Here is a 72,089-nt window from a genome sequence, read left to right on the forward strand (position 1 = left end):
TTTTGCATGAGGCTGCTCGAGGGGCAGTTCATCTGAGAGAGGAAAACATGGAAATTCTTTTCAGCCTGCAAGCTCATTTTGAATTCTAACACTCTACTCCCACCTCCTTGCAGCCTCTCTCCCCTGTATATCCAAAACACATAATTATTTTTTCCTCTATACTCATTGACAACATTATTGAGCCATACTGGATCCACAACAGGCATTTGCAGAATCCCAAGGGCCATTTTGAGATGAACTCTTGGTGATTACTCTTCAAGTACCATTTTCCAACTGGTTTTGCACTCACCTTAGAGCTCCCTCATGTGACTTCTGCAGCAAAGGCAACTTGTAAAGAAGGAGGACATCTTTGGTGCAGCGGTGTGACAGCTCTCACACAACCATTAGGAAATGTTTGGAAAGAGCAACAAACATCTCTATCTACTCAAATTGTTTCTGTTCTCTGCTTCCTGTTTCCTAGAGTAACCTATCTGCCCCCATGAAGTTGTAAGTTACCAGAATCAGGAGCACTTTTTCCCACTAAAAATAAGACATGACTTCTTGTCTCATTTTTAGTTATGAAACATATGCACTCTTCTTGTTGGCTGAGGTTTTAGCATTAAAATAATAACGGATGAACAGCCAATGGGGACAGTAGTGAAACATTTTGTAAGTGGGTCTTCCTTTTCTAACTGACTTGTATGCTTCTCTCCCTCCAGGCTGTAGAACCTGGATGTGCTTCACTGAGTCGGTTGTACTCACACCTGTGGGGTTTCATCCAGCCTGTGAGGTTTTGAGTTCCTAAAAAACAAGATCCTAACTGAACACATCGTTTCTCACAATGTCAAGAAGGTCTAAAAAAAATCAAATTAAAATACTGAAAGCGTTCACTTGAGCAATTACAATGCTTATGTGACAAAAGACACTCCCCTCTCCTTCTGTCTCCTCTCTTTCTTTCTAGTATGGGAATTCTTAAAACAATAAGCACCATAGAAATCCAGGTCTGACTACTTTGCTTTTTCTTAGAAATTAAAATACAAGTGATTTGAGACATGTGAGAGATTGCACATGTAAAAGGACTATTAACTGAGTTGGGAATTCTTTCCTGCCAAAATTGAGTCTACCTCTATATTTGTACTTGCTTAACAAAACACCACAGCAGTTGCCAAGTTCTGGCCTACTTCATGTGTGAGGTATTATGTAAATTCCTTAATAGCTGATTTTGGTTACAGGCTCATGACTATTAAAACACGATGCAGGGGAGGGAGGTCATGGAACTGCTCTAAGCTTGCTGAGTATGTCAGGGTTTCAGTGTGGGAAGTCTTGGTGGCAAATTTGAGACAGTTAAGGCTTGTGAATTCGGGTAGGTGCCTGCTCAGTGAAGGTGCAGCTCCAGAGAGCTCAGAGAAGCCAGCACTTGGAATAAAACTGGGGCCAGGATGGACCTCTGTCCTTGTGCCTGTCCTGCTTCTTCAGCTCCTGGTACAGAAGTAGCTGCTCAACAGGGGCTCCCGGGGCAAGAGGAAGAACAAATGCACCCACCAAGTAAATACATGGAGCCTGAACTGCAACAACAGATCACCACAATGTGTGCCAAATGCATATGTTAAATAAGGTGTATGCACCAAACAGCCTTGCAGGGTCCTAACTACTCTAATTTTAACAGAATTATAAATGCATTTCACTAGGAGAGGCTGGAGAAATGCTCTTTGTTAGGAATCCACACCTACCCCCCCTTCCATTTAAAGCTCAGAAAAACTCCCAGAACTTCAGTGATCCAAAAATGCCTGCAACAAAACCATGAAAGATAGTGCTTCAAAGTCCTGATATTTCTAAGACAAAAGGCAAGCCAAAGCAATTCTTCCTTAAACATAAAGGAAAAAAAAAAGAAGAAAACAGACATAAACCCTTCCCCTCCCTCTTTGCAGGTCTCCTTTAAAGAGACTGCACCCTCCCCCTACAAAAAGAAAGAAAAAAAAGTCGTTTAAACAAACAACAGATGCTGCCTAAACTAACTGCATGGTAAGTGCATACTAAAGACATATGCTGTCTTCTACCTAGCCATATGTCCTTCCCACACACATACTTTAGTTCCAGATTTGGTCCAGTTTTAGACAAACAGAACAAGGGTGCATGGAAAGGTTGTATTCTAGTAAATTTTCAGAAAATCCCCTAAGATTTGTTTAATCGATGACAGACCCCAAAAAGTAAACAGTATAAATAAAGTGCTCCAGGAAACAGAAATTAACCATAACAATTAAAGAGATTTGTAAGTATAGACTGCATCTCTGATGAGGCAGTGCTGCTGCATAATTGTTGCTTGTAAATTTGTCAGATTCTAACACTAGATTATAAAATTATCTTCAAGGAATTTGTTACAAAAGTCTCTCCTTTTAATTTGTAGTAACTTGGTCTTTTTGTCCTACAAAACAAACTCTTAGCTTTCCCATTGAAAGTATTGAATTCTACTTTGTTCCCCCTGGATTCCAAATGTAGTGCTCCTTCCCAGATGATAAAGTCATATGTTGTCAAATATATAGCTTAACTGTACCAGAACTATTAGAGCTGGAAAACAGGGCTTGGAAAATATCAGCAGTTACACTTTGGCATAGAAAGCTGTTGCTTCTAAGCGTATGCTTGGAGGATTAAGAAAAGATCAAGAGGTAACAGATCACAGATCTGGCCAGCTGTTAGCAGCTAACTCCAAAATGTGCTTTGCCCATCCTTTGCTCTGACTTCAGTGGAGTAGCTACAGCAAGCCTGTGAGTCAAAACTGGCTATGGCCCCATGGATCTAAGTACTCCCCTCTTTGCACAGCTGAATTAAACTAGTTAACCTGAAAATTACTTTTAAATATCATCCAAACATCACTGCATTTTCCCTACTAGCTTTGAATAATTGTTTCCTACACCATCCCCTAATTTCCTCTTAGTCAAACCTGCAATTCACACACACTGAAATTGTTTTGAGGTGCTAGGTCCAGAATACCCTTAGAAATTTTGTGACAACATCTTGGTATTGCTATTTCTGTGCAATGGTTCTACCTAGAGGCTGGAGCAGTGCTCTAGGAAGCTCCTCTCCAGTAAACAGTATCTTTTATAGAAAGGATGTAAGATTGTAGTCAGTCAGCAATGTCAATAGTAAGCTGTTACCTCATATCTACATTTCACTGATTAAATTTTGTCAGGTGTTTCCTTCTCTGTTTCCCTCATCAGCCCATCAGCCCAGTACCTACAACCACCAGGAGCTACAAAGCCTTCAAAACACAAAACCAGGTATGGAACTTCTATATGGCTATTTTAGTTAAGTTAAAAAGAAGTAAATAAATTTTACTTTTGTAAGTACACAATTAATTTAAAATATTTGGGTTCCCCTTGCATCTTTGTATACAATGCCTTTAATCTAGGTTTGTTTAATTCCATATAATATATCTGGACTTTTCTGCTAATTGGATTGACTGGCTCAGATTTCCTCCTTGCTTTTCTGAGGAAAGCAACAGAAAGCCCTGTTTGAACAGATCTGTAACGGGGCAGTCAGCCAGCCATCACACAGCTCTGCTTCCAGAGATGAGCACTGCACTTATTCTAACCTATAAAACACTAAATTCTTTACCTAAAAGAAATCACATTATTATGGTACAATGCCTAATTATAAAAGCATGTGAGACAGGTAGGTACTCTGGACAGATGGGATGGGATTTTAGTGTATCTTCATCAATGCCTCCACCAAGGCCTGCAGGGTTAGACTCTTGCACCTAAGGAAGCTGTTAGGGGAGAAATATCTTCTCAAAATCTATTACAAAAAATCCCACTGTACTATATTTTCTCCTCCAAAATATAACTCAAGTCATGCGTGAAGGTAATTTCTTAAAGGTTTTAAGGACAGTGTTTTAAGGGAATTTGCATGAAAATTCATTACAGTTTTACAGTCCCACAACTAACACAGTCATACCAGTCCCAGGCTAATGAAAATTCATTCCCACCACAGTCAGGCTCTCACTCAGTGGGAGTGGGGCAAGATAGTTCTGTTTCACCTTGGGTTTGTAAGCACTTGAATTCTTTGAAATTCAGTTCCTTATCTCTAGTAAAACAATGTCTCCCAAAAGAACAAAGGTTGCATCTTACATTTCCGTGTATGAAACGCTTCTCATAAACCACCTTCTTTGCCTATCCCATCCTTTGAATGCATTCAACTGCAGCCTGTCAGCATCCAGGTTTCTGTAAGTTCCCATGTTTGTCACCATGAATTTAGAAGGTTTCTCTACCTGCACCGCTGCTGGCACCTTTTAGAAGAAAAATTCCCTCTTGTGACACAGCAATAATTGGTGACCAGTATAATCACCTTGTTTACTTCAGAGGAACCAGTGATTCCTTAGCCAAAGGCACGTTTCAAATCAGTTCAAAAGGCATGTGAAACTCCCCCACAGAACTGTAGGCCTAGAGAATCATCATTCTTCAGCAGCTAGATCAGGAATGCCTGTCAATAAATTAGCCATGTACTATCCTTTCAAGTGGGTATACTTTATGGCACCCCTGATGTCAGGAGCACTGCAGTTTTCAAGTGGATGAGTATAAAGTTTACGCTGGGGGTAATTCAGTGTTTACTTCCAGATAGCAAGTTAGCCTAGGGAAACAAAGGTTGCCATAATACATAAGTGGAATGTGAGAGAGGCAAAAAAAGAGCTTGGTTAGGTGAATTTTCGCAAACCCAAATCTTCATTCAAGGTTTATAGCATCCCACTTGATAGTTCCATGCCCCACCTCCCTCTCTGTTCCAGTCATTAACATTCCAGTGGTCCATGCTAATTGGAAGCCATCATTACCTTTGGGTCTAACAACAAGAACAAAAAGTAGATCCTGGGTTAACAAAAAACTTGATGTCTTATATCCTTCCACTCTGTACTTCTGCACTGGCTGTACAGATATACACGAGAGGATTGTTCAGCTGAAATGTGGATGTAATGATTGTCTGTCACTGCATTGTGAAAACCAGCAGTCCCTTCTGTAAAACACTTAAATACAGGAGCCTTGACTTGCAGTCTTCAGAATGAAGCACTCAAATCTGAGCTGACAAGGTAAAGTACTCATAATCATCAAGTGAAAAGTTGTACTTAGTGCTGAGATTTCAGATTTTGACTTACTGAGCAGGATCTGAGGAAACTTTCTTATTCAGTGATTAGTGAGCAAATAAAGAAGAGATCATCCATGTCCCTTAAAATGTTTGCATAAATGCTCACATTGAATAGAAAAAGGAAAGCTGTATGATTGAAAAGAAAAAAAAAATATAGCTGTAAGCTGTTCAGGAGCTTTGATTCTACTGTTGGTAATTTCACACTCTCTATTGACTGTCGAGTAAAAAACAAAAAAAAAACAAAACAAAACAAAAAAACCCACACAGATTCAAGAAACCAGAAACCATATGGTTCTAAAGATGAAAGCAGAACTAACAACTAGGGGTAATTTTTACTATGTCTGTTAGAGATCTTCTGAAGGTGAACAGGAGGAGGAAAGCAAGCTGGTAAAAATGTAGGGCACCATATTAATGTCATCCCAAATAGTGACATTACTGTTGGGAAGCATAATTCTGGACATGCTAATGCTTTGGGGTTTTATTTTTTTTGTCCCTTTTGAAACTCTCACACATGTGCCTCAACCCCTAACAGATGCTAAGATCCTGAGAGCAATTCTGATATTTGTGTCACTTGCTACCATTCTAGAATAATAATCTGTCTTTTCAGGAATTTGGTGAAGAGATGGGAAGTGACTGGAGTCTCAAGAAAGGCCTGGGGCCTCCAGTAGTGTCACAGATAAGGCACTCTATCCTTATTTTCGATGGTGTTCAGCATAGTGACCCCTTTTTTTTTTTTGAAACCTCTTCAAGTGAGGCCTCATGGTCTCACTTTCAGGAATTAAATCCTCAGAGGAGCCATAATGAGGACATAAAATTCAGCTTAATTTTCAAATTTGGGCCAGACCCCATGCAAACGAAAGTAAGATCAGAGCACCTCCTTGTGTGACTTGCATCTGGCCCTTGTAAATTAGAAGATACTCAATAATCTGTGACCTTGCACAAATACCAAAGATTTTTATTTAAGTACCTCCTTTACGAGCACTTTAAAAATAGTTAGTTTTGTACAGCACTTCCATGAGGAAGTTTCCACAAGGAAGGTTTTGACTCATTAGCATGTCTGAGCAATATCAACTCTCCCAATGCCGCTGATGGCTACAGCACATGCTTAGGTGTGGATGGAATCAAGTCATGTTGGAATGGGGCTTCCTTTGAGACATTTCACTCTTCACCAGGAAAACAGATGCTCATGTTTTTATACTTATGTTAAAAAGTTCTTTCAAGTTTTGCCTTCAGTGATAAAGTTAAAAACAAAGGGAAAATGTTTCTTCCTGTTTTAAAAATAACACAAAAAGCTGAAATTTCTTTTGAAGAGAGTAGTCCAGGAATCAGAGAACTAGGGAACAAAGAGTCTAAGTTTCCATCTGAAGAAATGAAAGGAAATTTCTGCTTCCTAGAGTAACACATCAAACATTTTGTAGGGTCTTCCAGCCATCCTGGAAGCCCTTCACCCTCAAAAACATTTCTGAAATGCATAAAATGAATACCAATAAAAATACATAATTCCTTCCTGTTGATGGTAAAAGATGGACTTTATCAGTTAGGCCCACTCAACTCTTCTGCAAAGGAATAATATATTCTTGCATTTGTTCTTATATTTGTTCTATATAACAGAAAATGACACAGCAAAATAACCACTGATGGAGATTACAGCTTCTTTAAGAATAAAATGCATAATATAGGACTCCAGATAAGTCATTTAGAAACAAGCCTCTTTCTCTTTAGAGTATTTTATTTGCTCTTTACTACCAACCAGTTATTACCAATGGAATAAGAATTCTCTTCCTCTCTCCCTGTTGTATATATACAATATATATGAAAAAAAAATCTGCAAATGCATACACAGAGTCTGAATAAATGTATAGGATCTAGGAAGCATTTAACTACCTGACCACCCCTTATATTTTTCAGAAAATATCCACCAGGGAGGACAGGTACAAAGGACAGGCTGTAGGACATCAGCATTTTATTTTAATACTGCACACAATCAAAATCAAATCCCAAAAGAAGAAATAATTTTCAGATTAACTCTTAAAGTGGAAGTCTTTTTCCAGGGAGTCTATTCTGGACAATATTTGGAGAACTAAACAAAATTATGGAGAAATCTGACGAAAAAATTACCTGTATCTTCTCCAGATATTTTTGGTACACTTAAGCATCAAAAGAAAGATCTGGAAACTATGAAAGGCAACAGATCTGATAACTTTTTCTTATTTTAAAAATCAAACCAATTTCAATTTTTTTTACTACTTTTCAAGAAAGGAAAAAAAAAAGCCCCACATTTACATAGATATTTGGCCTCAAGTGCTAGAGGTTTTTGAAAAGGAAAGATTTCTTCGTCTTCAGATGTTAACTTTACTGCAGGAGTGTCACTCACTGTAGATTTTTCTCAGGTTTAATTCCAATTCAGTTACTTTAATTGATAAATTTAATCACAAACAACTTTGCACACATGTGATTGAATCATATATACAGTAGAATGAATATGCAGGATGAATTCCAAATGTGTTGGCTCTGGTCCAAAAGCCAGCGACTGAAGTAAATTTGGATTACCCGCATGCTTTAAATTAAGCACTTGCTTAAGTGTCTGAAGAATTGAAGCCATAACTTTTCACATTTCTCTCCACAAAGATTTTATAATATTGTCCTGGGATATTTAAAAATAGAGAAAATATGAAGAACAGTGATGTTAATACAGTTACACAGGAAAAAGTTAGTGAGAACAAGAAAAAAATGTGAACTCTATCAATTGAGTGTTTGAACTCTTTCTATGGCAAAAATCCACAGACTGTGAAAATCTTGACTGATAAGTTCATATTCAATCATGGACTAAGGAAATTCATTTCTCAGGATCTTGTAATAGAGCCAGGAGATAGAAAGAAGCCTATATTCTAGCTCTTTTACCAATGGTATGTTTCAAACAAAGCTGAATAAAATATACAGTTCTATTTGGTATATTGTCAGATAAACAACACAGCACTATACACGACAGCACTGTTCTAGTTCAATACAAACAAAGAGTAAGCAAACACTACTGTATAAAGGCAGAACCAAACCCAAAGCTTCGATGATATTAGAGCTGGAAAAAACTACTAGATGACTTCCAATTCCCTAGCAATAATACAACAATTATACAACAATTCTCCAGCAACAATACACCAGATAAACCTTTGCTAGTAAAAGTGGGTAATATCTGTGAAGACAAAATGATTACAAAAATTTATTTCTTTACATATACCAAATATATGAAAAGAAAACCAATCCTCATATCTTCCTCTGTTTGCAACTATAGCCAGCTCTAGGTTTTCTGCTGATAGTTCTGTATGGTTTTTTTGGCACATCAAGAAAAGTTACAACTCTAATTGTAGAATTTGAGTTGATCTGATTTACTTTATTTTCGAGGAGTTTAAGAGCTTGATGTGCTGATCTGGCTTCAAATGTAGACAAAAAAGTCTGAAACAGTTTAATGACAGTCACTTTTTAGAGAAACAAATAGTGATTCCCATTCTAAAACAATTATTTATATGGTTCTCCTTCATCTTTGATTTCTCTACATGTGGAATTTATCCTCTTTTGCACACAATGCAGAACAGCAGGACTAACTGATATAATGTATAGGAAATGACTTGTGGAGCTAAAGCAAACAGTTGATGTGCTTACAAGATAAGTGTCAGCTTGCGGAAATAGCAAATAACAATGACACAATTCCCTCCTCTCAGAGTATGTGCACAGTGCAAAGACCTGCTGCTAATTTTCACTCAGCAAGGGGGGATGCCATTGGCCTTTTGTTACACAGAGAAGCTGGTGATGTCATTTGGCTTTGTACTGGATAGTCTGCTGCCTACCGGCCTATGAGAAGATTTTTCCCAGCTAAAAGCAGCACTCTGCTGAGCAGAATTAAATAATTCCACATGAATCATTCCTCGAGGCTATTATTTTTCTCATATGTATTGAAATTTATGGTTGAGCAAAGTATTCTATGGAGTAAAACATCATTGGCATCAATATGGGTTTTGCACTCTTTGGACTAATTCTCCAGTTTACTAGTAAATGCCCTTATTAGGCATGGAAAAAGATGCCTTAGGTTTTATTTTTTAAAGCAGTGCTAGGAATCTTGATAGTCCAATTTGGTTTGATCAAAAGGAATTTAGATCAAAATATGCTTTGCATCAAAAATTAGTGTGTCCCTTCCAACAGAACAACAAAATTAAGCATAGACAAAAAATGTTTTCCTAACTTTTATTTCTCTTTTCATTTGAAAGTAATTTATTTTAACATTTCCTGCCAGGTAGCAAAGTGCGGACTTTGTAGCAAAGTCAAGAACAGAAAAGAAAGGCAAAGCTTTTTCTGTGTTAGGATTTGTTCTTTTTTAAAGGAGATCAGCATAAGCTTTACTCATACCAGCTTTTTCTATTCCCAGAATTTCCAGTTCAGCTTTCATGGAGGTTGTCAGAGGGTCCCCGTCTCCAGGGAACAACAATGAAATACAGTAATTGGATGTGGCACTGCAACTCTGTGAGTTTATCCCAACTTGTCACTGCTGGCTACTGTTTCCCCTCATTAATTCCATCACACTGGCTGGTGGCCACTGATTTGACATGCCCTATCTGAGCAGAAATTACTATTCCTCCCTCATTGGCCAGTCCCTCATTCCTTACACACTTGGGCAGTTCTGCTGCAATCAGCAGGATTGCTCATATGCGTCGGAGCTGGAAGGATCTGCCTGAGGATCCTTTAATAAGCCCACATGGAATAAGGGAGTATGTGGTAACTGAGCTCATGTCATTAGTTTGCATTATCAGCTCTGCATGGAGCAATAGCATGTGTGGAACTCCCTGTAGCCAATAAATAGCATGTAACCAAAAATGATCACAAAAAGAAGGGTTATCATGGAAAGATGACAGGCACGTGGCCAAGAGAAGGAAAAGATTGCCCCAAAAGTACAGCACAACCCATGTTAGTTCCTACTGTGCTGTTGATTACTGAATAGCAAAATGCTTTAAAAATTACCATCAGAAGTTTTATTGGAAGAGATCAACTCAGATGGCGAATCTGAAGAAACGCAGATAGCAGAAAACAGGACAAAACGATTCAGGGTTATCAGACTGTAAAGACTTTTAACATCCGTTTGCCCAAACACTCCTGGAACATAAGTCACATAGTCTCATACAAAAAAACCCAGAAGTAGCGTTGTCTTAACACATCAGCTTAAATATAATCCTTAGAGAAAAATATCTCTCCAGGGCAGCACAATTTAGACCATCCCTAAAGAGCAACAGTTTTCAGGGTGCAGTGTATTTGAATTAAAGTTTCACATCAGCAGTTATAATTCAGAAAATTTATATCAAGCATAAAAATATTAATCATAATTTTTATATCTGCACATATGGATGTGATTGTGTTAAATACTAAGAACAATTAGTAACTTTAGAATACTATTATATGCATATTGTTCGATAAAAGAAAATTATAAATTCTCTTTTAAAAGAATTCTGAATATTTACCTTTGCCTGGACATTCAAATGGTAATGATTATTTTCTACGATTAAGTCTATTAAGCTATCATTATCAACTCAAATAATAAATGTATGGTTAATTCACAGATTCTCCTGGTTCCTTAACTGAACAATACATTCATCTTTACTTTTCAATGTAAATGATCATAATTTTTGTATACAGCTTGAGAGGAAACTGCATTTCAGTGATGGGTGAAAGTGTGATCCCTCTGTGAACCATAAAGCACTTAAAATGCAACAAGCTGCAAAAGGGTTACAGTTACTTGAAAACAAAAACTTAAGGAAAGAGCTTTTCTCATCCCATGATCTTCTTGGGTTTGTTGTTAGCACCTTTCTCTGGTTTTGAACCTGCAGGTAATACTGTATTTATAAAACAGATTATGTTCCTTTTCTTCCCTGTATTTTATCTTTCTTTCAAACCGTCACCTTAAAAGTACATATAATACCCAAATATTAGCAGATTTCTGTCCAGCAGAGATTGTCTGTCACCTCAGAATAAGCCCTTCAATCAGAACCACAAGTCCAAGGTTATTCACAGAAGTCTACTTCTGCTGATATCCTCCTGCCTGCCCTTGGAGGGAATCCACCCCCTTTGTCATCCCAGATTCTAGGAATCTGCTAACCATCGAGGCTGCAAAGGTTCTTCAGGGCTGAAGAAAAATCTGCAAGCCATTTTCCTAACCTGGAGAGCCAGGTCAGTAAGACAATAAAAGAAAAAATGAACGAAACTAACATAAATAGCTTTTGACATCCAGCACCATAAAAGTAAAATACTTTAAAACTTGGCATCATATAGAAGTTAGCTAATTATAGTGGCGCCATTCATGACGATATAATTAACTCTATGTCTGCATTTCTATTATAAACTCCTATTTTCAGAGGTTTATGATAGAGCTTTAAAAATTTGCTCTGGTCAGAGACTTGGCATGCTGAATCTCACCCTGGAAGCAACTTTTTTTCCCTCCAAAACTGAAGAAGAAAGACCTGCTGGTGTTTTGTTTGTGGGGTTTTTTTGGGGGGTTGGGTTGGGGTTTTTTTTGAAAAGCTTATAATAAGGTAATCCCAAATCTTCATTAGCAAAGCCTAGCCACGATGACGATGATGATGATAATAAGGTAATAAAAATAACCACATAGAAATAGTGCCCTTTATGAACTCAAAGACTTTGGGGTTTTAAAAACAAATTTTGTCCTGTGTTGTGTGATGTAGTGATAAAAGTGCCCCACACACCTCATTTCTGGAAATGCTACTGTGCTGCACGTGCTTTAGGTCAGGAATATGTCTGAAAATTTCTAACCAGGACCTGCTGTTAGAACAAATCCTGCACTTAAAATATCCTGACATCTTCTCATTCTTAATTGCACTTCTTTTTTCCTCCCTCCTTTCTTCTGAAAGCTGTATGGCTGCCAAAAAGCTGATCTTCTAGAAGTTAAAATTGGTTTTGTTTACTTACATACACTTCTAAGAGAATTCCTTACACCAACAATTGACCTCATCACAAAAATCCTGATTACCAACAATGTACTGGAAACTTCCATATGATATAGAGAAGCAGTTTCCTTCCCCTGTTTCCATTTTGGAGTATTCTGTTCCTACTACTCTGCTGCTTTCCTTCAATCTGGAGAAGATACTGTTTATTCCTTTGACCCTCTAAGAACTCCTTATGCAGATTTCTTTAGAGCCAATGTCTGTGGAAATCAAAAGGAGAGTTTTAGCTGATTTATCAGTCAGACTGATGGGCTCTTTGTGATCTTTCCAATGGTACACAAAAGTGTAGTTTCTTCTTTTCTCTATGGAGCTGTTATTCTTCCTGTCTTTTAGGACATTGTTATTGATACAAAATAATATGAAGAGACATTTTGTTCCCTTTGCAACACTACTTTTTTCTCATCTTGCTGTCCCCCCTCATACCATAATCCAACTTTGTTTGGATAGTGTTTCTACAACATTTGCCTGCATAATTGTATTACACAGCTACAACTTTCCTTCCCAGAAAATACTCTTTGAATACTTTCCAGATGAAAAATTACACTGGTTCTCTCCAGGAGGCCAAAGAACGTTTTTCAAATGCCACATGCACATTCTGTACTAACTCCAGTGGTGGTGGGCCCTCTACTGTGTCTCTCTGCTCTGTATCTCAGGATATTAGGTCTTAGGAAGAAAAGATAATGCCATCTCTGTAGCACTAAGACACAGAGAACACAAGTCTGGAAGTAATGCCATGCATATTTCATCTTTGACTAGAAAAGCTAGGGAGTAAACAAAATAAAAAAGTAATTCACATGATATCTTTCTGTTTATAGTAACTATAATAGAGCTGAGAGCACGTTCCTAAGAGCAAACCATGCTTAAACATTTGGAAATGTAGTTATCGTGGCTAGAGCCCAGGTATCTGGTGACAACATTTGTGATGGAGTTGTTAGAATTCATAAACACATAAATGCAGCCAAAGCTCTGAGTACACTGGGGACTCTTGCCAAGGCATAGAAGTTTTCCTTCCCTTGCTGGTAAGGTTATGGAGGGAATATAAACTGTGTGTTTGTACATGAATCATTGTCATTCCTAAGGATACCAAAGGGGGGCACATAACAGCTTTTCTCACTCAGGCTACCAAGATTGCATACCCTTCCCAAGCCAGTCTCCACACACAAGTTTATATGCAGGGTACAGGCTGAAAGACCCCCCAACATGCTGGTGCGGCACAGCTTCCTAGACAATACATCATAGTGATCTAAGATGTCCCAGATGTATAAAAGAAGTTAAGGGATATGCTGTTCCATAAGGTCATTTGTCAAGACTACAATTTAGATTTAGTCTGTGGATGCTCTCCTGGCCCAGCTTCCAAGAACTCCAGGTGTGAAAGCCCTGTGGTAGGCAATGGCATTTCCTGTGAGTGATCTGTGCTTGAAGCAGACCTGCTGCAATGCTTCCAGCACTCCAGAGAACCCCCACACCTGGGTAAGTACCAGAGGGGTTTGTCAAACCCAAATGACTAAACAAAGTTCAATGCAACTCTACCTCACAGTGACTACCACTGCATCGACTGTTCCCTTGTCAGTTTATGACAAGAGATACACAAATGAAGATGATCAAAGTTTAGTAATGTATCTGGAGTAGCTCCTCTGGAGCAAACATAGTTATATTCTACTTATTTTGGTGTAAAGGAAATAAAAATCTGACAAATTGCAATGCAGCAAAGTAGAAGACTAAATTCAGTCTTCGGTAAGCATCAAACTTTCTAGAAGGATAATTATTTTAGTCAGTGACTGTCTAACCTGTGAATGACCTGGTCATGTACTATTTTTCAGACATTAATGTAAACTCATAACAGACAACAAAAAGCAGCCAAAGTAAAAATCTGTAGGAAAGATAACTATCTCCTCCTTTGTCTCAATTATTTTTCCTCCACAGTGATTTTATCTTTGCTGTCTGCTATATTTATAAAAAACATTTTATATACTTTCTATTATAAAATGGAACAGATGAAAGAGTGTTTATATTAATTGTATTTTGATTTCTACATGAGTTTGATATGTAATTCCAAGTGCACCCAAACTACTGATAATTACGTTTTAAATACAAATAGTGTTTAAAGAGGGATGCCCAGAAATATTTTTACAGTGCACTTTCAGATGAAAAAGCCAATACATTAAAAATTCAAAAGCCCCCAAAAATAAAATCTGCTCTAACAGGGTGGGAAAACAGAAGAGAGGCATTAAAATGAAAAGAACATATCTTCAAATGAGCAATTCTCTTTTTCATTCAGATTTTTGAAAAGGTAGATTAAACTGAGTTTATAACAATGAAGGTTTTCGAATGAAACTCAAATGTCTCAATAGACTGTCCAAATTTCTAGAAGATTTTACATTTGAATAATATTTAGATTAGCTTTTTATCCTATCTCTAGGAAAAATAGTAAATCTTGAAAATTCTCCTGAGTTAAGACAGTCATAATGTGTCCAGCAACACTCCTAATCAGCTGTTCAGAACATCAATGTCACCTTGCATCACAGCACCAGCAGTGATCCACACCTGAAGGGTTTTCTCCATACTTGAACAGTAGTTGGAACATTTTGGTAGAAATTCTTTTTTAAAGAGAACAATATTTTATTTTTTTTTAAGTGAGAAGATATTTTGATTTTTTAAAAAATTTTTACAAACCTAGACCTCTGTTTTAATTGAAAATATCACTAATAGGTAGCTCTAATCTAGAATTTTCATCCTTTTGCTATGCCTCAAAAACATCAGGAATTGCAGTAGTTAAAAGACTGTAATGGATAGATTAACCTTAAGAAAGAGGTTTAATTTTTTGGATTGAGATTTTCTTTAGTAACATTCAAAGCTAATATAGACACTAAATCAATAAAATTAGATCTTTTTGAATTTGTATGTTTCTTTCTGAATGAGATCTTACTACAAAATATCAGAATTCATATTTGATTGAATATCCAGGTATTCAATATACTTCCCATGGAGATCTCTGAAGGCAGAAGGGTTTTTAGGTTTTGCATTCCAAAAAAAATTCTTTATTGCAAGCCCTCTTGAAAAAGTTACTTATTTCCCACGGGATGTAAAAATGAGTCTAGTTTTCCTTGAGAAAGGATCTGTGATAAGCTGTTCATTTCTGCAACCACTAGCTCTGGCTCACCTGCTAAATTCTTTGTGTGAGGAGCTGTCAGTGTGGCTTCTTGGGAAAATCAATAATTAGGGTGGGGTTTTTTCTGAGCCTTTACTTCCATCTCCCACAGAAAGAAAAAAGGAAATGACAAATTCTATACTTCTTTAAAATCCAGTGGCTTGGCTGCAGAGGGCATTACCTGAAGGCATTACCTTCTCACGCTTTAATTTAACAGCTACTCTATTTGATTTACATAATACTCAGTTAAAATGACAACCAGAGCTTAGCATTACTGCCTGCAGCCTTACAGCTGATGCTGTCCCAAGCCCTACCCTCCAAGACAACTATGCCCAAGTGCCTTTGCAGTCACACCCACAGACAGCAGCAGCAGCTGCTCCAAACATGTCACCTCCCGCCTGCCAAGGGGACACCCACGCAGGGCAGGGGCAGGACAGGCACGGCATGACCACAGTCAGCACGGCTCTGGCCAAAGGGCAGACACTTTCTGAGTGCCTGAGTGAGGCTCAGATACACGGATCTCCAGCTGGGTTTGTTTTTAGCCTTTGTCTCTCTGTAGGAAAATCTCCCCGATTTGCTTTGCTCAGGTGTTACCAGGGGCAGCCTCAGAGAGCCTTTTATGGGGGCATGCACGGCATTGCAGAGGATGTGCTGGACTGTTTCAGCTGCTTGGGGCTGCTTGTGACTGGGGGTCTCTGCACACCGTGGGGGGACCTGTTCTGCAAGGACCCTGCTCTCCCTGCCAGTCAATCCCCCGACACAAGCAGAGCTGATAGAGTGTTGTACAGCTTGGTGCATCCTCACTGGTGTCTCTGCCATGGGAAACCAGCATTTGATACTAAAAAGATGTCATCTTGTCAACACATCATCTCTGCAAGGCTGGTGTAGGCCTACAGCCCAGGCACGGGTCACACTGGCAAACATTAGAAGCATAAATTTGCTACTCAGAGAGTGGTACATACAGAAAGGCAGTGCAGAGCACCTAAACATGAGGCCCAACGTAGCACAACATCTAAAGGAGCAGTTTGCCTCCCTACCCCCTGTTCTTTCTAACCCTTGCAGTGTTTACACTGCGGAAATGGCTACTTTAAAAAACCGATGCTGAATTGAAAATCTGACACTACGTTAGCGGCATTTAGCTGATAATTGCTGTTAGATAGTTGCATACATCTGGGTCAAGGGTACACAAATTAGGTTTGTTAGCATCATTGTAAACACTTTAAATATTGCTAGAATATTTTTTTACCATGGAATTTGATTTTATTTTTAACTACAATTATTATAGCCTTAGTCTACAAAAATCATATGCACTCTGGGAAGCATATGACAGGCTCCCAAATCAACATCTAAGCAGTTTAGAAATTAAAACTTATTTAAGAAGAGACATTTAGAGTATTATTGAGGAACTGTTCTTATTTCATACTGCTTCAGCATCACAGCTTGGCTAAAGGGTGTAGTCAGTTCAGTAGAAATCAGTATAATGATTCCAACATTAAGAAAAATGAACAACAGGGAATATGATTTAGAGATAGTACATGTCAATTTTGAAATACCATCTTTTGGCTTATGTGTATTCCTGCTGCGTGTATGTGAGAAAGAGCTTCTTTCATGTATTTCCAGATCAGTTAGAAGCATCTACCAATACAGCTGCAAGATAATGAGCCCAAGTCTGCTCTGACTGCTGTATCACAGACAGAACAGGACATCTCTCTGCTCACCACAGACTTGCTGGAGAATCCTCAGCTCTCAGGGGACAAACAGAAAAGCAGTCACAGCAAACAGCTTTACCTACAGGCCTAGAGCTAAGGCTGCAGTGTATTAATGGCTGCCACAGAAAATATGAAGCTGATTATCTGCCATGAAATGAGAGGGTTGATTCTCCCCAGCTATACACACTTCTGGCAGTGTAAAGAATCTGCCTCACCTTTGCTCTCTGATCTCACAAGGAAAATTTGCCTTACCTCTCTCTTCATCCTCTTCTTTACATGTCTGAGATAGGGTATATGATCAATGAAAAAAGGTTTGAACAAATTTATCCCCTGGCTAACCTTGGCCATACTATCAGGTCCAGGTATTAATATAACTGCACGAACAAGGGAGCACTGTCCTCGCTTCTTCAATTAGCAAATCACTTCTAGCAACTAAAATGCCACCAGTAGTGCTGGCAGGTAAAATATACCTTATAAATATACTTTATAAAATATACTCCCAATGACACACAACTGACTAAGTCAATAGGGCTTTATAAGAATTATTTAGATAATCTGCTAATTTTTAGTGACTGTAATGGGAAATGTTCTCTTCTTGGAACTATCCTTTAGCATTCTGTAACGGTGATACAGCTTTTTCTTAACATTCCCATCAGCTTTGCCATAGGATTTAGAATATTGAGTGAAAATTGTTTAGAACTGAGTCAAAATTGTTGCCACCCATGTCAAACTTAGCCCTGCACCACACCATTCCTAACTTAGCGTATTTTAATGGCAATGTTACTCAGTATGTGACATTTGGTCCATTGTATACTTGTACACTTTGTCCCAGTGTGCCACTGAGATTCTGACACAGATTGCAAATTACAGATGTCACACAAATGCACGAGCAGCTAGCAATGACAAAATAGACACAGATGCGCGTATGCAGCTTTCAAAATTGTTTTCCATACCTATTTTTAAAAACATTCCTTGACCAGCCCTCTTTCAACCCTCCCCTCCAAATGGAATACTAGCACAGGGATCCAGATCATCTATAGTTTTTAATCAGAAATGCAAAACCCAGGTATGTCCTGCCTTGTTTATGAGGAATGAGTATTCCTTACTTAAAGACAACTTTCATTAGTCATGCACTTAGAGTGTATAGGAGACAAGTAAAGTTAAACAGCCAGACATTAGACTCTCTTTTGTGTGTAAGTGTTCACAAAGGGCAGAGGAAGAGAAACTACAGTTTAATACAATTCTACTATTAGTTATATGGATGCAAAACTGAAGAAGCTCAAGCAAAGTCAGCAGAGATCTCCAGATACACTACCATAGCTGACAAAAGCATTTGGCTCAGTTGCTTACAAAGCTCAGCAGTGGCTATCATCCTTATTCAGTCACACCAGCACAGCAAGCAGTACTTTGGGAAGAAGAGGATAACTCCTCAGTGGCACATCTGTTAGGTATAGATGGCATTCATTTGAGTAGCTTTGCCAGTGGATGACATGCCAAGTCCTTTATACTAAAAGGCTTGTGCTTGATGTTAATCATTCGCTCTGTGCCAGTTAACATGTTTATCCTTCTAGGAAATACTTTGATCTATACTGGCACTTGAAATATAGCAACCAATTTTACTAGACTGGAAATGAACAAACAAGATCTTGTGTGAATTGCCAAATGGCACAGCAAAATGCAGGATGCATGTTACAAAGGGTTGCTTAGCAACTAGAAAAGGCCATGCACTCCATTTTACTATTTTGGTTTGAAATAGAAAATAAATGGCCTTATAGTTGTTTGAAATACATGGAGAGCTAGAACATAATACTGCTCTGGAGAAATCTATTTGTGAGGAGTGTGTGTCATGGGAGACAGAGAGACTCTGAACTCAACATTCAATAGGTAAGTGAAGGAGAAACTGCCTTTCAGATATTTTGCCTTAAAATGTAAATGTAACAGTAGTTTAAGTTCAGTGCATGTATTCTGCTATTCAACCAGGATTTAAAACAATTGTTTATTTTTACCTTTCATCTTCAAATTGTAAGAGGGTTAGTTTTCTGCAAAGACAACTATAAGCTCATCCTGCATTTGCATGCAAGGAAGTAGAAGTTTAGAGCAGTTGGTAATTTACCCATGCAAGTTGCCAAACTCTGAATACATCACAGGCATCCTGAATGTAAGCAATATAAAAAAGAAAACAAACAAACAAACCAAACCAAGGAACTTCAGCATAAAATGCCTCCTTCCTCCCTCTTCCAGAGCTCTGCCTGGCAGCTGGTCTTAAATAGACAGATATGAATAATCACCTAGCAATAGTTAATATTCATACAGGAAGAATAAAGGTCTCAGAAAACTCGAAGTCTCCTATAGCTCAAAGAATTCACTGTCTTTATTTTCCAACATGAGAAACTGAGACAGAGATTAAAACTATTCTTGAAAATCATGTGGGAAGTCTACTGTGTTTTGAGAGGAGAACATCTTAGTGGTAGAGTTATCTTCTCTTCCACCAGTATTCTTATTATACAAGCATCTAAAGCAGGTATGAGCACACGATATTGCTCAGCCAACAAAACTCACTTGCACACTCCATCTCTGTGTTATCTCTCAGCCCAGGCAATCACACGCTGGAGCCAACACACGACACCTCGGTGCAGCCGCAGAAACCTGCCTAACTCAGTGGGAGTTGAGAAGAGCCCCAGCCCAGACAGGGCTCAGACCTCTGCAGCAGCGTGGTACAGCAGGGTGAGCTGAGCACAAAGGAGCAGCTACTGTCAGGAGGTGTCAGGCCCTTAATCTATGTAACATGTAAGCTGCAGCCAACAGCCTTCGACACAATACCGCATGTGTCCGCTGAAAATGGCATCGCCCATAATTGCATTGTTTGCTCAGAAGGGACCTGAGATCCGGATCAAGTTCAACAAGATCTGTGTCATTCTAGTTAGTGCTGTTTTTCAAGCACACCCCTTAAGTGAACAGAAAGCCGTCTGAATCCATGACCAGACTTTCAGGGCCAAATAACTGACTGTTTCGGTTTCTTTCAAGTTGTATCGCAGTAGACACACACAGTATCCTGGATACTGGATAGATTCAAAAGTGGGAAGAAAAGGTTCCAGCACACTGGCTTTAAAAGAGAGAACAAAGTAAGTGAGGATCAGAGGGAGGAAGGCGATCGCTATGACACTAAGACAATTAATCACTGCCAGATGTTAAGGGTCACACAGCACTGCATGCTGGGAAGATCAGCAGGGGTTCTTGGACAGGGAATAGAGGGAAAAAATAACCTGTCATGTCAGTGAACTAGTCAGGGGTTTAGGGTTCCTGTCGTTTAACTATTAGTGTGTTCTTAATAATAAAATGACAATGCATTGAAGAAGAAGGGGAGGAAGATAGGGGAGTTGGCAGAAAAGAGGGAGTGACAGCTTAATAATCCCTGTCTGTCAAAAGCACTAAAAATACCATCCCAAATTCAATGCTCTTACTTTTGTAATGAACACACCAGGGTTCCTGTTTGATTAATAGAACACTTGTTGACTGACAAGGACAAATGTTCACATGGTCTGAACACAGCACTGTGCATAAATAATTTAAATTGTACTACAGCCAGAGCTCAGCTTGCATTGGGGGTTCTGTGATAAACCCCTATGTTTCAGCAGTTCATAACATGGCCCTAAAAGAAAAGCTCAGAAGTCTCAACCCTAAAGTTGGACTGAGAAGGCAGGTTGGTTTCTTTGAAGTATGAAAAAGAAATCCATACCCTTTGGAAATCACAGACCTTTGTTAGGGTAGTGATGGTGGTGTCTCTGTTGGCTCTAGCTGTACATCTCTCACATTACAGCAAAAAGCAGATGGCTTTACGCTGAACAATGCAAACAAATTTGTATTCATGGTTATTCCCACTCATCCCCACTAACAGATACTACTCATCCCAAAAATAGGGAACTTCTTTCTTTAAACTTTATTTTCAAAGGAAAGAGTTCAGAACATTTTGTAAATGGACACTTAGTTGCAAATATTTCCTGTATTTCTTTGGAGGATTAATTTAGTTTGGTTAAACTGTTATCTGATGACACCCTTTTCCACAGAAAAACCTTTTACCTCAGAAAGGAGCATTTTCCACCAAAACTGACACATCTCTTTGTTCTTATAACAATGCATAAGTGCTCAAATATTTATCATATAACTATTTCATGCCCCTAGGGCCCACACATAAGGGCAGTGGAAGGAACAAACAATTAGGACACTTGTAGATATACGAAGTATCTCAAGGAAGACTTAACTTCAAAATTTCCATTAATCCTGTACAGGTATGACTGAATTCACACATATCATATCAATTATAATTCATTATTCTGAATATTTTACTCACCTGGTGAGAACATGCAGACACTAGAAACAATGCCTAAATTGTTGGCTATTTCACCATTTTTTTTCCTGACAAGTCAGAATACTTCTTTAAATTATTATTCAGGGAATAAAATAACTCTGCTAATTTAAACAATTCATCACACTATGGTCAGAAGGGAAAAATAACGAAACTGAATATAACATCAGATTGAAAGCTATAACAGAATTTCTCCAAACAGTCCACACTTTGTCTAAGATCTGCTCTTTCCTTCCAATTCATTGGATCTTGTAATCTATCAGATGATTTTGGTGACTTAAATTCCAATCAAGAGAAGCATTGCTGAGTACTTTCAGCTTTCCTAGCAGCCACAAAGGTGAGATTCCTTGCTACCCTTGAGGAAGGTTTGGTTTTGCAGAATCAGGCTCTCAAGGCTTAAGCAAATAAGCATTAGTTTGTTAAATTTTTCTAAGTATTTCTTTTCCAGATTTTTTCTTGCTATTTATAACGTGAATTACAAAACTAGCAAACTGATATACATTACATCCAATAAATATATAGAAGAACTGCTTCTTTGCCCTCTTCTACATTAGATAGCATTAAGAACTTAATAGGTAGTCCTCAAATGTGAGTAACCATTTTTGACTGTATTGTCTTCTTCAATCATTGTAAGAAGCTCTTTTTTATTTATTTCCTTGACTCACTAATTGAAGTTTCAAATTGTTCTTGCAAATCTATATAGGTTAGACAACATAGCAACCTCTATGTTGTAGTCAAATCTTATAAGGAAAAGGGTTGTACAGCATTTCAATTTGTTGAAATGAACACAGTCAAGACTCATCATTCCTCTTCCTAGCATTGCCACTAAACTACTTCAGGCAAAATTTGGCTTGTGCTTCAGCTGCCTCCTTTATAAAACTGTAGTGAGCCTTCCCCAGTCTCATTAATCACAATTTTCCAGTATTTATGGACATCACAGTATTGCACTGTTATGGAACATTTCAGGAGAAAGGAGGGACAACAGAGAACTTCTATGTAACCAGCACCTCACATGACATGACACCAGCAAACACATCACTCCTTAAAAAAGCTGCTAAGGCAGCACTCTGCAGAAGGCAAACATCGTTTCACGTGCCCATCTCTACAGCAATAGTGTCTCATTAACCAACCTCCACTGGAGTTGATGTAATAGTCTGACTGATGTGACATATTAAGAATTAATTTACTAACATTACTTCACAGCATTAATGTCACCTTTATATTTATTTAATACATTATAGCAGACATAGGGTACCTCTGCCACACTTTCCAACTATTTCCACAGCACAGAAACAAATCCAGGAATTTGCTGCTTAAGCTCTCTGTCCCATAGTTTAGTTTCCTCTTACCTTTTCTTGTTGCAGTTCACTAATGTCAGAAACACAGCAGATGGTTGCTGTTGCTTTGTAATGCTTCCTTTTTCCTGGTGGCCCCTGATGCTGTGTGTCACCACACTGGAAGGGTGCTTTAAGGTGCAATGAGGTTTGAGGTACTCTGAGAGACAAAGAAGCCGCCTGAGGTACTGATGCACTGTCTGAACAAAAATAAACAAACAGAACTGGTTACACAAGTGCAAGGCACATTCTTGCAGCATCTTCAACAAGTAGTTTTACCTTGAAAGACTGTTTGATGAAATCATTTTCAAAAGATGAAAAAGGTAAAAAAAAAAAAATAAATGCTGCATGTAGACCAAACACCTTTTGGGTATTTAATTTATCTCAAGAATTTCCAGCTCATAAGGAAAGTGGGAATAACTGAAGGCCACTAGACACTCAATATATCACATTGCAAACTAGTCCTGATATTCCATCTACTTAGACTATATCAGCCACTTCATCATCCTAAGACACCTGGCAAATGACTAATATACTTTTTGTCTCTTCGTTTTCATGGATATAACAGACTGGACAAGATTAAAAGCAAAATTTGCATGTCACAGAGACGCATGCAATAGTCTACATAATTGCACACAGGTTATGTTAGTAGGGTATTTTCATACATAAAACTTCCTCTGCTCCACGGCACTTTCACACACACTTAAGTTTGTCTCGTACTTCAGATTATTCCCCTAAATGACATACCATGATATACAGCTAAACTTTCTGCTGGATCAGTCCTACAATTACACATGTTTGTTCCACATGTGCCTACCAAAAATATCAGAGCTTCCATGCAGCTTTCCTCTTTAAAGTAAATAGCAAGGAATAGACTGTTTTATTGCTCTCCAAAACTTTAGTCCCAGTAGGCAAAAAAGAGTCTTAGTGTGTGTAAAAAAGAAGGGCAACAAAAAAGCACAAAAGCTTTTTTTGCTTTTGTCACTTAAGCTATCCAACAAATAAAACCAGACTGGCTAGCAGCCAACTTGAATTGCAGTTAAATAAATTTCTATTACACGTATTCATTTTGGACAACACAACATAATTGATCAAAAACAAAAAGCCTCCAGAAATTATTTTTAAGTTAAAGCCTATGTCTAGAAACATGATAGCAATCTACAAGCTACTGTAGGCAGAACATGTCATCATTTTAATTTGTGACAATGAATAAGGTGAACTTGTATTCATTCTAAAAACTTCCTTCTTGTTCCTGAAGGAAAACTGACTTGTAATACAGCATAACACATGTTATGGGAAAAGTTTAAAAATTGTTGTTAACAAAACACACCTCACCTCTTTCAAATGCAATAAAGAGCATTTTAATTTTTCTTTAAAAGTTTACAATTAGGCAGATATAATTTTACCTACAGAAATATTAGTATAAATTGTCAACTTTGTCCCTCATTTGCAGGCTATATCCTCAAAGCAATATCCTTATGTTGATTACTCAGCTAGCAAATGCACAGGTGAGCTGTTTATTTTAAGAACATTTCATTAACCCAGTGGGGTCTTGAACTGAAAGAAATGGCTTAGTTTTCCTTTGTGCATTGTAGTAGAATATGCACCTAAATTATCAATGGCATTTACCTCCAGTTTAAACTAGAGTAACATGGTTGACAGGAGGAGAGCTAACTTTTAAATCCAGCTAGATAGACTGTTTTCTGGCAGAGTTTCAACTGAACAATACACATGTAGACAATTAGCCAGGTTTTAGAAGCTGGCCAAACCCAGAGAAGAGCTGGAAACACGTTCCTTAGTGTTTCTCATTAGAGACTGACTGACTGACTGAGAGGATTCCATGGGAGAATGGCTTGTTCAGGGCTGGCCTTTCATCTCAGAGGCCTGTGTATAATGTGCCCCAGATTCCGTGTGAGGGAGGTGTTGTAAGCGTGGTCTGACCTGGGAGTTGTTTTTCGCGGCACATGAGCAGTGCAGAATTCATGGGTAGCGCAGATGGCAGCCAGTGTGCCAAGCAGGGGCAGGGGTGACAGTGGGAGTGCAGGTCCTGGTGCTGCTGTTCCAGGCAGGGCTTGCCCTGTGCTCCCCTTGCAGCCCCTGTAGAGCCACCTCACCCCTTCTGCACACCTTGAACACAGAGGAGGTGACAGCACTTGGGAATCTGAACCAGGCTTGGGGTGAGTTCTAGACTGACTGACAATAAATGCAGTTTTGCTTTCCTTACAAATTAAACAAAAAAAAAATTATCTAAGCCCCAGTCCAATCTGCTAACACTGCTTTAATTCACTACAAGGCTGTTGGTTCTCATATCGGTCTCCAAGTATGGCTACACCTGCATGCTAGTGAGGGCAAATGCCATCCTCAGCATTGGGAGGGATTTGCATTTGAAGTACAGTTTACTTCAGTAGTTTGCATGGAATAATTGATACCTTGCTATTTTTTCCAAATGCTTTTACAAGAGTTCAATATGTGTTAGTCTGTGCATGTTCTTGAGCATCAGGCTGGTAATCAGATAAAACCCAGCTGTATTGATAAAATACTCCAAAAGGAAGCATTAAATGCATAAATACACTGTGTCTACCATGACCTGATATGTTGATTTCTCCATACTTTTCACACACTGTTTTAAATTTTGCTATTAAGCCAGGATTTATCACAGTCAAGGAAGCAAACCCAACTCCAATATCCAATTTCCCTTCAGTTTTTCTAAACCACAAGCTGGTACAATTTATAGAGGAGGATATATACTATGACACATTTTCTCAAAGGGAACATTTACTGCAGAATCCATCACTCTAATGACATCTTTTTTAGCCTCTACATTTTAAGCATTTCACTACAAGTATGTCTATTCTCAGGAATTAGTAGAACCTGTATTAGTCAATGCTAGACCACCAATATGGAGTTTTGCACAGATATAACACCTCAGATTTAGTGTAAGGAGTATGCAAAGATTGAATCTATTTTATGTATGTGCAAATTATTCTAGAAACAATTTTCTCCTTTTTACAGTAGACTTCGGTCTCTCAAAGATGCATTCTGTGAGCACCCCTGCATCTCTTAAAGCACCTCTCTATGTGGTGCTGAAGCAGAAAAACAAGTGAGATGTCTACTTTCTTTTTGCTCTCTTTTAATCTTATGACCCTTCTGTATTTAGTGGTCCCAGAGAAACCTCAAACTATCTTTTATTATCCTCCATGGCCACATTTTCCTTCTCAACTATTTACTGCTCAGCTACACCTAATTGCCTTGAATGTTGCCTCTTGGAGAAGAAATTACTATCAGCCTTTTCAGATTTCTCTTCCCGATGCTGATACATGAATGATATAGTTACAACTCTCCCACTACTTGTGTTTGTACAGTTACAACATCTGGAGCCAGTTAATAACATGAGAATCACAAAAGAAGGAAAGTTTCCAGCCTTTGCGGTTTCTGAGAAAAGTCACTCAAACATACCCTACAAGCCCACAAACCAGAAAATAAAGTTCTAATTTTATTTATTTAAAATATCATTAATTTTCAGTACTTAAGGATGACAATACTGTGTGGCTGATCCTCTCATCTCAGTGTGAGCCTGATGTCTATAATGGACAGACAGCTGCGTGTTTAGTCATGGGAGGAGTATTTTCCTGTGTTAAGGAGGATGCTCAGAGCAAGGACACTGCTGAGGAGCTTGTGGCCTGGAACAGCACAGCTTTGCTGCTGCTCTCCTGGTCTGCACTGCTCTCTGCTAACCTGCTGTGTCCAAACAGTGTCATGCTGGAGCAGCAAAGAGTAGTGCCACTCTGCATATGAAAAGTCTTCATTTATTTCCCACTGTAGGATACCTATTGTTCCTATTATTGAAGGGACTCACCCAAAAGATTACATATATAATAATCAACAAATAAAATAGTAGAACACAAGCAACATTTATGCTGCTGTCCAGGATTCACATGGTTTTGGAATTTGCTCCAAGATCAAATAATTACTTTTTATAACACATGAAAATTTCCAACCAGAAAATTGCCAATAGTACACAGCCACTTGCTCATAGATCAATTTTATATTGTAAAGATACTTACAGATTTCCACTTTGGAGTTAGAGATTTCTAGAAAGATGTGTTAAAGAAAACTTTCAAGAGTCTATAAGGCATTTTGGTTCATGTACAAGAATGTAATTGGTAGAAGAGGAGCTCTTGGAACGCTTAAGAAACCTTTAATGTGCAGCCCTTGTCTTTCCCATTTTTGAAATCTTACTCACTTGAGTAAAATAACTGCCAGCTGTTTCTATCAGTCTGACAGGCTGTAACTTTCTGAGCCTGCCTTGGTCACAGAGGGCTAAGAAAAAGTGCCTTACATTGTCCTTCCCCTCTTGTTCCTCTGTTTCTGGCCTTTTTCATCTTTCTTGTGAATTTAGAGAGCTTCCCACTTCTAAACTCTCAAGCTTTCAAAGTGTGACACATGAGTTTAACACATCTTGTTAACTTAATATTTCACAGAAAAGACTTTCCTTTGGAAATATTCTAGGTCAGCTTTACCACTGCTATGAGAAGTAATTTTTCTAAGGTCTTGATTCTTTTAAGTACCAAGTATCCTCAAATCGTGATCTTAGAATTAGACCCTTTATGGTTTCCCACTGGAAGTTCACAAAAAAAAAAATAAAAAAAATCAGAGGAACAATTTTGGTCCACGGCCATCAATTGTAAAGAGTCACAAAGGAGAAGATATTCCTAAAACAGTGATGGAAATAGAGAAGGAAAAGCATGAAAGGGCTTCCAATCATGCAATGGATGCTGCTCCCTTGTGAACACACTCTGAAGTTTTCTTCTTAACAATGAACAAAAGCTATTTTCTCTTAGGAGGAGAACAGGAAAAGGCTCAAGCTAAAGCTGGGTCAGGACTGGTGAGCACAGAGCTTCTGTGTCATTAGTTAGAGAAGTTAAAGTCCACTTAAAAGTCTCTCTTGCCTGTCCCCAGCCTGTGCTCTCCCTTTGAAGTCCATCTTCTCCCTCCAAAATGCTGCTCCCTGGGCCTCAGCCTTCTATGAAGTTCCCTGTCCCAGTCAACTTCCTACCCAGCTCAGCTTCTATCCACTTCTATCCAACTTCTCTATAGCTGTGCTGCCTTTCCTTTCCAAAAGTCCAAATCTGGTTGCAAAACTGTCCCCTAAAACCACAACATTTAGGAAGAAACAGATGAGAATTTGATTCATAAATATTTTTCCAGCAGTTAATAATAAAGTATTACTTGAATGGATTTTTGTTAGCTACAGAGTCCTAACACCTCTGTATCATGCAACTTTTCATATGTTTTCAGACTTTTGGAGGGGTTTTAGTTTGTTTTTTTTTTAACTGCCTTTTTTTTTTTTTTAAATTAACTTCTTCCTTTAAGACCTAGAGATTTAAAAGGATTCAGGAAACACATTGCTTTTTCCAGATGAAATAAGATACAGAGATTTCAAAGATCTGAACTACGCTCACTGCTTCCTAGTGCTTTCAGACAAGAGAAGGAATACAGCCTGGGGTGGGAGTAGCACAATGTACCCCCTCCCAGGCAGCACGTGTGATAGTACATTCACACACACAGAGGACAAACAGGATAATGGAACATTAAAGCTGCAAGTAAAGGTAATGCAGTCACAATTTGTAAATGCAGAAGTTAAGCATGGATTTGTACTAGGATGCAGACTTTGCTAGCTTGATCACTGAACAACAGTATTTCAGGGACAGTGTACCATAGGGCTCTCTTTTTTTTTTATTGTTTATACACTAAACATATATGAGGACAGAATAACTCACTAATATCAACTGGAGACAAAGCAAGAACTTTCAAAACTAGAGCAATCTAAAGATGTTCAGGATAAGATTTTAAAATAAACAAGAGAAAAAGCAGTTTTTCCAAAAGAATGCTTCCTCCCCTTGTCCCCTACTCCTCTGTCTCCAACAGAGCCAGCACCAGATGTTTCAGAAACCACACACTGGGCAGATACACAAGATCATCTGTCCCTTCTTCCATAAAGGTCTCATCCAAAGGGAAAAAATCTAGACAACCTAGTTCAAAGAATATGCCAGTAGCAGCAAATAGCAAGCCTTCTATTTTAAATAGCTCTCATATTTGAAAAGAAAAATTTTAATGGAATAGTTTAAAAATTTCAAATCCTCAAAATCGGATCACACCAACAGTAGAGTCTACAGGATATTTCTGTGATAAACACACTAATCTCAAACAGTTCACGAGTATGTAATCTATGAACATGATTAATGAGGAAAGAATATTTTCACAGAATTAATATTACTACTTTACTACCACAAAATAAAGCCCTGATGGGGAAGTAGCACTTTATAGATTTAAGAAGCAAGTGAAACATTTTCCCTCCAGAATAGAAGTCTTTCACCTTAATCCAGGAAATATATGTTTTTCCAATATGCAAATGTTTTCAAAAATGCACAGTTAATATCCTTGAATATCTTTAATGAAAAACATTTAGTGGTAAGTAGAATTCCTAAAAATGAAATATTTATTCAAGATTAATAGAATAGAACACAATAGAATGGATTTAGATATTGAAATTGTGACAAATAATTAAAAATGGATTTGATTCAAAATGAAATGAATGTATTGGTTAAAGAGGGTTTTTCTTCTATGTGTAAATGTAACAGGTAATATTTTTCTCTCGGACTTTGACTACTATTTTACTTCTAAAAGCAGCACCTGTAAAGATGCAGTCATGACTCCTGGTGACAAGTGATAGTGTCATAAGTCAGGGTGGGGAGCAGAATGGAGCAATGCCCAGGGTAGCACTGAAGGGGGGCTGGGGCAGCTGTGGGGTTTCACAGCCCCTACCTCACCATTATAACTGCACAGTGTAAAACACCTCTTAGGTTGCTTTCAAGTGCACAGACAGCCAGTCCTGCCCCTGGCTGGCCCAGGATCAAAGGACTGCAAAGGTGGCTCCGTGCCACCACTCCCTCTGGCTCTGCTCAGCTTCAGGAAGGCCAAACTCAGCACAGCTGAGAATCCATCCCAGCACGTTAATCATAAGGCTTGGGTGGAACTGCTGTCATGCCAGAGTTTTCATTTCCTCCACCTTTCAGAGCCTGACTTTTTCAAAAGAACACAAGAGATGCTTCATTAATTATCAGACAACTTAGTTTTGAAATTAAGCACCTCAGATTGGAAATGTCCTGTAGCTTGCAATTTGAGAAAGCCACTGAAGTTTGCAGAAGTCAAATATGTATTACCTAGAAAAGATTCACAAGAGGAAGAAGAAATTGTGAACTTATTTCAGATGTCACTTGGCAGTGACATAAACACAGCACCACGAAAGACAAAGTCCAAATCAAGCTGATAAAGCATTTTCAGATCAAGAAAATTACAGCAGTTAATACTAATCTGATTTGCTAAAAGTGCAAGAAACTGAATTAGGTGCTCACTCTGCCTGGTGCCAGTGGTGCTGCTGGCAGTACAGCCTGGCACTACAGCCTTTGTCCTTTTTTTCTCCCTTCACAGGGAGAGAGACAAAGGAAAAAGAAATTACAGTCACTCCGGTGTGACGAAAAGAAGTCACAAGAAGAATCGTACATTCACAACAAACAAGTGTAGACATGATATTGGCAAAATTTCTTATACAGAACCAAACATATTTCACTACAGTAGAGATATAATTTAAATCTTTACTGTACTCCAGCTACAGTGTCAAGTTCAAGAGAATTAAAAATTCTTTTTTATTAATTATTTTTAAAGGGAACATAGAACAGATATTTACCACAGCTCCATATATTCCAGAAAACTCAGGACTCAGTATTTAACTGGAAACAGATGCATATTTCTAACATTTGTAATTTATATCAACATAACATTATTTAATTTCAGGAGCTGTTCACATGAGCTATCAGAGTCTCCCACAGATGAGATGGATAAAGATTAGTGTGAACACTGGGATGTGAGGGACCAAAGATGCAAATGAGGTCACAAAGACCAAGGAGACAAATGAAAACTCCCTGTGCAATTATAAAATATTTCAAACCAGAAAAAGTTTGCTGGATTATGGAAATACATGCTTTCTGAATACTTTTTTTTTCCCCTTCAAATCCTTGCCATCTTTAAAAGCAAGGTGACAGCTCTCACAAGAGAAATTTTTCTTCTTCTCTGCTGTGATTTGATTTAGATCTCCTTTCCGGTGACAGACTGCCAGATTGTGTAAAGCCCAGAGATCTCTACAGCAGGCAGTCCACTAATGACTCAAAGTTTGTGTAAGATACAGAGAGGCACATACAGAGAGAGAGAACAGGAGAAGAAAGAATTAAGCCTCCATTTCAGTCACCCATCAGACAGGGCTCCTGAGCACCCAGGCTCGTGCCCCCCTGTCAATGGGGAGCAGCGTTACTCTAGCTGGGCTCCAGGCACCCCCAAAAGGTCACTCCAGATGTTCCATTGCCACTCCATTGTTAAGCCACTACAAACTGCAGCTATTAAAATAGTATAACATGTGGAAATGTCGTAGTGTTTTCACTGATCTGTTTGAACAGCTTGTATTTCTGGTCTGCGAAGTTTGAAAACTTTTTCTTTCAATAGGATGTTCCTTTTTTTTCTCTTTCCAGTATCAGTTGCAAAATTACCTAAAGTCATAGTCAGATGTCAAAACCCTGACACCTACATTTAATGATTTCCACTTCCATTCCAACATTCTCATCCACTTAACATCCTCATTGCTTGGCTACTGCTCCAGCATTCACATCTACATTTTATCAGTGTTCCATGGCTTTCAATGGAATAACTCCATGGTCACACACGTAATTCTATCTTCATTATGCTAAGTGGACTTTAATCCTTCAGCACCAGTAAAAACAAAGAAGCAGTTAAGTAATTTTTTATGTTTTTTTCATTTTGATTACAGTTTTCTACTTCAAATAATTTATATTGATCCAACTCACATATAGCCATGAACTTAAAATAATCAAGTTAATGGACTTATGCTTTAGCAAAGAATCTGGAACTTTCACAGTACGGGCATTTTGAGAAAAATACTTTCATGACATTCAGCTGAGTAGAATAGTCATAATTAAGTCAACTGTGCCAAAGCAACACATTATTACTTCATAGGAGATGTTTGTAATGGAGGATGAGTTATTGACTCAACAGGCCTAACAGTCCTAACAGAGTTTGACCTGCATTTAGCCTGCATTACATACACCCAAAACAAATGAAGTCTCATTCTGCAGTCCTCATGTTATCTAACTCCTTCTAGAGAAGAGCATTTCATTCAGCTGTGTTGGTAAAATGCAAACTACTAATTAATTGTCCTCTACTATGGACAGATTTACTGAGGGACACTGAACATCCACCAGTACAACATCTAAAGTAAAATGTCACAGAATTCAAGCTAACTATAAAGATCTACCATGTGTATCACCACTCTAGGAAGTATCGTTGTCACACATTCCCTTATGTCCAGTGATAACAAAGAATGTATAAGAGAACTTTTAAAAATGTTATGATACCTTCACATCCAAAAGAGAACAAAGGCAGCAAAGAATACAAGATTCCCTAATTTTTTTTTTAATCTCCATTCAAATATTCCACATGCCACAGAATGACATGGTTACTTTTATAGTTGTTTTAAAAGGCTGACTTTTCCATTTTCTTAACCTGACTCCTTTTCACTCATTCAGCTTTCATGTTAGCTTTTAACCACACACTGTTCGTCAGCTCTTACAGCCAGCAGATCCCCTTTAAAGGGAAAAAAGGTCCTTCTAGTATCTGATTTACCTATTGAGAAGAAAGGAAAAATTATAGCAAAGGTGTTGTTGAGTAGAAGGAAAAAAAGAACAAATTTTGGGTTAGCACATTTTGATACTATCTCCACATATGAAGAAAAAAATCTCTTCCATCCATTTGAAGTCTTCCTGATGGTGTCAGGATGAAAATTATCATGTTACAGAGCAGTTATACCCCATCCTATCTCCTTAACTGAGAACAGAAGAAAGATTTTAGTACTAACAGGATTTATGTAGGCCTTGTCTGAAGCAATGCAAAACTGTGTTGCAAACGTCCTATGTATCTACAGTATAAATAAAACTAAGATTGTAATGTTAAAGAAGGAAATCAATAACATAATTCTCACGTTTAAAAGTGCTCAAATTAAAAATGCCTTTTACTTTTTTCCATTATTTTTCTTAGAAGTTCTCAGCTTTAAAGAAATATTCAACAGTAGTTTTCATCTCTTTGTATTAAAGTTCTTTTGTTACCTAATAAAAACAATTGATCTATTTAAATAATGAAATTAACAATGTTGACACACTTCTGGGAAAGAAGAAGTGTGGAAAAATAATTCCTGGATTAATGGATATCCCTTAGAAACTTTCAGCCTTATGTAAAAGGAGAGAAAAAAGAGTGATGCCTGGTTTGAAAAAGGGGCTTTAATCTAGACTTATGAGGAGAATAAGAGCTATTAAATTGGCTGACAAACAAATCTTTAAACTTGGTAACTCTTAATTTTTTCTAAAACTGTAGAAAAGGTCAGACAAAAATGAACATATATGGGATCCATTTTAAAGAAAATATATCTATTTAATCTACAGAATTAAAAAAGTCACACCTTTACCTCTACAGTAGAGTAAATAATCTTTACATACTCCTTTTTTTCTGAGGCTGACATAAAGTCACCGTATGGGTCATAATGGAAACAGTGTCTTCCACCTCTTTGTACCTGAGCAAATGACCTCCTTTCAAGATGAATTTTCCAGAAAGAAGGTAATTGAATTACTTGAGTGCTGATCCACTTCAAAGGATGTTCTTTATAGGAAGTATAATCAGATTCTGATGCTTTGATCAAGAGAATCTATGAACCTGCTCACTCGATCACAAACTCTACCACTTGCCATGAAGAGATAATTAATCAATTACAGAAATACATCTACTCTGAGTACTTATTGATGACTTGACAGAAGGAATGCATAATTCAAAGAGTAAAACCCTTGGGAAAGCCAGCAGTGGCTGCGGACCGAGGAATTCAAATGAGACAGAGGGTGCCCAGCTTAGAGGTAAGTTGCTAATGATTAAATGGGAGTATCTGCTGTGGCTTCATTTGAAATGGAAGACAGTGAAAGGAAACGACTGTTGCTCAAATCTGGTTAGAAATATGATCTGTCAGCACAAATCTTGCCACCCTTCCCAGAGCAAGCCTGGTCAGCCTTACAGCAGAGCCCGGTTGTTTCAGCTGTACCAGACTAAGGAACTGACCCAGAAAAACTTATCCAAGGGCAGAGTTTATTCACCCTGTATGTCATGCACAAACCCATGTTTCCAAGGCTTGTGTCGCCTTTTTTCAAAGGGCCACAATCTTCCAGACTTTTCTCAAACACCTACATGTAGTAGATGCATTGCTCCTTCAGGACACCAGGGCTTGGGTAATTAATATTTGCACTTTTCAGTGAAAACAAACAAACGGATTTAAGAATATTAGAGAACAGACAGAAAATATTCTAGAAACTTGGCAGTAATGAAGGATATGGATAAGAGATTAGATTTTCTTTTTTGTTCTCTTTTAAAATATATAGGAAGGTAAAGCAAATTAAAAAGGAAAGGCATAAATATAAAAACAATGAAAGAAACACTCAACAGAAAAGTTATTAAATCTGTGGAACTCACTGCAAAATGAAAAATTTGAGTCAGAGATATGAATGATATTGAAAAAGAAATTAGATATTTACAAGAACATCCTTATAAAATAAGTAGGTAAAATTATTACTAGAAAGTATCCAAGCCCTCACCAGTCTGTTTATGTGCCAACCACTGTTAAAGAAAGGGTTACAGAGACACTTTCTCAGTAGGAACAGGTTATTCTGCAAGGACTCAGCCCTGCTCCATTAACTTCAATGAGCTTTCCTATTGAGTTCAAAGAGTAGGATCATGTCACAAGATTATTTCTTGCAAAATCCTGTAATGTCTCTGACACTAAATTTGATTGATAGTGTATTTGATTTCATATGCCAATTTTTGTACCCTGATATGAACCACACTGCTGTTGAAATCAATCTCAGTTTATATATATGTCTATATAATATCAATCCTTTGTAATATTTGAAAGACCCATGCATGTTATATTTTCTCTTTATCATCACGAGATTTCACACAAATACCATAAAGTGTCTGATAGATGTAATTTCTTATAATGTGCCTTAACTCCTTCCAAAAACATGCTACATTTCTTACGTTGTAGACATTGCAACTGAGAAATTAAAATTAGCCAATTATATTTAAAAGTCCAATATAATAGTTCACATGAGTAATTGTACTGGACTATAGTCACAATAAAATTCAACTGCAATCATTGCATCCCTGTGCTAAAGGCTCTCGCTATTGTACTTTGTGAGCATCTCAGAGCATCTTTATGATTGAGACATCTAGGAAATCTGTGTCATTAACTAAATCTGAGTAACTAAGAACATCCTTGTTGAGTAGAGGGCCTCACTACTCTTAAATGAGTTATGCCCCAACCCATAGGTGCCCTCCTTCTATTCATGAGTGGTGTGATCCACAAGAAAAAACATACGTATTTTTAAGTGCAAAAAAACCTACAACCACAACCTACAAATGCTCTTCTTTAAATTCTAAAATAGACTTGAGGCTAAAATAGGAAAGAATCTGAGAGAAAATTTTAGGGAGCTTAAGAGTACCAAAATAAAGCACTGCAAAGGAAGTCATCTTTGCAATTTTATCTACACTAAATGATTCAAAGATCAAAATGTTTGTCTATTCAAAACTTCATTCTTTCCCATATCCATTTAAAATGAAAGCAGCTTCTTTTTTCATTAAACTCAATTGAATTAGGTCAAACTTTAACATCATATTTCATTATTTTGCCTTTGCTTATTGCTTCAATGGCCAGTCACGAGCTGACTTTATCCATTGCAAGCAGGACAAGAACTGACTGGGAAGAGATGAAGGAAGCCCTTAGAATACAATCTCCTCTCATTTTGGCCTTGAATTGTAGGCTTTCACAGAAGAAAGAAAAATAAAGTGTCTGAGGTCTGGACAAAATTTTGCTGAATCACTCAGGTGAGTTCCTCAGCCAGATGTGAGACCCTCCTGCTGTAAAAGGCTGCAAATCTTTTGTGGAGGGGAGCCCTCACAAAGTGTGGTTACAGCACCTGAAATTCAGTGGCAATAATAACCATCCACAGGTTTCTAAACAATCCAGGGATGCGTGTGCTCCTCTTATTCCTTCTCACATTTTGAGTCTGTATGAAGTTGTTTATTTTATTACCTTTTATTCCCAAGATGAAGGAATTCTATAATCCACGTACAGAATTAATAATATTTTTAAAAGGAGAGAAAAAAAGCACAAGTCATTTGAATTCAGTTTTTATGCAGCATGCCAAAACAGGCTGAAGTTAAAAGTGATAGCAGTGCACTGAATGAATTGTAAGGTTTGTTTTTATCTTTCTTATTGAACAGATTCCTGCAGTTTACTTTTTTGAGCATCTTACAGCATCTTTGGATCAGCCAACAAAGAAATTCCTTTTGGACACAGCATGTGGTCAAATGAAGATTCTGTTCAAAGTGACATGAAATCAGAAATATTGGCTATATAACAGGTATTGTCTTTTTCTATACCTCTGTTCTTCATTGTCAGTAGTCCCCATAACTGAAGAGGCACACTCACAAAGAAGTAAGAAATGTTCAAAGTGGGCAACAGATGCTTTATTAGAAGGCAAACCTTTCTCTTTTCTCTATTCATTTTATCCTAACACCAGCAGGTTTCCAAGGGGGAGAAAAAGCAGCTTTGAAGCTTTTTTTTTTCTTTCCAACTGATGTATTTTTTTAAAGGGTCCTAATTTCAAATGCTTTAGAGAAGTCTGACTTAGTGCTCTTATGCTACAAAACATTTAATGCTTTAATAGTAGGATCGCTATGAGTTCCCCTTTGTATTTGCATTTTTTTCTGATTATTAATTGGACAGACAAGTCCCAGTCATTGGTACTTGCAGAATCCTGCTCCTCCAGGACCCAAACAATACTCATCTTGGGTGGTAGGGAGCTACAGGGGACCTTTGACCCGAGTAGCCTGGGAATAGTTTGTCAATTTGTTGCAGTGTCCTATATGAAAACTGTTTTTACCTCCACACGCATACGAAGCTTGTGACGTTAACACCTTAAAAAGACTTACTACACTAGAGCCTACCCCAGCCAACCTCTTAATTGAAGTCAGTTGGAGTTTTGCTCAATCACAGAATACCAAACCGAACCCAAAGAAAAACAGCAGCCAGATACAAACCCAGGGTAAACCAGCCTTGCTGCAGAGAAACTCATCTGTATCCAGCCTCAGCATTCCAAAGGCCAGTGTCACATGCTCTACAAAACAGCATCCATGGAGCTCCATTTCACACACAAGTTTCATCACACTATGTTGAAACTTGGAGTTGTTCATTGTAGTTATAACACGAAAAAATAGCAGGACCAGCACATTCTTATATTCCATGTCAATGAACAGGGAAGAATAGGCATAAATAGGGCTTAATGCCTATTTATGAGACTATGTGGGAGATATATACATCAGCATTGTGTATATTCTCTCCATGGAAGCATGCTAGCTGCCACTCAACACAAAAGTTTTGTTTATACAAGCAAAAGTATCAAAGTAACAGTTGACTAACCAGGACCCAGGGATATGAAAAAAGATGAGATGTTAATAAAACACTGCAGTCAGTAGGGAGAGTTACTAGAACATAATTTTGTGTAGCACATCCCATTTGATGTCACTCTAAAACTGCATTGTGAATGAACATTTTAATTAAAAAGCCAAGTTTATATTCTGTTCAATTGCTGATCAACAACTCAAGCTCAGATACTGTTTCCATCAGAATAGTTAATATGTTAAAGAACATAGAAACAGGATGTTCTTGAAACAGGAGTAGGTCAGCCCTGGTTCTATGGTTACTGGACTCCTACAGGGAGCCAGAAGCAATGAGAAACCAGTCTGAGAAATCAGGGAGATGTTTAACTTTCAAGGGGATTCACAGATTCTGAAGTCTGGCTTCTGCCTTTTTTTTTTTTTTAGCTCCTAACCTGTACCTCAAAAGGTAATCATGTGTTCAAAATCTCTTGGGCACTTCTCTTTTTCGTTCCTTTTTTTCTGTTTTCAGAGAAGTGGAAAAAGCATCTCTTGGTCATTTTTTTTTAATGTGTTTTAGGTAAGAGCACAGTTACCAAGGGCCAGCCTTTGCTACATTATACTTAACATTCCCTCACTTTTCAAAAACACAACTAGTCAGAAGTTTAAGCTGCAAACTACAGTTTCAACTACCAACTTCAGCCTGCAGAAGAGCTAACTAGCAGAGGTAACTTCTAGACTACTTGCACTGTTCTGAATCTACTACATTAAAATAGAAGGGGGCACTGTAATATAACAATATATGTCCTACACAGAGTTGTTTTATTATCCAAAAGCTGAATTTCTTTTCAGCAAAGAAGCTGTAAGAGTGACAACTCAAAAAATACAACATACAAAATGTAGAATTAATACTTTCACATGACCATGATCACTGTTACATTTTTCCAAGGATACATTCAGAACACTAAAGTATCTACCTCAGAGGAGCAGAATTTGGTTTATTCTATTTATTTTAATGCTAGTGAGAATGTCAGTGTTTATTGCTATTTATTCATATTTTGTGTATTAAGCTTTGCACGAATATATCAGAAAAAATACAACAACAACAACACAAGATTAAGCAGTTGCACAAAAGAGAGAAAGTTATTTATGGAACACAAACGTAAACTTGACTATTAAAAAAAAGATATGTAATGAAAGGTATCTTTCAAAGGAAAGCAAATGAACTTATGAAATTAAAATCAGTAAAGCAGGATTACATGAGTGTCATGGTTTGAGATAGCCCCAAAATCCAATTCCCTGGCTCCATCCCCCCTCCCACATCTCAACCCAACGTGAGATGAGTTTTTCCAGACAAAACACAACCAGACTCAAAGTGGGGGAAAGGGAATATATTACAATGACTACACAAATAAATACTATAACACATTATACACACGATCACAACTATCTCTACCATGACATATAGTATTTACAATGGATCAGATCTCTTCTCCCCTCCAAATAAAAGTCCAGGAGGGAAAGAAGGACAGATCCCTTCCAGTCTCTCAGGGTAGCAGCTTCTTCAGAGTAGCAGAAAGCAGTCTATCTCTCTCTCTCCCATGCAGGCAGCTGTTGCTGGATCTCTGCCAGCACTCACGAGGGAGGTATCCAAGCTCCCTCGGTCCCGTCGCCAACCAACCGAGGGGTCTTCTCTGGGCTTTCGTCACCCCAGACAAGGCCGTTCCACCACGGTCATATCACAAAGCACAGGGGGTCTTCGTGACGGTCTGGTATCTCCAGGAGATTCAAGCTCCTTGCAGGGCCTCTGTGCCCTGCCTCAGGCTGCCACCTTGGCAGCAGTGCGAGGGGGGAGCCAAGGTCACCCCCTCTGCATTCCTCTCCGTCCCGGTCCAGCTTCCCAGGACGTTCTGAGCTTCTCAGCTCTTCTCTGCAGTGCATGTTGCACTTCAAGGCTCTTTCAAGTAAGAGTCCATCATCTTCCTCCTTTCCAGGAGGTCTCAAAGGAGTTTGGGGGGTCTGGTATCAGTTCTTACCCCCAGAACTCCGTAGCTCTGCTGCTAGCTTCTGCTGCTTCTCTGGTCCAGGTCTTATCAGTTGGCTTTTAGCCATAACCTCTGGACGCTGCCGCCGCTTCTGCTCTGTCTCTGCTCACTCACGATGGAAAACATCTCCCAGCTCACAGCTACAGACACATAGTCCAGCTTAACACTGTTCCAAGTCTCTGTAGCCCCCAATTGGGGCTGGGGGGCCCCAGAGGCCCCGAGGGGCTCCAGAGGCCCCAAGGGGCTCCGGGCCCCTTTCCTCGTGACTCCTACAACATGGCTACTTCTTCAAACAACCCAAACTACCACTCATCTCTTCCGGTCTGGTTGTGGTATGTTTACATTTCTGCAGGAGCGCCCATTGGACAGGACTTCAAAACTTCCAGGGGTTTCCATCCCTTGGGGGTTACCACTTTTCTTAGCCTCTGGGGGAAAACAAGGTTCAAACCACTACAGTGAGGAAAACAATAATGGGGAGAAGGTCAAGAGAGACTGAGAGCACACTACTAAAGAATGAAGTTATTGTGTAGATGAACTGAATTAAACCAACTTCCAACACTAGGGCTCATTCAGAATAGAAAAGTAAAAAGTAATAAATTAAAAAGGGTGGAAGTGACTCAAATGTGACTAGCTTATAAAATGGCATACTGTGGCTCATATCTAAATATGTGAATGCAATTCAAGGCTCTGCTAAACACTGAGCTTTGACCCTGGTTATATGGCCAGGGTTTGGGGTTTGCTCAGGAGAGAGCACCAGGCAATTGTCAGAAGAGGTAGCTGTTGCAGTCTCCAGTTTCTGTCTTCCTGAAAATTAGGTTCTCTGTGCTTTCTAATCCCTACATTTCTACTGAAACAAGATTTATTTAGAAGAGGTTTTTATTAGAGCAGATTATCATAACCTGGGGGGGGGGGGGGGGAACAGGCCTTTTTTACTTACCTGTCACCAGCAGGTTCAGAAATTACTTGTTCTTATCACAGTATTCAAAGCAAGCTTGACAAAATATAGTACCAGGTGTTGTTGGATCAGTGGTCAGTGCTGATACTATCCCAGATAGCAGCACAAACAAAACAGATATATCAACTGAGAGCTGGGGAGGAAAGAAGAGAATACGATATAAGGCAGTCATTATGCAACACACTGTGAAATATGATGAAATTGCTGAACTGCTCTTTCTGATAGTTCAATAATTCCTCCTGCTGAAGAGGAAATAACATGGAATAAATTTTAGAAAGCAAGTCTTGAGTGACAAAGAAAGAAATGGTCAAACTGCAAGATAAGTACGCAGCAAGGCAGAAAACTAATTTAGCTGGAATCTGAAAAAACCAAATCCATTATGGCCAATAAATTAAGTCCTAGATTTAGTAAATACAATAGTTTGGTTTGTTTGGGCTTTTTTTTTAGGGTTTTTTTGGTAAGCCAACTTCAGAAATGCCAGCATTTACCTCTTATGTTATTATTTATTCACATAAAAGAAAATATAAAATCTCTAATATATGAAAGTGATAGGGACTTCACGTTAAAGCCCAACTACAAGCATTTTGCTCCCTGAATTGCTATGCTTTAGTAATGAGTGAGTTTCCAAAAGGCATGCACAGGGCAAGAATTCACTCAGACAATAGGACTGTTCACTTCTGAATTTGTCTTTCCCTAGAAGTCTCTCAGTTAAAGGATGCTTCTGTTCTCATCTCTAAATGCATGGGCTAAAGTCACTCACATATATAGAAAGAGAGAAGGGACACAGACTACTACAGATATCATGACTGATGAAGTTCAGCACCCAGGCAACTACTTCATACTCATAGATGTCCTCTTAGGATTGCCCAGGGTACTGTACAACCTCTTACAGTTTTATCTCAAGGCTAGGGTTTGGAAGCACCCAAGTAGTAAAGCATTAGCCCCGAAATGCTAAAACTAACAGGGGAATAATATTTGAAGGAGGACAGAGGTATTTTCATCTGCTATCCACTGCTGAGAGCAAGCGTTTAGCTCAGTGCTGAGGTCTAAGATCCTGAGAAAGATAGGCCCTTGCAGTTACATGATCATCACCTATATCAAACAGCTCAAACAAAAAAGAACGTCTCTCATGTAAATCTCTTCAGAAAATGAATAGAAAGACCTGGAAAGGTTAAAGGCTACAGCGTTTAGAGCTTTTGTTCATACCAAGGAAAAAAAGGAGACAGTGTTCAAAAGTTTTATTCTTAGGCCATTTTCAGCAATTCCCTTTTAAAAAATCCCACTTTTATGAGAACACTTACCTTATTCACAAAGTTCACAAATAGTTTCTTTCCCTCTGTGTATGCCTCTGTGTGTCTGAGAATAACAGTGAGTGTAAATCTTTCACTTGTTCTTATGTACTCCCTTACAACAAATACCATCTGAGGAGTCAAGGGGAGTCCATTTAAGGTCTGTTATGTTTCAGATTTAAACATTCCCTGACATCCCCTCTCAATTAGATTCTCACTTCAGGTATTAGACTAATAGTTGTAAGATCCTCAGATAGCGCTGGCAGCTCTATATGTATGTTTAAACAAACAACACAAACACACATCTGTGATATATCACACTTGTGTGTGTATATGTACATATACATATAAACACCTTATCAAATAGTCCAGACATCTTTTCTGTACCTGAAGATGTATATACTTACAGAAACCACATTTTATTTAGTTGTCTACTGAATCTTCTTCAGTGAGTTGCTGCTCACTGAAATATATATTTCAACAGAGCCTCAAGACAAGTGACAAATATGCTTCCAAGAACACCCATGGAGTAGTTGCTCATTTTTTTTAGATTCCCCTTTTTCTGATAGCATTGGCATTTTAGAATCCTTGCTACTACCAGGGTTCTTTGATCTCTACAATTTGACGCCACAAGATTTGCCCTCTGTAAGTTGTGAGAACTTAAAAAGGATTGTTTAAGGAGGGCAGCTCTGTGTAATTGCACATTAACCATACTTAGAATGATTATGGCTTTCTTGACATCAGAATGATGGGTTATTAGCAGTATTTTAAGGTTTCTATGCTGAGGAAATTGTAATTCCTCTCTGGATGGCAAAAAGAGTTGAATTATAGCAAAGATGAGGAAAACTAGGTTCGCTTCTGCGTTACTTAAATCAAGACTGTTGCTTATGGGATTTATGTAATGGTTAAATTCTCACTCCAGTTCTTCCCTATGGTACCAATATAGAATCTGAATCTTTCCTGTCCTAAGGACTCAGTGACAGAAATTAGAACACAAATGTCATCCAGGAAATAATAATAATAATAATAATTACATAATTATGATAAAACCTTCTGCATTAAAAAAACCCCAACAACACAACCTTCCAAATCAGTAATATGTGTGAATACACAACAAATTTTAGAAGACAGTGTTTGTGACAACTAATATGAGTATTGGATCTCCTTAGAGATATCTTCTGAGTTAAAAGATCAATAGCTCTCCAAGTTCTTATTGCATGACAGATCTGGGGGGCTATAAAAGGAGCCATGCCTACCATGTAGGCCAGCTGTCTGAAGGTAAAGCTCGTCTAGCTTTCTTTTACTCCCTGCTGGCTGCTCACACCTTCCCCGTTTTTAGCTTTTATCTTTTTCCTGACCATTACAGATGTCAATCTTATGTATTCTTTTCCTCTTTGTTAATACTTCAGTCCTTCTTCTAAAGTTGAGATTTCACTGGAAATGTAAAAATGGAAGGAACAGCCTCTTTTTCTTACTTTCCTTTAAATTTTGGTAATTAGCAAACTGTTCGCAAAGTACAGAAACCCCATAATAGCATGGACTTTTAAAAATTACTTATACAGAGTACTGCGGTGCCTGAAACCCAAATTTCTTTTATGCACTTTCTCCAGAATGTCTTGAATAACATACCCAGGTGGATGACACATGATGTCTTACCCTGATAGTATACAACTACTGGTATCAATATTCCAAATGCTATTTGGCCACTCTCCACACACAAAGATTTAAAAAAAAAAAATCCAAATTATGCAGAACTTCACTGTGCTGACTGCTGCGTATATAGAAAATTTCAGACTACCATGTTTTGAAAATAAATTTTAAAAATTGTTTAAATTCCTTTGTCGTACTCTAATAAATAAACATTATTCTTCTTATTCCAGACCTGGGTATTCTCAGTACTTATTTTCTGTAACCATTGAATTGGAAGGAATCAAAACTCAAAAAAAGATCAATATCAATTGACTGATGAGTTTTTTTCCTATTCCCTTCATTATAACTTGAACAGAACTTTTGATCACTACCAAATTTCTAAAGGGAATACCATTTCAATGTTAAGACTAATGAGACTAGTTTAATCTCATCCCTATAAACAAATCAGCTTAAGCCTAATGAAATCTTATTTTTGTAAATTAATGCACAAAGGAAACAGTTCAGGGTAAACAGACTTGTAGTATACATTGTTTAGAGACTATTGACTTTCGAATTAGCCTGCTTTTCAAACATTTCACGTCAAAAATATAGTCAAAATGCAAATGTAGCATAAACGGCTCTATAATAAATGCTCATTCAACATTTATTCTTTCTCAAATCATCTTTTAAAGCTCTTTCATGCTAATGTCTAGAAGATGTGACATTAGAAAAATTGCTTTGACATGCTAAGGGGCTCCAAGATTAACAAAAAGAGAAAGAACAAGATAAAGCTTTCAAAAGACCTATTTCAGAGGAATTATTACTTCCTTTGAAAGTCTTCCAAGGTTGCAGTGCATTTAAGCTTGTTGGCATACATGTAAATGAAGGACTACAAAAGTATTCCACTAAATACAACTTGAATTAAACCTTCAGGCTAATGTTAAGGAATGAGGATAAAGGCCAGATCCTAGGCTGGCAACAACTCATTTAAATTAAAATTCTTTATTTGAGGACTCAAGTAAGGGAGATTTATTTTTTTTAATCAATACAAGAAATTATAAATGTAATTCCCATATAAAATGGCTTGGACTGATGGACCTTTCTGATTGAGCAACTAGCATTCTAAAGAGGTATAGTAATGCATTGATCCATACTGTAAAATAGAAACAGTGTCTCAACCAAGAAGTTACTCTCCTTATATAGAAACGTCCCACTCCACCACCACAAATTCTTGATTTCACAGCTAAAAGGCAATAGGGATGGGTTTTACTTCTAAGCATAAAGCTGTGATTTAACCTTTCTAGTCCTTTGAGATCCAAGGGAATGTTACATGCAGTTACAACTTTCTCTTCAGTGTTCATTGGGAAACATCACACAGTAACATCCACTCAGTTGCAGAGGTTTGTATTATTTGTATAAATTGACCATCAACCCAATTATACCACCCTTCTCTAGGCAGAACTGTTCAAGAGTTTTAGACTGATGACAGACTGTAGGATTAACTACACAAGGCCAGAGTTATAAACAAAGGAACGAACAGGTGCATTCCAGAAAGGACCAAAAGTATTACGTTTAATCATTACTTTGCTACTAATGTTCTTAATCTATTACACAAAACCATAACCTACTCTTGCCAGTAGGTTATGTCCTCTTCTCTCACTGCCTTCCACCATTCAGACTTTCCATGCTGGTTGTACCTGTCCACCCCTAAAAAGATCCACTTGTATGACTGGTGACATTGTCTGCTACTGTTCTCCTTGCTTTGCAATCTCTCTTATACCCATATTTAATTCACCGTGTTTCTGTCTCATGAAAGGCATTGTTTCTCAGAGTAATAAAAGGCCCATGGCTTGAAATCGGACCAGGGTAGACCCAGGAAAGGCCAGACAAGGAAGAAGAGGTCTGGTACTCGACGGAGTTCTTCACCAAAATCTGTCTTCTAGTGAAAGACACAATAACATATGTCTGTAGTGAAAACCCAGCCAGGTGTCTGGTCTATACAGATGAGCCAATTCCTACTCCATACCTCCATTAAATGACATACCACATTAACAGGTACATTTGCAGCTCTGCTTCCTCATAAATTGCAGTTTGTGCTATCATAGTTTTGATGTCAGATCAAGAATTACTACCTCAAAAGAACCACATCACAGCAACAGCAACTGTATGAGACAGTGCTGCAAGAGTGATCACAATTTTCTCTAAGCAGGCTGCTTTGGAAAAATAGTTTATTAGCATTCTAAGTTTATGTGAATGTTGGTAAGAATTTATATCAACAATATATGGCAGAATACTTAGTGATGTATCTGCAGGAAAATGTGGTTTAAGAGAAACAACTATATTTTCTTTTTCTGAAATATCACAAAAGCATATGCCTCTTACACTGCTCAGTCACCTGTAAAATCTCTCCAGTTAGCACCTGCATTTCCTACAGCTACCCAGTCACAACTTCACTTGTCAGCGTGAAATCTGAGTTTGGGGAGTTTTTTAAGGGTCTCACCATCTCACTATTCACAAATGTAGATACACTAGAAAGTTAATTTATTACTACAGCAAGTCTTAGATGAACTTAAATCATGCAACTTTCAATCAGTAGAATCACACACAGCAATGGCCATGTACAAAGCTGAGCAGGCATGAAGTCAGTGTTTAACTAAGTCTTCACCTAACTTAAACTGCCAAGAGATGTCAGTGCAGATATCTAAGTGATGTGTCCAATTAAAAAATAAAACAAATATGTCTCCAGTATTACAACATAATTCAAACTTTGAAATATTGACCACTGAAAGTGTTATTGTGGCTTAAAAATGAGATAATTCTTCTCTACAAAATTGTGTGTTCATATTGTCTTGCAGACACCTTCAAACAGACCCAGTCATATACAAGCAACAAAAAGAGAACCAAAAAAATCTGCCTCATTTTAGCCTTACACTTTTTAATTCCCCACAGAAATATCATGTGATATAATTAGGGAATTTTAGATGCAACTCTATAGATTCCTTTTTCTTAGCTCACTTTCTCTCAAGGGAGAGGAGAAAAGGTTCCTGAGATGAATGTAAGGCTGTCAGCATTTGCTTTGGTTGCACTCATATTCCACCTGAACACTGAACCATGAAAAAAATGAAGCTCTTTGATGCAGGCTTCCATTCATCTGCCTGTAACAAAATGTCTGGAGCAAAACATCTTCTAAGCAGCTCATTTCCTATATGGGTAGTTCACTTGAGACTTTGCTGAGCAGGGAATTAAAAGAGATCATCTCCATAAAAATCTGCCTTGGTTAGTAGCTTTGATGGGCCCAATAAATTTTGTAATAGAAATTTTTTTTAAAAGGTGGCTTCCTTATTCCTTTCATGCATAGTGATTAAATTACAAGGAAACACTTTAGAATACATCATATTGCACTATTCACTCCCCCCACAGATGCAGAACAACTTTTGCTGATACAAATCATCATGTATTAATATGATATAAAGTGGCTGATTGATACACACTGTAATGAGTGGACAGGATAGGGGTCCTGGAAAAGGAGAGCAAATGCAGTGCAATCCAAATATTCAGTAATTCACCAGCTGTATGTCAGTGTTTCTGACAAAGCTGCTGCTGCTCAGGTGTGAGCCCCCATCGAGTACAAATTGTGTGGGGAAAAAAAGTGGTCTCCTGCTTTCTCTATTGTGTGATCTCATCCCACACTACATTCACTTTGCCAGACTGGTATTCTAGAACCTCTCAGCAGAAAAGCAGTCCTTTTGTAGTTGCTTGATCTAACCCTTATATTATCAAGCTGACTCCACATATCTTTGGGAGAACTCCTGTCACCTGGTCAAGCAGTAACATCTGCATTAGATCCCATTAGCTCTGGATTGCAGACACAGAGATCAACTGGGTCTCACTAAACTGCTTTTTGATTTGTTTTCCCTTAAGCTTTTCCAAAAGGCCTCAGTACTGCATTAAATATTTCAGTCCAAGATGAAAACACAAGGACAGAATCTCAGCCTTATTATCAAACTGGAGTTTGCAGCCACATGCAAAGATATGTACAGCTCAAACAGAATTTATGAACTTAGATACTAGATACTTAGATACTAGAAGTTATCAAAGTCTAAATTCACTCTGGCCACAACTTTCATTGCATACTTTCATCCCAGTACATTCTTCCTGCAACAACCATAAAAAGTAGCAATGTGGCAGGCATACTTTTATATGCTACCAACACCTACAATTAACACCGTTGTCACTGGTGGTTCTACTCACAACTTCAGCACATTATGCTTCTGGGCTTAGCCCCTGTGCCACAAACTCTCCTGCACTCTTGGGATCCACATGTTCCTAATTACATTTCCACATGCCAACAAATTCTTGTGGCTATTACAGGTCATCAGAAGGCACTTTTTCCACACATGTAGCCATGTTATTCTTTCCTAAATCAAACAGTCCAACAGCGATCTGGTATGGTTCAGCTATCCTTCACAAGCCACAGAGAAATGTCTTGGAAATCAGGACAGGGTGCTCAAATTTTAAGTATCACTACCCTTGCAGGGTATTTTTGCAACTCATCTATTTTCAAAATATAATAAAATCAAAATAAGTGTCATTGTTCTGCACTTAATTTTTGGTCAAGCTTCATTTTAGGACTGTGGAAATCTTTGTACCTACTAAACACATGCCTTTTTCTGTTTCAGTTTAGCAAGAGTTGATGTGTTTAAATTTTAATAAGTATACTTAAAGAATACTTGCAATCAAATATATTATGATATCAAAAATATTATGATACTTCGACCTGCAAATCATTTGATTGTAAAAAAAAGTCTACTTTCATAAGTACTAAGGTAGAACACCCCACAAAAATGCTTGGGGAAATCAACTTTTTAAATAGAAAGCAATTCAGATCTGGGAAAAACAAAAGTGCACTCTGCACTATGATTTAGAGAAGTTAGTCTTTTACTCCTCTAAATTCTGTCTCGGATACACAAACAGGATCATGTAGGACCAACATCCAGATGCTGGGTACCAAGAACTCCATAATCATGTCTTTATTTTTAAGACTGACACATACAGTGCTTTCATCTCTGGGTGCTACCTATTTTTCCTAATTAGTAGTTTGAAAGAGAATGCCAGAGTTTTGTAATGCAGAGGGAATGCTTTTTTCTCATCTCAGTCTGTTCCAAATGTCCTGTCGAGTAGCAGGAATCTTTGAAGTTGTTCCGTGACTCTATCCCTTGAATCACAATGTGTATAAATGCTGTTACTCATGCTTACATTTGGCTTCTATTTTCCCTGCTTCTTGAAGCAGGCAGTTATTCATCCATTATAAAACATTCTATGTCCATCCCTCACAATGGTCACAGAAAAATTAAAACCTGAGAACTCCTTATTTAAAATATAATTAGACTGCACATAGTATAAAACTTCCTTTTATCTGGAAAGCAGCAACATCATCTTAAGCACAGAATCAATTAACTGCATGACACCCTTCTGATTCAGCAGCATAAGCACACTAGCCAGTGCAACAGGTCTCCTTCCATGGGACACCAAGCAAGAGTAGCTCCCTGTCTCTCAATATCTACACACAAACCTTGCTCTTCACCTACCTCTCAACAGCCCAGGCTGGAAGAGACCTCAAGAAATCACCTGCTCCAACGTTTACTTGAACAGTTGCAGTGTCTCTCTGAACAGATATCACTTTTTTAGACTTTCTTGCTGGTAGAAGCAAGTATGGCTTAGACAAGGGAACAGTGACAGAGTCAGCAAAGTTCTTGTAAATGCAGGGCTTTCCCCATCCATTAGCCCACATTCATCAACTTCAACGCTGGCTGTTCATTTAGATTAGAATTTGCAATGGCTGTTGAAGGACTGGAAGGAGTCTCACAGCTGTCTAAGAAAAAATAAAGTGAACTTCTCAGCTGCCCATGTTGGTGGACAAGCGTATGGATCACAAGAGCTGTGCAGTTAAACTCAGAAAATATTTATTCTTTGCTAGAGCTTCACTAGAACAGGTTAGAGAACATTTTATTCACCTTTCCTCTTAGAATCCCAGATGAGTAGCGGTAAAAAATTCACCCTGCTGCATTGTGTGCCAGAAGAATTTCCAGTCATACACTCTGACTGGCACGTATCAGAAACTCTAGTAAATACTTTCAGAGGCCCACCTAGTAACACTGCTTAGACAGATTTCCTGTGGCTCAGCATGTTATGTTTTCTGACAACTGGCACAGAATTCTCATTTTCTAGTAAAATTTTAAATAAGGCTTTTGCCTACCCTAAATATTTTTCTGACTAAAACTTCTTCCTCAGGCAACTGTTATATTTTAGTCCTAACTAAAAATATGGTACAACCCTAAAGAATTGAAATCTGCTTTACTGTTTAAGGCTTGGAACTCCAAAAACTCTGCTGTGCACAACAGTTAAACTCTACACAGTTTATACCCCTGGCTAGAACTGTTTATACTATTTCGTGATGAAGACAAAATGAACCAGGCAGAAAAGCATAAACTACATCAGCCTTAGAGCAGGCAGAGTTAGTCATTGGCATCTTGTTTGCCTGAAATTATCATTTTGTCTTTTTGAAAACCACACAGTATTATAAATCAACAAGCAACATAACATGCTGTCTCTGACCTTTCCTCACTAGACTAACAGCTTTATTTTAAAACATCATTGGAACCACATTTATATAATTTGCATGAGAGGAAGAGCAAACCAAACAAATACAGAAATTTACATGCTTTGAAAAATATATTTGGATTACTTTTCCTGACAGTTTTTAAAAGGAAAATGGAATGGCATAAGCTCAGCATCATAAAAACAGATAGTTCAAAACCAGAGAAACTGAAGTTTCCACTGCTAAAAATGGAAATCAGTAACAATTAAAATTGTTGCTACTATGCTTGTAGATTTTTAAAGTCCCAAATTAAATTTCAGTGTCACAGTGAAATTTGAAGCATTTTGTAATTAGAGGTATTATAGTATAATAGCAATTTTTCCACTCTGCAATGTGTTTCCACACACAACATTCTCTTGAAGCGAAAGCTATCACACGTAGCACATAACTCTTCCTGAGAAAGAAGAACTCCATTTGTTGAGAAACACTCAGACTTGTCACAAAGCACTACCATTTACACTTTAGTCTTCTAAATAAACATTCTGCCTTCATTCTGCACCACTTATGGTATAATTAAACAGCCCTTGTCTCTTGTCCAAACATCCACTGGAAGACTTCAAACAGCAAGAGAATAAGTTGACTCTATGAGAGTGACAATGTGCAACAATAGTGGAACAAAATCTTCTTCCTTCCTCCTGACAACATTGGAGTTCCTACAAAATGTGACATTCTGCTCTTTCAGGACTAGATAATGACTAATCTTTCAGCTTGATCAACTGTGTCTTGCAAGAATGAAAAAAACTTCCCACTCCCGAACAATGTTTTTAGTGTACTGGGAAAGCACCTCCAGGTCTAAGAGCAAGCACAGAAAAGCAGCCTTCTTCATCCTGGTTTTCTGATACTTAGTCCCAAGCTATCATTCTTTCGGGTGAGTCAAGTCTCAAAGTGTTCCTCTGTAGACACTCCAAGAACTGAAACAAAATCTCCTATATTTGTAGATGCATCTCTGCAAAGACAGATAAAGCTGCCAAGGTAAACCAGTTTGACTGTTTCACTCCAGCTGCAGATGCACCATCCTGTTCATGCTCTCAGCAGGTTCCACGTGCCAACAAACTGCTTCAGAGAGTTATCAGGTGTTGGAAGGAATCATAAGAGTTTTTTAAGCTGGACCACAGTTCCCTCCAGGTACAAGTGACATCCCACAGTGTACTGTGGTGTCATCTGAAAACCTCAGGTACAAAGCTCATAAGGAAACTTAGCAAAGCACTGTCAATATGCTTTCTACCAAACACTGCTGGATAAAACATAAGCAAACTAATCTGATGGAACATCCCCACCTAGATAATGCCTGCATGTACAGAGTGCAGGCATTCAGTATTCTTAGATTTCATACCAGTACAGGGGAAAAAAAGTAAATCTGTGGCTCTCAATGGTGCCGATACTTTGTCAAATAAGCAAGGCTCTCAGAAATTAAATTCTAAACAGTAATATTTTTTGCCTTTTCTATATAGAAGAAAAAAACACAAACAAACAAGGAATAAACACCAGAAAAGTTGCTGAATGAGCCTCTAAAAGTTCTTGAAGAAACTAAGCCTCATATGTTTGATACTCACACTCAGATGATATGTGTAATATTTACAGATCTGGTCAATAAAGATTCTAAGTAGAACAGAGAGCATTGGCACATTGCTTGTTTAGACTAAGATGATGTTTTGCTCAGACCCTTTACCCAATCATTTTCATCTTAAAGTGTAAATACCACTTAACCATGGTCACGGACCACTGGAACACCAGAATTCTTTGACTAGCCAGTAGTTCATGTGACAAAGGACGGATGTGGTCTCTGAGCCAACTATTGTTACATAAAGATTTATGGGCGGTTTTTTTCTACCCTAAAAGAAATCAAGCTCTTAATTTGCAAAAGCTTGACACAAGCAAAGTATCATTAGAATCTCAGAGCATTCATCTGGAATACATTATCCAAACAACAGATACTATAGCAATGGGTCAAGTCAAAATCTTACCAAGACAGAAGTTTCATGATGGTAGAGAAATCAGGGATATTTCTTCATCATCCCTGAGAAGAAGTAATTTGCCATGATTTCCTAAATTTGTAAACACACCAAGTATGATTTCAAATCCATTCCTTATAAAATCCTGTGGTCTGGGAGTACCTTGTCTTCCTTGTTACTACTATGCTGCATCTGCAGCTTCATTATTTCTGTGCTGTTTTATTTTTCCAGGACTCCAAAGCAGAAACGTACTCTAAACTTTTATGATGCTTCAGAAAACCCCACTGCCTTTCCTTTTTCAGAAGAATGGTCTTTGTGGTCACTCATTTTTTCATTTTAACAGCAGTTGTGAACACATTCCATAAAATACTTCAACCATAACAAATTTGTGGTCCAGATATACCTTATTCATTTTGATCCTTCATCCATGTTGATAAGGATTTAATCACAGGAGTAATCCCCCTGGTTTGTTTGAATGACCTTGATTATCTGGACTCTAAATGTGTAAATACCTGCATGTAGATCTCTTTAGTTTACAGTAAAGTGCCACAACTTGACTTATTCTCCGAATTTCTATTTGAATGGTGATTTCATTTCCAACATGGTATTACTTTTTTCCTAATTTTTTTGTTGTGCCAGAGTAAAAGAAAGCCTTAAAACAGCAAAAAGATGGTAGGTAAAGGAAAACAAACTTGCTCATATCAGGTGATGCACTGGAGAGTTCAAAAATGTGTAAACAGAACACGGGAGGAGAGGCAATAGTACTTTGACACTGGAAAATGTAATAAAAATAAAAGCATTTTACTGTAAAGTTTAACAAAAAAAAAGATATTGCATAACCTGGGAAAGATTTCTGAACAGGTAAAGGTTGTGAGGGGATGCTTTTTATTGTACATGTTTTGCTGGCAGTTACCAATTTTGAGAATATAAATCATTAAGAAGGTAGTTTAAAATTTCAAGCAGCGTATGGTCAAATACACTGCGCCTTTGGGAGGATCTGATGTACAAGGTTACTCATGATTTAAATAACACTGGCAGTGATACTTTAGGTACTTTAGGTACTTCATGTGACCTGCTAAACCAGATTGGCATTCAAATTACCCCCTGCATTTTCATTTTTGTAAACGGGATTGAGTGAAAGCCAAACTACACAGAATGACAACTAGAATCAAGTTAGTTAATGGAGTGACTAAGCCAAGGATGTTTATGTAATTTTGTTATGTAAATGTTAATATGTGAAAAGCATTAGCTAATGATAACTATGGCACAGTGGTACTTCCATTCATTCTACAAGATTATTCTCAATACTGCAAATAACAGCTGAAAAAGCTCATTTAGTACAAGTTATTCAAGAGCTGTACTTTTGAATCCTAAAACTCCAGCCATATGGCACTGCAAAGAGACAAAGTATTTTCCTTAGAACACTATAGTAATGAACAGCTATTCATATGTCAGTAAGGAATTATGTTTATCTTATATGTGAGCACTATACAGAAAAATAACTCATTTCCATGAAAATAAAATAGTACTAAACATATCATATCTATATCAGCAGCCATTGATCTGAATCTCCTTAATTGTCATGCTAATTTAAGCCTCAAAACACAGTCCTCCTTTACAGTAATTCTGTGAAGCAAATGGAGAATCTTAGTCACGAAAAATGATGAAGTGATGATTATCTTTTTCACTCAAGAGAATAAGTTTAATAACTTCCCAGTCCTTGCCTTTCATGAATAAAAATAACAATCATCACCAGCTATAAGTAAAAATCCTAATTTCCTACCATGCCTATAAGCAAAGGGATAAAATAATGAGAAAGCAAAGCAGACACTTCTGTGGTAAGAAGATAGAAGACAATCCACAATCCTATACAGTAGCACAGCTGATAAATGACTATCATACCGTAGTCCTTTGAGTAATTTTCTTTAGGATGACAAAGTACTGCTGCTGAATTCACAAAAGAGGTAGTTTGTCCACTGAATGCAGATATATCATTTAAAATGACAGTATAAGCTCAGCATAAAGGTCTGTGAATACTATTTGCAGTAGAGCTTTGTAGAGATTTGAATTTCTAGTTTCAGCAAATGAAGTGATTGCAAATAATAGCAGCTTTTCTAGTGTATAGCATGTGCTTGGGTCTTTGAATTAATTGCTTTGCTTTTGTAAATGTTGTGGCATAGTAAGTGGTATAACCAAGAAAGCCAAATGTTCAGAAAGGGAGGAGGGAGGCAGTTGAAAATTACAAGCTAGAAATCACTCTTATACCATCCAGGAATAGACAGTGGGATGTACAGTTACGTTAAAGGTGATGAGAAAAGCAGATAAGGTAAGAAATGCACTGCATCGTTTAGGAAAGGACTGTGGGGTGGCTACACTGCAAACAGAGAGTATGTAAGCAGGCATCTCCTTTGTCAGCAAGGCTGAGCTTACATAATTATTTAGCCCTTTCCTTGTTCACACTTCATATTCATTTCCTACCTAATAGTGCCGAGAAAGAGAGGTAGACAAGAAGCTCAAGAATTCTAATAACACAAAGCCCTCAGCTGCTTGTTTAATTTCACTCGAGTTTTGTGGCAGTCACCGTATGCACTTACCCTAAATCAAATGCTCCTGCTGTGCACAGTGCCAGTACTTACAAGATCAAAGCCTTACAATAGACGATGTGAGTTAGTAAACTTCTAAAATATTGAAATTGAAATGGGACACTTTTTTAGCAATCTCCTAATTTCCAAAGTAAGCTTTCTGTTTACCATCTGCATCCACACACCCCCCACCCCCACTCACGCATAGATATATTCAAGGTCTTCCATTACATTATGTTGTGTCAGTGTTGCTATGGCTGAAACCTGGCGGTAAAACATACACACAGTGCTGTAGAATTATTGTTATCCACCCCATTATAAGTGAAGGACTTCTTACACACATTGCAATAGGTATTTCAGGACATATTTGCAGGATGTTCCACAATATCCATGGCACTGGGAGCTTCCATTACTGGAGATGAGCAAGCAAGTTCAGCCGACAGACTGTGCCTGCTTAACTTGAATTATTTTATGCTTTGTCATTAGTTTTGCTTTGCTACATCATGCTACAGATAAGTTTATTTAAATATGTAATTAGTATGAGTTGGATTCCATGATCCCCTTGAGTCTCTTCCAACTCAGGATATTCTATGGTTCTACCTCCAAATGTTCCATGGCAGCAAAGTGTCAACAAACAAACAACTCCTACAACTGTGACACAGGCAAAGGGAGACATCAATTCTGACAATGTTCTCCCAAAACACCAAAGGGAAAAAGGTTTTCTAATGTAGAGGCATGTGTATTAAACAAGTCAGTTGTGTTGTATCACTTGAACGTAAAAGTTTTTCATTTTACTCTATTTTTTTTAAGTCCGTGAAACATACCTGAGTTTTCTATTGAAAGCTTTGAATGGTCTTTGATTAAAGTGTGAAAATCAATTGTAGGCATGAAGAAACACCCTTCATAGAAAGGGGAAACTAGACATTTGGTCAGTAGCCTGATTTAATAAAACAGCGGTAAAATAGTGGAACCAAAAGGAACTGACATAACTAATCTTTTAATCCTGTCTTCTTCTTCTTCTATCCATTTGTGTATAGAATAAAGGGGGTCAACAATAAGCCATAAAAATGCATATGTTGCCCAGCAGGGTTTCAATTTTGACCTGTCTCATGTGCTATGGAATCGAGATTCTCATCTTTCAATCTGAAAGTGGTCGAACTGTTCTATTTATTTCCAACAAGCTGTAGTTCTCTCTAGTACAGGTCACTGTTGGTATATTTCCAAAAAAAACAGAAACAAAACAAAAAAACTAAATAAACAAAAAACCCCCCCATAAAACAAAACAAACAAATACAAAAACAGAGTTCAAAATAAAGAAACAGGTGGAAACAAATAATGCAGAAGTATCTCAAACACCAACCCACAAATGCAAAACCCTGTGTTTTAGTACCTATATAACAGATTGGCAGTTAACTGGATAAATCTGCATAACTTTTCAAGTCAGAGAAAAGTCTTTAAAGAGTTACTCATAGTAAAAATTTAGGTCAGTTAAGTCTTGAATATTGTACATAGAAATAGTCTTGTCTACTTGGTTAAAAGCTATACAGTACAGTGTTAATAAAATTCAGAACCCTGCTTCTCTTGCCGATTTTATCTCCAAATTATTACTACTATTATCATCATTACACCATCATTGTACTAACTGAAGCTTATTTTTCATTAACTCCCAAGTTTATTCTCTTTTTTTTCCTGAAGAGATTGCTCCATGGAATAATTTTGTTCAGCTGATTAGCATTTGCTGTTGTTTGAATCATGAAAACATTCATTCCTGTAAGCCACTTTAACCACAAAAAGCAAACTAGTTACAGCATTGACCTTCAGCTCTGCAAACAGTTCGGCAGTTTCACAGAATTAATATATAATTACTCAGCCTTTTCCAGAAGCATTTCCTACCATCTTCTAAATCAATTTATCAGTGCCAGTTTGGGTTTTTTTATATAGCTGCAGAAGAGGTAAGCATCTTCTTTCAAACTGAAACCAATTACTCACTTTTCTCCATTTAAATTTTTAAGCTATTTGGAGACTGAGCTCTGCTAGTCTGTTAGAAATTCTGCTCTAAACATGCAGATCTTGGGGATAATCCTGTGCAGAGCTAAGAGTTGGACCCGATGATCCTTGGGGGTCCCTTCCAACTCAGAATATTCTGTGATTCTGTGATCCATTTCCCAAGAAAGTCCTTCCCCTTGAAATCCTCATTTTTCCCTCTGTTTTTTCTGCCACAGAAGTAGCAGCAGGTTTGTGTGACAACTTGATGTCTGTGAAATTACTCATGAAACAACTAGCAGTTTTCCCCAGTAAAACAGGAATTTGTTTTTAATACAGAAATATATTTGCTATTATAATCTCTGGGTTCTGATGTTGCTGTCAACAAAGAGGAAATAGTTTCACTATTGAGTGTAGTTTCAGTTGGCTGGAAGAAGACTTAGTTCTGGTGTTCTAGTCTGAAAGTAATAGCAGAGGTGTATAAAAATGACACCTTGATGGAAAAAAAAGAAAAAAAAAAAAAGCTGTCCTACCACAGAGATTGCAAGGAACTCAGGTACTCTAACTACTTTAACTCTAAGAACTCATTTTAGCCAGAAATACGATAACAGGACTCTTTTTACATGTCAAGCAAACAGCTTTGCTACTAATTTTTCTCCTTGCACTAATACAAAATATAATGAGTTTGCACAACTGCTTCTTTGAGCACGAGATGGTTGGACTTCAATGATCCTTGGGGGTCCCTTCCAACTCAGGTTATTCTGTGGTTCTCTGTATAGGTGTAAGCAAAAGCATATGATGAGGACTTACTATTAAACTCCTGTAGATGTCAGGAAGATTCCTAATATTGACAGAAAGGTATTTTTTAAACACTTATCTTCATATCAGCAGGTGAGGTAAAATGAGATACATCAGCTTATGCTAGTGGGAGATTTTGTCCACAGGAGGACATGGATATTTAGTTCACAAGTATGAAAAATCTTTTCATATAGAAGTTTGCAGATACTTCTAGTAGCTACAGATACAAGCAATTGCCAATATTTTGTAAAGATGCTTATCAGAATTTACCATTACATTACACCAGCACTTCTTTTTTTATTATTATATATATCTATGTTGTAGAAATACAATAAAGAAACAATAAAGGTTATTTAATTTAGTTACTATAATGTCCTAGGTTGCTTTCCACAAACATCTGTCTTTTCCAAATCTACACAGAACACCACCACAAGCATGACACTGACAAAAAATAAACTGAAAATAAAACAATTGGTTCAGATCCTCAGTTAATATAAGACAGTACAGCTCCATTCATTTAAAACAGACTACTATAAAGATAAAATAGTTTATATCAGCAATAGATCTGTGTAACTCTGTATAGAGTTACACAGCTCATGGGATGTTTTATTACTCTGCCAACATCTGTTTAGTTTCCATTTCAACTCCCCTTAGTAAATTGTTCTTCTGTCCATGAATTTATTCTTCGCTCAAGTTCTGTGAAAGTCACCAATGATCTGGGTCACTCCATCATCAGACACCTTAAAAGATACTTGTTCGTTGGACTTAGGCATGTGATGCCTATTGACACTTACAAGAATCCCATCCTGATGCTACAGAGCATTTTTGAGCATCTCTAGAAGATTTAGCACTGTCTGATTAAGCTGCTGTTTGCAGTGAAGTCTTAAATAAACGATTATACTTGTATCACAGTTTAAAGAAAGGGTATATATATTTTAAATTCCTCAAGATTACCCAGAAACTATGCACTAGACAATCCAAGTTTTAAAACCATACATACTTAATAATAATCAAGCCAATTTCATTTTGATCTATGAGCACTACTTGGCAGGAGGAAACACCTTACAGCTACTCATAAGTAGAACTGAAGTTCAAACACTGAAGTCCATGGAAAGGCCTTTAATTATAGGTACAGTGTTCTTACTTCCTCTTTCAATATCTTCAAATATATAAACAATCAGCAAAAAGAAAAAGAACTCTTTGATACAGCAGCACAGAGGAAATGTATTCAGAAGAAGGAAGAGGAAGGCAAGTCACTAAGAGAACAGAAGAAACAATTTCAAAAGGATTGTAAAAAAAATGCTCGGGTTTATGCTTTGAAATATGTTACAATTTTGGGAGACTCAGAAGACTACGATAAAATGAGACTAAAATTATTCATAATTGAAAAGTTTTCCCCAAATAAAACACTTTAAAAAATGTTAAAAAGTAACAATACATGGTTTCAAAATCTACATATGCCTTGAAACTTGTGAACTAAACTGAAATGTATCATGATTAAAATGTTAAAGACAGCTGCTGGCCCAAATCTATGAGAAAAAGAAAAAAGTTTATTAAAACTTACTACCTACTTCTAACACTGCATATAACACTCCCTCTTATTAAATCAAATTAATTATGTTTGTGTGCTTATGTATATTTCTGTGTGTATCCATACAGACATCCTTATAAATACACAGAGAGCGAGCATTAAGAAATCTGACATTAAAGAGCTGAAAAGTCTACCCTTCTTACAGGGGGGACAATCAAACACAGGTTTGTGTGTGCAACCATAATTCAAACACCTCCAGAATACAAACATAACTCTTCTCTCCTTTTGTACCTCTCCCATCTGCATCCCATTCTATTATTCTTGCCCTGTGATGCTTCCTCCCCCTGCCTGGCCTGGGCCAAACAGATGTGTTATTAGAGCACAGAACCTGCTGCCCAGGTTCAGATGTTCAGACACAGCCTGGCCTCAGCGTTCCAGAACTTCCATTGCCAAGGGAGTGCAGATCCAGATGACACTAACTGGAAGCCTCTGCCTGGCTGTGCAAAAAGAGCAGGTTCCACCAAAGGCATCTACACTCACCAGAGCTCAGTGACTGTCCACAGCCACAATAAACAGCACTTCACTGACACAAAACTCCAATACTATTCTCCTCACCGAATTTCACTTCCTGGAGTCAAAGCCATTTTTCAGTGTCAGGATCATAATTTTTTCATTATGTGCAAAGATATCTCTCTCTCACTTTATTCTCAAAGTAGCATAACTAGTTTTACTGAAATTTAAGGTGGGAAAAGTCAGGTAAAAGTAAGTGTCTTGAAGGGAAGTTTTGAAACCAAGCTATTGAATTTTGGGGAAGCTGTCAGCAAGAGGTAAGTATTTTCTAATGGGAAATTTCAAGAAAGCTTCACAACAAGTAGTGCTACTACAACTGTGTAAAGAACCCATACATTTACAAAATACTATTGAAATATCACCTCTTAGCGCTTGTAACATTAGAATGCAAATCAGGCTGAAGACTTCAGAAGGGGAGTTTTATGACAAATTTCATCCAAATTGCACAAGTATTTAAAATACAACACCACACTCCTATCTTTTAATACACTGGAAATTGTCCTGTATGAATCTAGGATAAGGCTGCAGAGGGAGAGGTCAGTAGTCAGCTGGCAAACAGAACCCATATGTTCACAGAGTAGTGCTGTGTCCAAGGCATGTGGATGGGAACCAGCAAAACTAGTACCACTTCTGACACTTCTACCTCCTCCTACTTGAAGATACTTGAAGATTGTAGCATAGGTTCTGTAGCACAAAATGAAGTAGAAATTAAGACAAATATAAGAACCTTTTTGCTACCTGTACAGCCACTTGAAAGCATGTTTCATAGAACACTCCTGAGAAAAATAATATACCTTCAAAATTCACCCAAGATGAACTTAATAATCCTAATTCTTATTCAGGAGAACAATACCACTCACATCTACAATAAGGCACAATTTTTGTTACTGGTGGTTGGTTAGCTGCCTGAGATAGAAAATTCCACTTCTCCCAATTAAATAATGACTTCTTTTCAGTGTTGCTATTTAGAGCTGATAAACTTTGTAAAAACACACGTTTCACAGGCTGCCAGGACTGGAATTTTAGTTTCCACATTGCTGCTCAAATCCATATTTTATTGTGTGTATCTTATTTTTTTTCTGTGTAGTGTCATTAATCTGCTCCCTGGCTGTGCAGAATAATATCCCACAAGAGCAGGCTGCTTTTTGAATATTTTATTATCTCTCATTGTATTTCCAAACTAATATATATTTACAAATTCAACCTCCTACAGGCAGAACTATATTGTTTTCCCTCTATGTTTGAGAACCAAGGCATAGATATCCAATATAAATAGAAAAATCTATCTACACTCATTTGCGTTGAAAGAGAGAACCAATCACGTATCAAGCTGTGCAAGAAAAGAGGGGGGAAAAAGATTTGCATATTGCAGAAGAACATAGAGGGGGAGGAAGGCACACAAAGGGGTTATGTTCCTGTTGGAATACATCTTTCAGTTCTGCTGAAGGACAACTCTCTTTTCAGCATACCCCTCTCATATCTGAACAGCTCATATGCAAGGGGGAGTACACTGAAAGGGCTTGGATGAGTATTTATACCTCACAGTCCTGACTCATTTCATCAGAGATTTTTCTGGGGTTGCCTATTCTGACACAGAGATAATTTCTTACCTTACTTCTACCTGTAGCATTTTAGCAAGAAGAGTGAAAACACCTTCCCCTGCTCCCCTCTTCACCTCAATACTGGTAGCAAACATTGCACTAATACACTGAACCCCTAGTGCTTCCTCCACAGCAGGGAACTCCTGTGAGACAAAGATGGATCTTTTCTAGTTTCTGAATTAGGAAAGCTGAGCTTGAAGTTAACTCTTCATAGAAGAATACACTGGAATGTCCACTTGATCCTCACCACTTGATTTAGAAAGAGTAGAAAATCCTCTTACAAAGTCAAGGGAAGACATTCTTGTAGGCAAGGCAGGATGTCTTGGGAGTGCTTTCACCATTCTCTCACAGATTTCCTGAGTGCCTTTGGCACTGAGGCCTCACTGTGTCTTCATTCCCTCTAAGAGAGACAACTCACCATACCTCATATAGCTTTAAAGATGATAAATGTAGAAGGGAGGGTCTGGGAGCTCTCTAGGAAGATGAGGAGACAGCACATTCGCTAGAGCCAAGGTTCATGCACATTTATCAGTCAAGTTATGCAAAAGATGAAAAAGGTAGAGAGAAAACGTAGGGGGTTGCCCTTTAAAAAAACCCAAAACTCACTGTGTTGAAACCCCCAAATTCAGTTTTTCTAGGCATGAATATGAATTTTAGCCTTAAAGTTGAAAACTCTATAAATAAGAAACATGAAAATATTATAAATATGAAAATACTATATATACCACGCACAGCATTTGCAAAGCATTTTCCTTTTTAAAGTGTTTTGTTGGCATCCTTAGGTTTAAGTACAACAATCCAGCTGCATAAGAGTATCCCAAGACTGTAATCTAAACTACAGAACTAAGGATGCCAAAAATAGGTCATCTGATATTTAGAGAGACATGTATGTCTCTCTGTATGTGGGACATATTGCAGATATCAGATTTTCTGCTTTTTTGATCCATACAAGATTTGAAGCTGGTTTTAACCAGATATTTTCTATTATATTACAAGTAACGACCATATGAATGCTGTTTTAAATATCACTCCTCATTCTTCAATATGAAAATGTAGAGATACATGATTAAAAAATACATGGTTAAAAATAGCAAGCCCAAAACCTGATGCACCCTACAGGGTTTCACAGCAACTATGTGTATTTTATTCTCTACTTCAAAACCCAAATATTTTGGATTCTATCTTTTTCATTACTCAAATTTAATAACATGACAGCTACTCAGCAACCTTGTTCTTCAATTACAAGCAATTGCTATAGGTGAGCAATTTTTCAGAGTAGTAGGTGAAGGGTTGTACACTGTCACATAAATGACTAAAATTCAGTGAAAACTTTCTCTTCTTATTGGAAAATAATTCACAGTATGCTTTTACACTATTATTAGGTTTTATTATATCAGTTCCCTGACAGATAGTTGTTGCCTAAGTTTGAAATGAAAGCAAATAGAAACTAAAATTCATGTATTGAAACAGCAACAGATATTTGTCTTACAAAGCTTTCTTGTAAAACTACTTATGTTTTCCAACATAATCTGCATCACAATTTATACTACTTTGTGGTATCAAATCAAAATAACAGTAGCAAATTCTGCAGAATCTAAGACTTAAAGCCTTTACTGACTTTATTTACAATATGCACTAATAGTATACTGAGGAAAACTCAAGAAATCTGTCCTCACGTAGAAATGAAAAAAAAAGGTTTTAAAAAATAGTGAAGCAAAGAGAGAAAGATAGATAGATGTTAATTTTGTATAACATTACAGACAGGTAGAAAAGCATAACACCATGCCATGGAGATTAAGAAGTCATTAACCTTTTCGTTAAAATTAGGGAACAAATACATTGACTTACCAAAGATCACCCAAGAGCACCATAGGAGAGCTAGGAACTAATTCTCTGAATCTCAAAAATCTTAGCCATATGACTGCCAATTCTATAATAATTAAGGCAGATATTGCATGCCTCTTATGGGAATTAGCAAAGGTCAAGGAACAGTGTCATTAATAATTGAAAATACTCCTGTGATGTCTCGCTTTCCTCACCAGGAAAGTGCCTACACAAAAGTCACACAGAGGCATCTTTCCAGGTACAGGTGCAAACAAGAGAAGACAACATTTTTCTCGGTAACCAAAGAACAGAGAGGCTCTGGACACTTTCTGGAAACCAGCAGCATGCACACATGATAAGGATGTAGGACATGTAAGCACTGACATTTCTTGTTTCTTATAACCACTTCTTTCAGCTCTACCAGGTGAGGTCATACATCAAGTCCAAAAAGTAAAACATTGTTTCTGCAGCTCAGAAAGCAAAGGATATTGTTTGGATCAAAGTACCTGGGTCAGCATTCAAGTGAAGCTGTTCTGCTAGATTAAACAATAGATGCTCTATTTCTTTTTATTTTCAGATGAAGGAACTACTGCACTTCAATGTCAAGTTCATCCAAAAGCATATGACTGAAAAAGCAGAATAGTCAGCTTACTTTCATTTAGCATAAAAATACCAGTTTTGAATAGAAGTATGAGATCTACTAGTCCAAGAAACTTAAAGGATCTGGGAGCTAGAAGCAGTCAGGTCAATTCACAGCTTACTGATAGTATTTTCCTTTTTTTAGTAAATTGGTCTTGAATGCAAAAGATCTTGACAAATTTACTTTTTCTAACACATCTCCAGCACAGGTGGCACTGCTGTTATTTACTAAGTAAAAGCCGTCTTTAAATCAAAATAGTACTTGGTGTAATAAGAAATACATATACACTTCAGTTTAGTTCAATAAAGTATAATTCCCTACATTCTAATATAATAAAATACAGTTTAAGTAAATCTTTATATAGATAAACACTTAATTATATATGCAACATAGTAATTACAACCATTCTTTACTTTATGAAACAGATAAAACCACGAATATAAAACATTATAATCAATTATTTCAACCAAGTTTTTCTGTTTGCAGAATTAATATGCAGTTCTTACATTTTAATTTAAAGAAATTGACCCACTCTTACGAGAAATGAAAAACAAGCACTTTGTAGGCAATATAAATCCTAAATTGAATTCTCTATGCAATAAAACATATGAGAAGGGTTTAATAGCAAGTATTATGCATAACACCAGCCCAGTGACACTGAATAAGGATTAAACAAAAAAATACTTTTCCGAAATACAAGAACAAAATTCTGTGCATTCATGCTTTGTCCATACAGGCTGTTCTTGCTTTCTTGCTCACGTACTGAATACACACAATATTTTAAATAGTCTGTCCATCCAATGCAAAATGAGTATGATTAATGGCTAATTGCTCTTTCTTGTTTGCTATCCTTCGCAGGCTGTGATATCAGAGTTCCACAAGGGCAACTGTAGTGGGCTGGCCAAAAAGCCTGGAGGGGAAAATTAAATCCCCTTCTTAAGCAGCAGACTAGCAGTCTCCTCCAACAAAGGCTTTCCTTCCCTTGGTGGTAATGTGATTCATTTTCCTATAAAGAAGAAGGCTGGTATTTCAATGCGTAAAGACAGCCATTACTGTGACATTTAACAAGCCTGAAACCTCTGGCTTTCTTGCTAACCTAGATCTGCCTTAAGGCTATCAGAGACAAAAGAGGCCTTCTCCTCCAGCAAGCATCAAAGACCTAATAAAAAGCCAAGAACGAGTAGGCAGTCAGCTTCTGTGTCAGAAATGCAAAATAAAAATATAATATATGCAAATTTGAGGCATGCAAAAAAATCATGGAACATTGCTTGTGTGTACAGTTGTACTCATAAAACCTGTAATGCACTTTCTGAATTATTCAGCAAGAGGAGGCTGAAAAGCAGCAAAGAAGCTTATTATGTTTGCTTTGCTTCATAGACTATTAGGTGGACAAAAAGAAAAAGGAATTTAGTTACGCTTGCTTATCTCCTAACCTTATAAACTTGGGATTAACAGATCAAAGGAGGATTTGGTTCAGTTGATAGAAAATGGAGCTCTTTTATAGCCGTTTGGTCTCCCTGTCCCTTATGATCAAATGAGCTTAAGCAATTGATAAAATAAATGGGGGTTTGAATTCATGAGGTTTAGTATATATATTTAATATTTGCTGTATTGCATTGTACATTTGTATGTAAAATTAAGTAACAAGTAAAAGAAGATTAAACATTGCACTTTTTTTTATTCTGTCCATGCTGGAATCCAAAGTGCAAACACAAGGTGCCGTACTGATATGATTTAATTTGGTTCACGATTTTATGAGGTATGTGGGGTATCCCATGTACTACACATATAAAGTGTTTCTGATGCTTCATTCTCTGATCTTGCCATCAGCCTGAAAATTAACCCACATCTTAACTCCACTTTGGGGAGCCTTAAAATGCTGAGATGTGGAGATGGAAACACCTGGTCTCAGTGGTTCAGGTACACTTTGCTCCACGCAGCACTGACATCAGGCAGCTCTCTATAGGTTACTAGAGATGACAAGGCATTTCAAATTACAATTGCAATACACCAAAAAAGTGACCTTAAGATGGCAAAGATGCTACTGCTTCACATTCATTCACCAACTCTTATTTTGCACCAGGATGGAGATGGTTGGATGACAGAAACAGTTTCACCTTTTAAAGGACCATACATATTCATAGTGAATCAAAATGAAATTACACATGCTTTTAAGAGATGAGTTGAATCCATTTAGCAGTTATTAAGTTATGCACCATTTCTTTAAAAATATCATCCCGTCCACCTGTAAAATTGTTTTTCCATGTCAATTAGGCCACACAATTTCCAGTTAAAAAGAACCACCCACAAAAAAAGGAATAATAGCTTGCCTTATTACTACTTCTGTACTAATCAGTCACATTGGAAATGCATGGTTTGACTGTAACTTTACCTCAAAGTTGTAGCTCTGTTACTACAAATGGTCACCTATAGGATAATTGAATGGGAATTGCACAAACTATCCCCCGTGTGTTTACTCAATGTAATATCTCATGGGACTATCCAGTTGCAAATTGAGGATTGTTAATAATACTAAAACGGCTAAAAAAATATTAAATACCAATGTCTTATTTATCCCTCAAGACTTCAGCATCAGTTAGCATTTTTGGGTATTTTTACTGTATAATACTTTTGCTAAGAGACATTGCAACAAAGTCAGAACCATTTCAAAACTAGCACTGGAAGAATCTTTGAGAGGTTTTTACAAGGTTCAATTTCTTCTGGCATAAAGTTTATTAAAGACAGATTTATCAAAATAATTTAAAAACATGTAGGGGAAAGGAGGCAAATGAAAGTCTTTTCACAGTGGGAAATGTGAAGTAGCAAGAACAGAAAAAGCCAAAATTCTATGAGTGACCCTTCTTTGGTTAGATCTTTAATAACTAAGGAAGAGGCTTTCACCATAGCTGAGTTAGTGGCTGACTTAGATTAAGGTTTATCCCAAGTAATGTTTAAATCAGTGACTGAGCTGAGAATGGCCCCGTTAGAACATGGTGGCCAGAGGCTGCCAAGTGAAATCAGAATGTTGTAACATTACTGAGCTGACAGATACAATTGGTAAGATTTCAGACATTGAGATTGGAATGAAAACCTTTTAGGTCCTTCATGTATATGCAAATTAGGCACCCTCCTTTTTTCTTGCAGTTTACTTCAACAGTTGCAAAATCAAGGGAAAAATTATAAACTTCTGCACTACAGATCCTCCAGACCTGGCAGATCCAAAATCTATATGGGATTTACTTTTCCTGCAGCGGATTTTGATTGGCATATATTAGATTCATTGTTTACAGAACATAATTTTGCACTGCATGTTTGCTGGCACTGGTTACTCAGAAGAAAAGGAAGGGAAAAGGAAAAGCATAAGGAAAAGGAAAGGAGAAGAGGAGGGGAAAAAACAAAAGCAGAAATCTCAACAATACATAGAGGCATGTGTTGTTGACTTGACCACCAAAAAGCCAAGAATATTTTTCCTAGCTAGAGAAGTATCTCAAATAAGGGGATAAAAGGTTACCTCCTAAACAATACAATTTTTCCGAAACTGTATATTCCTTATCCATTTAGGCCTAACATTACAAAGAATAAATAAACAATATAAGTTGGCTACAGATTTTGTCATTGCATTCAAATGACAGAATACCATTTGTTTTTGTTGGAAATGTAACAAACGACAGCCAAGCAATACAATATTCTTTGGCTACAGTATAGACCTATGTACAGTTTCACTAAACAAATTAAATAGACACTGGGGAGATAAAACACTATGTTAGTGTATTGTATTACAAAGATAAATGTTAACACTTCCAAACTTGTTTGGCTCAAAAAGACATTCCAGATATATCTTCAGCATAACTGGTCTCAAAAATTACTCTATAAAACCTTGGTGTTTGCAACCTGAGGTGAAAAATAGAAATTGTTTCATTTTAGCAACACTATTTGGTAACACCTAAACATAAAAACTAATAGAGGATTAGATTTCACTTTCTCAATGGTTTAAGACAAATACAGAGGATAAAGGTTAATTCAATATATTATTATTTAATTCAGAGTAAAAAATAAATACTCTAAGAAACAAATGCTGAAGAAGTCAAAATGTAGACCTGCGACTGCCCAATGCCTTATGTGTCCATGCTGTAGTTGCAACATTGCTGAAGCTGTGCTATTCAAAATCACTAGTGAGGAAAAGTTAATGAGGAGAGGTAATATGTGTTACTGAATTGACATAGGGTATATGTGTCTCCATCACAGTACCTGCTGCTTCACCTTGTCTTTAAATACTATGTAAGACCATTAGTTACCTAGAAGTCTCAGGTGGAAAGCTTTAGGAGGTGTTGTTATTATAACCAAGCCCTGGGGTCCCACATGGTGTAAAGGACGATTACTACTTGTGGTGTAGGGTCTTAAATGGAAAATGTGCACACTTAGAAAGTGGTAAGTTTTGCCATTTTATAATTACAGTGTAATTCTGTAGGTGCATTAGGAACTGCTGGTATTAAGTTTTCCTTAGAATCCAAAAGGTCAAATTATGGTTTCTGCAAAGTGAACACTATGTCCCTCTGCTGTCGGACTCTGCATTTTATACCGAGTTAGGTTCCTTCCTAAGTGCATTTCCCTTTGCCACATAAAATTTTAAATATTAGATTAAGTCATAATGTGCTCCAAATTGTGTTCATCCAATATACAGAATCTTGCACAGTTACACTACTATAATATTTTCTGCAGTAATACTAACTTATTTGGCTGTTAATCCAAACATGATACTTCTGCACACTGAAGCATGTCAACATGAAACAATCTAAAACACTGGAAGAACTTGGTACTCTTTGAATGATTATGCAACAATTCATAATGAATGTTAGAGAATTTTATGCAATGAAAGAACAGCAAACCTGTGGTGAAAAAAGCAGGCACATATACAGAATATATGATATCCATTTTCCTAATATCTGGTTTTCCCTCTAAAGTTATTGCCAAGAACAGACATGCACCGCACATTTTATATCCTACAGTTAAAGTTCTTAGAAGTATTATTAGTTGCTTTCTTTGGCAATGCAACAAAATATACCTCCAACGTTCAGGTAACTGGATACGGTATTAGTTGAAGCAATTTGCTGAACACAGGCTTTCGTACTCAAAATATGTTACAGAACTCCACTGTATCACTAATAAATACTACAGCTAAAAGTCAGAGGAAGAAAGGGAGAGGGCAGATGCAAGAGTAAGAAAAAGAAGGTCTGGTTTTATTTTTAAATTCTTCATGTGCAGAAAAATCTTCATGTTCAAGGATTTCAATCTGAAAAAAATTGGTTTAATTATTAAAAAACTGTTACTAGACTAAAGATTCTTATAAACACTCCTCTGTGAACTCCTTCAGGAAAGGCTGTGAATATCATTCCCTAGTGAATAGTTTCACTCACATACAAAGTAAGACAGGAAACAATAACAAGGAGGAAGGAAAATTGAGCAAGACCACTTTATTGCTTGTTACTAGAATGTAGTGTAAAAGGATTGCAAGACTAAGGGGATCTTGAGACTTAAGTTATTTGAACGGGTTCCCATAAAATTCCATGTCAAAAAGGACACTTTTGCAGGTGGAGCCTGCTTGTTCTCTTCCTCTATGGAACTCAATCCTTGTCAAATCCCCACCTTCTTCTCTCACTGATATAATCTACTTTTCCTTAGGATGCTCAGTTTCCTCACTGCAGACTGGAGAAGTACAGAGAAGTACTCTGCCTCATTAGCAGAGCAGTCTGGATTTTCCCTTCCCTTCTTTGGACAAAAGAGACCTTTCCTTTAAATGTGCATTTTTTCCCCAGTTAATTATTCACCTGAACTACCCACTGACAAAGGAATCAAAATCTGTTTTCTAACCCTCCAAAGAACAATATCAAGGTAATAAGCAATACAAGTACAAGGTCAGCCCAATATGGCAACAGTCATTTCCTGTTATGGATAAGAAAAATGTTGTTAGGAGCATGCAAGTGTGGTTACAGAAGATGCTGGCACTAACAGAGGAGTTCCTTCTGTGACAAATAAGATGTTGGCAACAATCTAGCCAGAAAAATCTCTTAGTGCAGAATGTTCAAATAAATGTGAGACAAAGAAAAGGATTCTGGGAGAGTGTTTTTAAGGGTAGGACTATACTGTTGATTACTGATTTACCTGTAATAGCTCTGCCCATGACCAGATTCAGATTCCTCCTGCTGAGTCTGTATCATTTTGTTGCAGTGATCTTAATCCACAGCAAGGACTAAACTCCTGGAGGGCTACAGCCTCACTGCCAAGCCAACAAACACTAAATGAAAGGAATGGAGCTGCAGACCTGTGCTGCTCTAGGAATATCATGACCAAAAGCCGATTATCAATACTTTATCAATCCAAAGGTTACCATGAAGTCTAGCTCCTACTTCGTTCTACTGATTATTTTCAATTTACTTGCAAGACAGGGAAAAAAAGGCACACAAACAAAAATCACAGAAAATGCCAAGCCAGTTTATCACACACTTTGGAAAGAGTTAGAATTTAAATTGATAAAGTGAAAGTCTAAAATCAACAACATGAAATTCAGCAGAGGTGGCACCAACACATATAAGAAAAAGAACTACTAGATAAAAAATAGCTAGAAGGTAACACAGGAGAGAAACCCCCCAAGTAGCAGCTCATCACTTAATCACTTTAGCAGTAAATATTTTGTATTTCACCACCAAAGGGCCTTTAATAGCTGCAGTTATCTCAGCCAATCAGTCCTCCCCCATCATTAAGTTTCAGAACTTTACGATTATTTATTACTTTTAACAACTAGGGAAAGGAGGGCAGAGGAATGTTATTCTTAATTGAATTGATAAACCCCACAGATAATTAACTGAAGTCACTCTATGTCTGAGGTAATGAAATAAACTGAAGAACAGCCCAGAACATTCACGACCCAGAAGAGGCAGTTTTTTTGGGCCAGCTTTACAGTCTGCTACCTACTAAAAAGGTGGAGAGACAAATGGATATGGAAAAAAAAATTGATACAAAGAATAAATTCCTGAACCAGGAACCAAACCAGGTATTTAGGGCTTGAGACAAAGCTCCTCACAGGCACAAAGAGCCATATGGAGTGCAAGAGGAAACGAGGAATAATTCTTAGCCAAGACAGAAATATTACAGGTTCCTAACTGAGTCTGAAAGTTTGGACCAGGATTCAGTGCTGATCCACAACTAATTTTTTTCTTCTGAGCATTAGACTTACTATACATGAGAATTATGCACCTGGGAGTTCCAGTGGAAACACACCACCTATTAAGCACTCACTTCAGATAGGATGCATAGTTTAATATGACCAATTAGGAAAGCATCTAACTGCTGCCATTTACTGGATTTTCTCTGCTTCTGAAGTTCATCTATAGATCTAGGTTAGCAAAGTCTCAAAATATTCATTACTTGTGCTATTTATTTACATTTTTTAAAACCTCTCTCATGCAATTAAGATGCTGATTGCATTATTACCAGCAAAAGGAAAGCTTCTCCATTACTGTTAGCATATTACAGATCTCAGGGGTGCTTTTACAGAAAACAAAGATTCTTTTGCTTAACAGTTGGCCATGAAAGATGCTTTTCCCAGGCAATTCTGGGACTCCAGAGACAATCTATGTTAAAAAGTATCATGTTCAGTCAAGATTCAAGTAGACATTTTCTGTGTGTGTTCAGAAGACAGACTGCAATATCGTCTAATTGATGGAAAACAGCCTTAAAGCGAAATACAACAGCACAGAATATAAAAAAAATTAAACACTGGACAGCAGGTTTCAAAAATATCTTCATTGGTCTATGCTAAGGCAAGAGATAAGACCTCAAATATTCTATGAGACCTCAGTGATTTCCAAAGAGAAGAATCAGAAGCTCAGTTTAAGGGATTAACACACTTAATTCAGGAGAGAAGAAAAATCTGGATATTGTCAAAAGTTGGTTTTGCTGAAAACAGATCCTGATGAATGAGTTTATGTAATAATGATTGATTTTATCTTCCAGAAAAACATTTTAGTTTCAAGTTGCATACCTTAAACAGCATTAAGCTCAGACCTATCATATTAACTTGATCGACTTTCAGTAACTTTCAGAAATAAAACTCAGTTTCTCCATAACTAAAGCAGGCTTCGCTAACTCTTAATTTTTATACTCTCAACCCACTCCATGCCAGATGGATGCAGGAATGGCTGCCTGTGAGTATTCACACTCAATGGTTTAAAAAAAAAAATGTCTGGGTTGTTCAAAATGCTCTAAGAAGTTTAAGACTGTCTGAGGCAGTTCTTAATTTTATTGGAATTTAAGCACTTAAGTCCCTTAGGTTTCCTTGAAATATCTGTTCACTGATGTCCCAAATGAAGGAAACTGCCTTCTTATTGTGTAAGTGAACCTGTATCATGATCACCTCCACAAGGAACCCAGCTTGGTACCCTCTGTGGCAGCTTGTTAGTTCATACCAACTACAACTCAATAATAAACTGTCACACTAATAGGATACATTTACTTAGTTATTATACCATCTTTTTGATGAAATCTTACTGCACAACTACTGATTGTTAAAAGAAGATAATTATTGGAAAGGATCAAGACAATAATAAGTAAGGCAAGCAAGCAAGGTTGGAATACAAAGTTTCTCTTAGCAAACAAGTTATGTACACAGAAATATCATATCATGTATACAATAATATACATTTACTAACATATTGGTGAACAAGTTTGGAGGGGTGTTTGTGGTCTTTTTTTTTTTTTTTTTTTTTTTACTTCATAC

General features: G+C 37.4%; 1 long non-coding RNA gene across 1 annotated transcript; it reads right to left on the bottom strand.

The window, feature by feature from the left end:
* Positions 1 to 22,754: 22,754 nt before the first annotated feature.
* LOC113948841 lies at positions 22,755 to 51,543 on the bottom strand. The gene is made up of 3 exons (XR_003528254.1): positions 51,389 to 51,543; positions 41,561 to 41,615; positions 22,755 to 22,864 (listed from the first exon to the last, which is right to left on the bottom strand). It is a non-coding gene; the product is annotated as an uncharacterized LOC113948841 (long non-coding RNA).
* Between the last annotated feature and the right edge of the window lie 20,546 nt (positions 51,544 to 72,089).

The sequence above is a fragment of the Corapipo altera genome, unplaced genomic scaffold (assembly GCF_003945725.1).
Source record: "Corapipo altera isolate COAL_440 unplaced genomic scaffold, ASM394572v1 62, whole genome shotgun sequence".
Lineage (NCBI taxonomy): Eukaryota > Metazoa > Chordata > Aves > Passeriformes > Pipridae > Corapipo > Corapipo altera.